Here is a 71,543-nt window from a genome sequence, read left to right as displayed (position 1 = left end):
TCCTTTCACCAGCTCTTCCACTGTAGCCTTCCTTGTCAGAGGTAAATCGGCTCCCTAAGGCAACCACACCAGGGGGAATTATCCCAAGAGTTTTCTCCCACCTTCTTCCCCCCCCTCATTTATTTTTTTGTTTCTACCCTTCCTTCATGCAGTATCAAGTTGCCCCACCAAAGTTTTTGGTAAGGCACAGTGCTGAATTCAGGTAGCCAGCCTAAAAATAACCCTGAAGAAAAAATTAAGGCATTGCTTAATTCAGGGGACTTGTCCTGTGTTAGGACTTAGGTCATCTGCCTTGCTGCCTGTTCCCCTGCTGGATATTGGTATGCCTTAGCTGGTCTTGCATGCTGTGGGCTGCATTTCAAAACCTGAGAACAAGCTGCTATTTAATCTTCTTTCAGACTCACTAAGGAACCTGAGCTTTGCTAAGAGTCTAGAGCTTATGTGGAACCTTCCCAAGAGTAAAAGCCTTTCCCCGTGTTCCTGGGAATCTTGCTCCTGGCAGCACAACCAGTAGGGTGATATCCCTTTGCTTACCTCAATTTTCTGCTCTCTCTTCACAGAGAAGAAGTGGTGCTCCTTTATTTTGCAAGGCTGGCAGCAGTGGTCACAAAAGCTGCTGGATGAGTGTGAGGTCAAACTCATCCTGGGATCATAGGAAATTGATTTGCAGTGCAGGAAAAGAGTTTCTGTGCTTTTCCCCTATGACAGGGCCCATTGACTAAATAGGGGATACATCCTACTTGCGAGGGAGCACAGCACAAACTCTGCTCCTAAGAGCTGTAAGCCCCAAATGCCTGCACTAATGGGCAGCACCTAATGTGTTCGTTTGACCAGGTTTACAGGCTGTTGATTGTGCATAAGAATTTAGAGCGCGAGCAAAAAATTGTCCCATAAATGGGCTGGCTGCATTTTAAACTAAATTAGCCCCTCTAGTGAATGGCCTCCTCCACTGTGTTACAGCATGACTGAGCCTGCACTGGGGACTGAAAGGGATTCATGTGGCTGGTTAAGAGTAACATTATTAGGATTATTATTGGGGGCTGGGCCAACCCCAATAGGAATGCAATTATTCAGGACCTTTGAGCTACAATTATGTGTGACAGAAGAAACCTAAGTATGATGGCAGAGAGTATTTGGGCCCTTATGGCTAGGTAACTCACAAGCAGACAGGGCTTAGGGCTCTGACAGACGGGTTGTGGTGAAGCTTGCTGTACTGGTTGAAGATGTTTCCATCTCCAGCTGCTCACTCCAATAAAAAAGCTGGCACAAGGGAATTGGTTCCTCAGCCTCAGTTGCTCTTGGTAGAATCTCAGCACCTCAGGCTGTGGTTTCACACCACGGAGAGTTCAATGACAATAGCAGCCTTAAGGGATTCACACCCTCTTCCTCAGACTCTTGACAACTTTTTGCCGACCTGCTGGACTGATTCAGTTCGTTACAGAAAAAGAAAAAGAGGGAAGGATTACCGTTCCCTTTTTTTTTTTACGCAGACCTAGGCCTGAAACCGCTTACAGTCTGCTCCAATCTCTCCAGTCAGCTGAAGGCATAGGATGGGAACAGTCATCAAGTTGGAAAACAGAGCCTTACCTTAAGCTGCTGCTGAGGATGATTTTTTCCTGCCTCCTTTTCATTCCTGTGCCCGGAAAGAGGTTTGCTTGCAGCCTCTGGGAGGACGGGAGCACTAGCCCTGACAGGCAATGTCTCCTGGCTGGACTGTGCCCTGCAAGCAAGGAGACAGAAGGCATGGATGATATTGGAATGGGAGCAGCGTGGACAGCAGTGTTTGGAACAGCACGAAATTTTGCTGATGTTTTCATCTCCGACTTCGTCCCGGCCGGTTTCCACACGGCAGGAAAAAACTACCCCTTTATAATGGGTGACTACCTACAATTTATTGGAAAAGAGCTGTTGCTAAACACATGGAGTAGCGATGTATTAACACATTGTAAAAGGCTGTTTGATCACCATGGGATTCCAGATGAGCTAACAACAGAAAATAAGCCATGATTCACAAATGACTCATTTCAGCATTTCTCTTTGATACAGCAGTTCAAGCAAGCCCTGTCTATGCACATTCAAATGAGTTCACTGAATAGTCATTGAGCCCAGCCATGCCGCGCTTGCAAAGTCTTTTTTTTTTTTTTTTTTTACAAAGTGTAAGTAGAGTTTTTAAGTATAAAAATTGGGCAATTTCTAGCAAGCCGCGCCAATGCATGACTCCAGTCACTCCTTCTGAAGCTTAAAAACTCGTCACCAAACATTAGTTTTCCGTGATCCGAGCCCGCCAGGTGCGGCGCGCCTCAGAAAAATCACGCCCCGTGGTTCGGGCACCTCTTTTCAGGTTGAAAATTACAGCCAAGGGTCTGAGGTCCCAGCGGGACCACGGGGCTCTTCACGGCAGTGACTTGTCCATGCCCCGTCCATCTGCCGGCGCTGCGAGCCCTCCTCCTCCTCCTCTCCCCCCTGCAGGCTGCGATCCTTTATCCAGCATTGCCATCCAGTGGCACCGGCGACAAACGACAGCGCAGCTTGCGGATGGGAGCGGGGACCTTCTGCACTTTCACCGCGCTGTCGGGCGGGGATGAGGCTTGGCAGGCTAGCCCGCACTCGGGCAGCAACCTGATGGCTGGATGGAACAGGTCAGTCATTTATTGCCAGCCGGCTGTAACCGGGATGTCGCGGAAAAGGCGGCGAGCATTTAATGTAGGTAAATGGGTACTGGCTACTGACTGAAAGGTACCTGGCCCCTTTCAGAGAAAGCCTGCCAGTGGATCCTGCTTTTATTTGAAGTTTTCTGTGGTTGTGGTTTTTGGTTTTTTGGGGTTTTTTTTGTTTGGTTTGGTTCCCCCCCGCCCCCCCCCGGTGTATATTCACAGTGGTTTAACAGTCAGAAGTCTGTTTTAGTACTCCCCTATGGAATGCAGAACGGAGTAGATTATAAATGGTCACTCTAATGCACTCATCTAGCCATATTTCTTTTTCTTTTCTCTGAGATATTGCTAGCCAGGTTGCTCCCCAAAACCTCAAGCGTTATGTAACAGACGCGGAAGACTACTGGTAAAAATTATCTGCGAAAACACGGGGTCATTCTTTTCACAAGAATTCTTGCAGTAATTATATTGACCTAGTCTTTGGAACACATCTATCACCCACCCACTCCCCACTCTTCAGGGCACAGCCAGGTGCCATTTCTCGCTGCCCAGAGAGAAATCCTCTGAATCAAAAGGGTTGCAAAGGACCAAAGCCCAACCCAAAGAAGATATTGACAGCCATTTTTCACTACTATTTGAATGGCAGAAAACTGAAAACCAACTGCTTGTGTTTATAACATTTATCATCAGTCCTGGCACACTGGGGAGGTACAAGATGACTGGAGGTTAGTCAATAAAGAGCCCATCCCCAAGAAGGGTTGGAAGGAGGATCAGAGGAAATACAGGGCTGTCAGCCTGTCCTTGGTGCTGGAAAAGGTTATGGAACAGATCATCTTGGGTGCAATCCCATGGCACACACAGGACAATCAGGGAGGGAATCAGGCCTAGCTAGCCTGGGTTTATGAAAGGCAGGTCCAGCTGGACCAGCCTGATCTCCTTTTATGACCAGGTGATCTGCCTGGTGGATGAGGGAAAGGTTGTGGATGTTATCTATCTGAACTTCTATGGCACAATTCTGGACAAGCTGGGAGCCCATGGCTTGCTTAGGGGAACTCTCTGCAGGGTTAAAATCTGTCTGAATGGTCACCCACTGTGCTGGTGGATGGTGCCACATCCCCTTGATGGCCTGTCACTAGCAGGGTTTCCCCCAGCTCAGTACTGGGGACAGTTCTGTTTAACACCTTTATCCACAACCTGAATGAGGGGATTGAGTGTACCCTCAGTAAATTAATGGATGACACTTAGTTCAGCAGCAGTGTTGATCTGGAAAGGCAGGAAGGCTTTGCAGAAGATCTGGACAGGCTGGACTGAAGGGTCAAGGCCAATGAAATGAAGTTCAGCATGACCAGGTGCCAGGTCTTGCACTTTGGCCACAGCCCCTGCAGCTCTACAGGATGGGTAACAGAAGAGGCTGGAAAGCTGCGCACTGGAAAAGGACCTGGGGATGCAGATCAACAGTGCTTGAGCATGAGCCAGCGTGTGCCCAGGTGGGCAGGAAGGCCAGTGACATCCTGGCCTGTATCAGGGACAGTGTGGCCAGCAGGAGCAGGGCAGGGATTGTCCTGCAGGACTCAGCACTGGTGAAGCCACACCTCAAATCCTGCATTCAGTTGTGGGCCCTTCACCACAAGGAAGATACTGCCCAGACAAAGGCAGTGGAGATTAGAGAGTCGCATGAGGAGCAGCTGAGGGATCTGGGGAGGCTTAGCCTGGGGAAAAGGAGCACCTGGGGTGACCCTATCACTCTTTACAACTACCTGAAAGGAGGCTGCAGTCAGGTGGAGGTTGGCCTCTTCTCCCAGTTAACAAGCGACAGCTCAAGAGGAAATGACTTAACTTAGGTTCAGGCAGAACATCAGGAAGAATTTTTCCCCTGAAGAGGTGATAAAGCATTGGAATAGGCTGCCCAGGGAAGTGGTGGAGTCACCATCCCTAAAGTCTTCAAGAACTGACTGGATGTGGCACTTAGGGCTATGGTTTAGTTGGCGTGGTGGTGTTTGGTCAAAGGTTGGACTCAATGATTTTGGAGGTCTTTTCCAACATATACAATTCTATGGTAAGTATCTGCATAAGAGGAGTCAAAAGGACTGTTTACTTTTTGCAAAAGCTGGGTAAAAGGGACAGCACAGAGGTTACCCTGCAAGTCCCAATGCATCTGCTGACCCTGCACCATGAGGCAGGTTGTGCTGCCACAGCAGAGCTTATCACTGGAGATCAGAAGGTGCTGGTTGGTGAACACCAGGGGCAGACTGCTTGGGGACACCGTGGTGGCCTGCAACAGATAAGCCACAGAGAGCTGATAAAACCCCAGGTGTCTGTGCAACTGAAACCAGGGTGGGCTATGTGATACTCCAGACCAGGCAGCCAGCAGGAAGAGGAGCACACTCCTGGTGTTCCCATGAAAGCAGTCAGGTCCCAGAAGAAACTGAGAACAAGCAGAAGCTGGAGCTAGCTCCCCAGATGGCTGTGTAGTTATCCATGCTGGAGTGGCAGCAGTAGGACTGGCTGGAGTAAAAGAGAGTAAGAACTCACCTTTGCAAGAGAAAGGTAAGGCAGGGGGGCATCAACAGACATGATGTGCTTTAAGACTCAATCAAATAGGATGTAAAACACCAAAAATTTCATTCTGTACACACAGCAGCATCACCAGAGCTTAGTCCCTGAGCAGGTTGGATATTAAATTGATCAAACTGGTAATGAAAGTGGGAATTGTTCCATCTCAGCTGACACAAGGCAGGTGACCTTATTAAAAAATATGCCAGTGTATTTAATGGGGTAGGGCAGTTTCTTGGGGAATTCATGATTAATGTGGCTATAACTCTGGAGATCCCATAGCTAATGCCCCTGGAAAAAGTCTTACTTCTGCCATGAGATGGCCCAGCTGAAATTTTTAATATGGTACTGTATGAATACAGTCACATAAATGCACCACTGTTTTCTGTCAGAGACACCAAGTTACTCCAGAACTGCTGTACTGATTAGAGGACACGATGGCTCATGCTGGACACAGCAATCTGGGTGTGAAAGAAACCTCAGAGCCTGCTGAGGGGTGCAATGTATCTCCAAGGTCTGTTCAGGCTGACCACCAGGAGCAACTCAGACTCCCACACTGTTTAGTCACAACAGAAGCCACCATCCAAGACACTGAGCTCATGTAATGTCCTGAACAAGACCTGACCTGGAGAAATCTCAGAAGCTACTGACAACCAATGCCTAGAGCAGGGCAGTGTTTGCAGCTGAGGAGGTCTGTGTGTGTGAAAAGGGTCTGAGAGTGAGAAAAGCAATCATCTGTGCATCCCTGAGATGGAGCAGGAACTCAGGAGAGTCATAACATTCCAGACTGGTACTGTGTCCCCGGCAGGTGCTGAGGTCTTTGGAAGAGCAAAGAAGATGTGCAAACAGATGTGGCACTTTTCATGACACCCTTCCCAGCCTACAACCATTTGTAGACCAGGATCTTCTGAGAAGGACATAACTGTGGTGTATCCAGAAATGGTTCTCTGCCATGAACTTGCCCAGATGTGTAACAGAGCCCACAGAGATGGAATAAGCAGGGGCTTAGGGATAAAGCTGCCTGTTTTCTTCTGATTGCTGTAGGTACAGGGAAAAGTGTACATTCTTTGCAAATAAAAAGTAGTATAGCAAAACCTAAACCTAAATAAAGGCTTGGGATTCAGGCCAAGGAACATTCTCAGTGTGAGTGACAGCCAAGAAGCTGTAAGTAGTTCCCAAACAGAAATTGAGCTGAACTGGAAGAGAAGAAACAAACACTTGCAGAATCTTGACTGCAGAGTACAATTGTAATTCAAAGCAGGATCCAGATGTGCTGCAAAAGAAAGGTTCCAGAAAGCACTGTGAAATAACCTGTCTCAGGACAGAAAACAGATGTTAGGAGACCAGCTGCCAGGTGAGTATAGTAACTGGGCAATCCAGTAAGAAAACCTTGGCCTGGGAGAAGTTGTTTAAGCAGGAAAGGACCAGACAAGACATGGCTGCTGCAGGAGCTGAGGAATGCGATGTTGTGCAAGGCAGGAGATTTCCAGCAGTTTTCTGGCCTCTTTGCCCCTTTATAACTGTCTTGGCAACTTTCCAGTGACCCAGTATGGGAAGACAAGGTTGTCCCAGCCTCACTAATGCTATCAGGGTCTGTCTTCAGCCCCATGGGGAATGGTGATTGCAGCCACTCCCCTTCCCGTAAGACAGCCATAAAAGTTTTTTGTGTAAGCAGTTGAACAAGGGACCAAAACATAAACATGAGCCTCCACCCTAAGCAAAAGCAAACAGGAAGGTGCTTGGCAATTTGAAACACTCAGGAGTGAAGTTCGAGGCTTTTGCTGAGCAGTTTTGGGTGTGCGCTCATTGACAGCTCCAGAAGATAACCAGGAAAAAGATGTGGAGATGATGTGAAAATTTGATAGAGCCTAAAGCAGGGCTCCTTCTAAAAAGGGTGATACAGGCTTCCATATGTCTGTGGACAGCAAAGACAGGGGGGAAAGGATCCCCTGTGTTCACATTAGAGCTGTGGTAACTTTTGGGGCTCAGGCAGTGTGAGGTGGAGGGCTCAGCAGTACAGGCTGCTTTGCCCAGACTCCTGGTTATTAGTGAGGAGACCCTGGCACACAGTAAAGTCTCCAAAGGGAAAACAAGACAACAGAAGTTGAAAATCTTAGGCTAAATCTTAAGAAAAGACTTTGGGCTACAAATGGTGACTTTTCCACTGGTGGGAAGAAAACTGCAGCCCTGCAGCACTGGTCAGCTTCCTTCCCCAACAGCCAGGGTTTGTACTTCTGCCAGTGGGTTCCCATTAGCCACAAAGAACCTGGCAGGCTCCAACAGTCAAGGATGTCTAACATCATCTCCTCAGCAGACTTGCAGTGCAGTGTGATGGGGTTGCTTCCAATCCTAAAGCCCTTTGGGAGGTTCCAGAGCCCCAAAAGCCAGGTGCACCCCACAGATGCTGATGGTGAGGAGAAAAATGTTTTTCCAAGGCAAGTCTTGGCTTGGTTCTGCCTAAACCTACCGAAAAATCTCTCCTAGGTAGGAAGGCATTGAGGACAGCAGACACCTACTACAGCCCTCTGAAAAAGAATCCTGATAATTCAGTGAGGGGAAAAATAAATGGAACAGTGATCAAGCTAATTTGTGTTGAGATGAGAAAAGATAAGAGATGTGAAATACCTGTCAATAGGTAAACTATTAGACTTAGCATTTATTAAATGATTTTTCTTTATCCTTAGGATGAGTCACAAATATCAGAAATGTTTTTTCTTTATGAATGGTCCAGGAGTGTCCCGATTTTAACCAAACTGCAGTGTTAAAAGCAATTAGCAGAGATCATGAGCGTATTTCTAAATGATGATAAACTTCTCTTGTTACCTTTGCCGAGTATAACAGGATCCCCAGCCCAGCTACAGCTAAGTTACAGTACTGTAATACAGACCATCAGAGGAAAGAAAGCTGGAAAAGACCTAGAAAATTACCAGGTCTGAACCAGTATGACCTGCAAAACTGCTGAAAAAGCTACGCCTAACCTGCCAATGAAAACCATCGTCAGGAAAATTCCAGCCTCTCCAGACAATCTAATCCACATTTAACTGTTTATCACTACAAAGCTTCCATTATGTCTGATCTTCACCTCTTCTGATGCTATCTAAGATGATGAGTTCTTGTCCTATGCACAGAGAACAGAGAGAATCAGCAACTCCCTTCCTGTTTGAACCAGAATTTGCTTCTGGTTTACCTTTTTTACATATTTGAAGACTTCCTGCCCCCCCCCCTTTTTTTTTTCTAATGCCATAATAAACATATATATATATATTCAGTCATTCTTGACAGTAGGCATTTTCTAGATCCCTATGAGTTCTCTGCTCATGTTGTACCTGGCAACAAGTTATATTGTCAGAATAAAGAGCATGATAATGCTACATGTTTAGTGGAGGCATTAAAAATAATAGCAGTGATCTGATCCATGTATCTGCTCTCTCTGACACAGCCAGTTACCTGTACCAGCAACCAGGGCTGTGGAACAGGGCTGGCAGACTGGCTTGGCAGAGCAGGTGACTCCCAGCCTGCAAATGGTTGCTCCTCTGGCTGCTAACACACCTGCAGCTGGGAGCAGCCCCCTGGCCCTGCAGACACCAGGCTGCAGGGACAGTGCCCTGCCCTGACACGTCTCTGAGGGTCTAACACCATCGAGGGGAGCACCTCGGGTTCACACTCATAAACTTAGCAAGTGCCCAAATGTTTGCAAAACCCATTGTAAGCTGCCTTTGGACACTCCTCCAGGGCAAATGGTAGCTGCACATGTACATTTGTACTTTACTGTACAATAGTGTGGATTTTAATCTGCAGGGAGAAAAGAGATCCCTATCTGTGCCTTGACTACACCAGTGTCAGCTATAAAATCTAGTCATATTTACAGAAGAAAACCAGCTAAAACCAGCTTCACCACCACAGCCTGCCTGTCCTCTATTAGGAGGTGTTTAATTATGTCTTGCTTTCCCTGTGCAGGAGGATAAATGAGCAGGGAAGAGGATGCCGTGCTGTTGTTCCTGAGCAGGTGATGAGGAGTAGTTTGCACGGAGGTGAGTACATATCCCTGTTGGAAATTAATTGGAGGAGGGAGCTGTCGAGTGCTCTGCTTTGGAGCACTAGTAATTCTGATTTGCAAAATGTGCTCTGCTAAGAGGCTAGGAGCTTACCTATTCCCAAAACCTTTGTACTGAAAGTCTGCTGCAAATGCAGACAAGCAGCAAAGCTCCTGCAGGGTGGGAGGCTCTGTGTCTGGAGCTGGAGACGGCAGCAAGACAAAGGCAGATGAGATGGATGCATTGTCTGGCCCCTGCTGTTTGTGCAGACAGATGTGCTCACTGACTGTGTGCAATTAGATTACTCAATGGCTTTGCTGGACCATGTGAGCTGAGCTAGCACTTGCCTCAATGTGTCGCTCCATCTCTCCTCCCGTTCGCTGCCTGTGCTGCTGCGTTGTGACTGTCCGGTGTCAGTGCACCCGCCTGGGAACTCCTGCTTCAGGTAGGTTTGAGTTTTCTTCTCTTTCAACAGTCAGATTATGGCTGCCTGGGAAGTGCAGGAAGGGCAGGGACTGCTACGAGCAAGGAAAAATTGAAGGCAGAGGAGTGATAGGAATAAATTTTGACTGCTTTTGTGCTCAGAGTCTGCTTTCACTTCCCCTGTGCTGACAGCTTCCAGCCTTCCAGCTCAGACAGGGCATGTGAGTAAGGCTCGTGTTAGAGGAGACCCCTGCCAGGCAGGGCTGCTCCAAGGCAAGAGTTTTAGAGAGACCATGCACACTGTAGGACATCCCAAACCAACACAAGACCAAAGTAGTTTAATCTCATTCAGTTCAGAAGGTGTGAGGGATGAAGAGATCCTTTACTTGGGCACAAAACAGCAATCTGTGGCTACATGCACTTCCCAGAAAAACCACACTGAGGAAAAATTGTTTGCTCCCTACAGGCTCACTGTGAATTTAACAGTGGTGCCAGTTCAAACTGACAGCTTTGCATGAGAGAGCCAGGAAAAGGAACATCATCCTACAGATGGTTTTGTCTTCACAACAGAATAAAAAATGCCAAGTGACTCCAAATAAACATGGAATGCATCACATTCGTTGCTACTGACTGAGGCCAAACAGGAACTCAAAACCAATGTGCAAAACCTGTGCATCTTGCTTTTTAATTAGCTAACAAATTAGCTGAAACCAATTACCTATATTCGTTAAGGCCAGGAGCAGTTTACTGAGTACTAACTCTATTCCTAAGATAATATCCTCATTGTCTGGAAAGGTCTATTCCCATTCATCCCCATGGAAGACATTTCAATCCCCAATCCTACAGGGGAGTATTTTTCCACTACAGGAGCCACACCAAAAACTCCTCTCATGCTAAAAGAAAATTGCTTCAATGCAGGTCCAGGGAACAATAGAAAGGAGTGGCAGTGCAAATCTCAGTCAGCAGCAGTTTGAGTTCTGCCAGCACAGAACCCTTTTACACAACCCTTTTACAATTTGTTTAATTGCATGGTAAATTCGATAATCTATTATTTTTTTGTCCCATAACTCTGTTCTTGTACCCAAGATATGCAGAGGTCCAATAAAATGTACAACAGAAGAAGCCAGGACCCCATGATGTTTCCTCATACCTTGGTGGTAATTGGTGCCATAATACGGTTCAGATGTACATCTAGATTTGGCTGCTCCTTGCATCTGAACTTTGGATGAGTCTGTAAATCAATAACACCAATACCTGAAAACTACTTTTTCCATTGAGGTGGCTCATGTGACTTATACATTTTTTTGTTTGTTTGACAGGGTCTGGTTTGGATTTTTTTTTGTTTGGTTTTTTGGTTTGTGTGTTGGCTTTTTTTCCCTGAGGTGGGGAGTGTTAGTTTGGTTTGGTGATTTTTTGCCTATAATTCAAGCATAGGTCTATTTCACACAGAGCAGCACAAGGCAGAACTAAAAAAGAAACCCAAAAAGTCCCTCAAAACCCCAAAGGTTTTGACAGCTTGATTTCCCACAGCTGTCATTTACATGTATGTTTTCAGGTATCTAAATATTAACTGTGCCAGAGAATCGAGGCACTGGGGTTAAGAAGTACCACCAAGCATGCGGCCTTCTTTCCCCCAAGGCTATTGGTACCAAAGGATCACAGTGATTCTGGATTACTGCAAAGGTGTTGCAGTAATGTCTGTGCAAGAAAAAAAAAAAAAAAAACAACAAACCAACAACAAAACACACCAAGGAAAAATTAAATCTTGCATTGTACTCCTGCGAAGAGCAGACTCATTTTCTGCATGTAGCTTTACTTGTTTCATATGGACCATGCTAGTAATGCAGGCTTCGACAACTAAGAATCTCCTTTCATATATATAAAGCTTTCCTACCTGTGTAGCAGAATACACTGTTTTAAAAGATTACTGCAGTTTTAAAAGATCTGACAGTTTCCAAGACATCCAAATGTCTTGAAAAATCTCAGCCTTTGTATTTCAGGAAAGCTACCTGCGCTCTCTGCCCCCAGCTGAGACCCCTCTTAGAGAAACCCTGACTCCTGCAGGAATACTGGAATCTTTCCCCCTGCTTTTCTCCTTCCACACCCTCCTAACTCCAGCTGGATGGAGATCTTGTGTTAAGACTGTGGCAGAAGGGGGGAATTGGTGTTGCAGGCTGCTGACCCAGTGAGGAGGTGGGAAGGCTATGAACTCCACAGCCTGTGGAATGCACAGAGGACAGCAGGAGGCTGCTGGTCTCATAGTCACCAGCTGTCATGGCAATTTGCCTTTCTGAGGTGTCAGATGGGGAAGTGGTCTTTGTTCCTGGATATAATTCAGTGTAACAATCAAATTAGGAAGGAGTTGAAAGCGCTCTGGGCAGGTCTGTGCTCCCTAGGACAGCATTCACCAGTGGCTGAGTTGGGACACGTTTTCCCCTCACGCTGGTGTTTGCTGTGCATTTCATTGCTACACTTGGGTAGTGGTCTCAGGTCAGGATCTGTGCACCTTTAACAAGCTGTACTGTTGGCCTGCAGCAGCATTTCTCCCTCTGTAGCAAAATGCACTGCCCCCTCAGAACATTCACTGGCAAAATCTCAGATCAACTGGTTTTGCCTCAGCATTGCTTCACATTGGAGCAAAAGAATGTGATGTTGAGAAAAGTTTGCGTGCCCCAAACATGCTGTGTCATGGCAGGAGATTCACATGTACAGACTCACAGCTGGAACAAAGAGACTTACCAAGGATTTCACTTTAGTCAGAGCTATGTCAAACCCTCATTGCATAAGCATGTTATACCAGATGCATACACAGTTCTTAGAAATAAAAATGTCTCATCAGAAAGCCTAGGGTTAATTTAAATTGTTTAAATAGCAGGTTGTGCTAACCCAGTTCCTTGCGATGGATGTATGTCACTGACATATTTTATGAAAATCCTTTTGCTAGGATTTTTCTCCTGAGAAGCTGAGAGGCCTCAGAAATGAAACATAAACAATAACTATCTGATGGCTGTGGAATGTGGTCTGGAGATGGTTTACCAACAGGTGCATCTTTGATTGGTTGCATGTGAATTGTTTTTAATTAATGGCCAATGACAGCCAGCTGTGTTGGACTCTCAGCGTTTGTCACGAGATTTTATTATTCATTCCTTTCTTTCATCAGCCTTCTGATGTCTCCTTTCTCTTTCTTTAGTATAGTTTTAGTATATCATTTTCTTTTAATATAATATATATCATAAAATAATAAATCAGCCTTCTGAAACATGGAGTCAAGATTCTCATCTCTTCCCTCATCCTGGGGACCCTCAAACACTCCCACAGATGTAAACCTGGAGCTCATCACAAGTCATCTGTGACTCTTAGTAGAAACTGTCTGTCAGATTTCAAATTTGCAAATGAAAATATTGCTGAAATAAGCTGTGACATAACTCTACACCAGGGCAAAAAAATTCTCTTGCTTCTTATATGTGAGTGTTGGTGGCCTTACATGAGAAATGAATAATAGTGAAGAAAGAAATTAAGAGGTGGAAGATGGATGAGTGGTTCTTCACCCTGTGTTCTTTGGCTGGAAAATGGTATGTATTGAACTGGGTTTCTGATTATTGTCTTCTAGAAATTGTATTTATCCAGAATATCAAAGAGCAGAAAGGCCACAATAGCGTACATATATGCTTGATCTAGTAGTGTAATTGCCATTGAGACACATTGAAGTAGTATTTATTTCATGTTACAAGTCTCACAATTCAGAAGCAGTGATGACTGACATATTGGGGTGGTTAAAAAAAATCCTACAAGTAAAAAAAAAAAAAAGAATGGCATGAGAAAAAGATGAGGTTTTTCTGTCATAGGGTACATGCACAGAAATTTTAACAGCTATATGATACATGCAGGGAGAGTGGGGAGGAAGCAGTTGAGAACACACCCATACATTGAATTTGGGGACACTCTGAAATAAGTGCCAGCTGCTTATTTGTAGGACAGCAATTATGCAATAAGTCTGTTTAATCTTCAGGGTGATGTGGAGCAGCTTCCATCTGCAAATTGTTCTTCACTTACACTGTTTCTACATCAGTGATGACTGTGCAACTTTTAATATTGATAGTAAGGGCAGCAGCTGCACACTCTGCATCAGATGGATACATGAGTCCTCCAGCAGGAAGTGAGCACAGCCATCAAAACAAGCTGTTGGTGGTGTCTGATGTTGTATTTCAAGAGAGGCTTCTTCTGAGGAGCAATGAATTGCTCCTCTGTGCAACACACAGATATTGCCTTTTTGCTGTTCTGAGTCACAGTGTTTCATTTCCATTTGTTTTCTACTGTTAATTTGCGAGCACAAAAACCTCTTTGGAGGCTGAACTTCTCAACGAGCTTGATTTTAGCAGAAGCCTGTAAAGCATTTATTGACGACAAGGTGTCCTTCTGAAGGAAAATGCCACTCAGAGAACCCAACTGCACAGAGTATGTCACACAGAGCCACCGCATCACCTGCGCCCTTGCAGCCGAAGGGGCCGCCTGCACCTTTCCTACCTCATGACATTGCAAAAAGAGTTTGAGACCTTCGAGCTTTTCTTCAGGGAGCTGTTCATGCTCCAGAATGACTGCTGTGTTCATGTGGATGTCACTCAAGGAGCCATTTCCCTTCCAGCAGGCAGTGCTGATTTCTCGGCGCCTCCCTCATTTCCTGGGCAAAGAGGGTGGTCTAGGGCAGCACCTCCCACCCGTGGGCTGACCTTCACTGCATGAGAGACCTGCTTGCCCCTGGCCATGCCCTGGTGCTACCTAATCAACACCTGTGGTCAGGACCTCTCCTTGAAGCACAACAGGGAGATCGTCCAGCTGCTGAAGGGCCTTGGGGGCAAGGACATCACACCCAGGGTGCTGCCACCTCCCCACGTCACCACCTGCACCAAATATGTGCACAGGGAGCAATTTTACTCTTCCTTTTCTTTCATGCTGTGGACATTTTTGTGCAGATGTCCATCTGACCACCTGTTTTGGCTCTGTGTCCACGGCCATCACCTGGCTCTTTGTGGGGTTTATGCTGCAGGACCAGCGTGTTCTCCATCTGTTGGCATGGTCTGAGGACACCAACAGCCCTGAGGGGCACTTCTGGGTGATACCCTGCAGGATCCCAGGTGAGCATGATTTCTTCACTTTTTTTTTCTGTAGATACACACATTTGTGCTTGTTTCACACATAGACAAAGCTGGAGCGGGACTTCTTACAAGAGTATGCAGTGATAGGATGTGGGGAATGGCCTTAAATTTAAAAAGGGTGGGTTTGGATTACATGTAAGGAAGAAATTTTTGCTGTGGTGGTGATGAGGCAAAGGAACAGGCTGCCCAGAGAAGTGGTGAATGGCTCATCCCTGGCAGTGTTCAAGGCCAGGCTGGATGGGGCTTTGAGGAACCTGGTCTAGTGGAAAGTGTCCCTGCCCATGGAAAGGGGTTTGGAACTACAAAATCTTTAAGATTTTTTTTCAACCCAAACCATTTTATGATTCTATTTCATAGGTGCACATGCAGATGCAGAAGCATTATCTAAAGTTGATTTTGATGAAATCAAAAATCTAGGTGAAAAACTGAATTGTTACATAAGGCTGATCTATCAAATAGTCTTACTGGCCCTTTTTTAGCATTGAGGGAAAGGTGACTGTGCTGTCCAGAATGTGCACTACTGTTCCATGTCTGAGCAGAAAGATACCTGGGGATCTAAGTCCAAACAGAAATCCTTGGACATATTAGCTGATTCACCTGTAAAATCTGAGATGATGAAAAGAGAAGCAAAAAAGATTAAAATATGCAATCTATGCAAGCATTGTAGTGAAGAAATTTTGTACAAGACATTCGTTTTGGTGTGGGAAATTCTATTTTTCAATAAATTGAAGTCAGTTCCTCCCAGAAAATCTGAATTCAGGCTAGAGTCGACTTCTATTCTTCACATGCTTTCCTAGGGGACCACACACATCAGCTGTCCCATAGGAATTGCAAAAAACCCATGTAACTCATAACTACTGCCTAAACTTAATTGTACAAGGTCAAGAATTTATGCAGAGAAGCAGAATAAGAACCAGTATTTTCATCTTTACTGTGTGTGTTTACTGCTGCTTTCACCTTGTTTGCATGACTGGGAAAGGGTTGGAAGATGAGCAGGATTTCACCCTTGTGCATGCTGGTTTTAGAAGCACCTGGCAGGACTCCACTGCTCCCAACTGCCCAGAGCTTCCCAGCAGCCCAAAGCAGGGATATGAGGAATGGAAGCACAGGTAAATTTTTTCTCCTGTCTTTTTCTTTCTCTTCACCTCTTCCCTGCTGTAACTTGTGGGAAAAAAACATAGGGAGCAGTTACAAAGACAGAGCACATTAACTTTCAAATTATCACATAACTTCATGAGCATAGTGCATGCTCTTCTGTTAACTGTATTTTACAACTGGCCTGCACAAGAAGTACAAGTAACTACTGATTGAGATATTTATAGAATAATTATGAGCATGTATTATTTGTAGCTAGATCACTTTTCCAGGAAGCTGGTTGCTGTGATCTTACTACAGTCCATTGCCTCAGAAGCCATAAACCTGGGACCAGATATATTCTCCATAGCCAGAAAGCTTTAAGTGGTTGACATTTGTTGTACTGCACTATGTAGCTCACATAGCCTGCATATTTCATTGTTATTTCCATGATAATCCATGTATGTTTTCCAGTATGGGCATACATTTTTTTTTTGTGATTGTTCTTTTTGTGTCTGAAAGATGTAACATTTCCACAGCACATATGTTTATTTTCCTCTTCCTTTTTTTCCTTGCCATCACATTAGATTGCCTGTTCAAAAGTGGCCATGTGGCTCTGACAGACGTGCTCAGAGGCTGTGGTTGCACAGGATTTTGAACCCAAACTTACAAGGAAAACACTCAGTCAGACACACACCTGAATGTATCCAAGTCAGATCCAAGAGTGCTGGGCAGCTCTGGGGTGAGAAGCCATGCCTCTCAGTGTGTGGGATGTTAGCCTGGGACTTAGTTCTAGGCTCTAACAAAAAACTCCTGTCCAAGTTTGACCAAGCCACTTCCTTTAAGTTTCCAGGTACATCACAGGGAGATAATGATTTCAGGACGTGGTCCAGCTGTTAGAACAAAAAGTTGCAGGCCTCCAGGCAAGCAGAGGAGTCATTTAAGGACCAGTTTGGATGGATAGCATACCATGAAAGAGCTAAGCCAAACAGTTATTTGCAGTATCAGTATCAGCCATGGTAATCTCAGTTCAGATAAAAGATAAAACAAGACTTGCCCACAAATCTTAAAATAGCATGCTTGTTGCCTAGAGTCATGTAATGAAGACCAAGAGTTTTTCTTACCCCCTTAAAGGCTAAAGACTTTCAATCCTATTCAGCTGGTTTTCAAATAACAGCCTTAACTTATCTTTGGTATTTATCTCAGGCTGCTTATCTTGCACATGACTCCTGCATGACAGAAAATTCTTGAAAGTCACCTTTCAGATAAGAAAGAGAAGCATGGGGGAATTAAGAGAAAGTATTTCCAAGGTATGTAGGTCTGAAATGGCCCTTGATGACTTTCCCCAGGACTCTGGAAAAGCGCGCACTACCACAGTGCAGGTCAGTGGCCACAGTGTTACCACTGGGACACCTTTCCTCCCTCTAAAAAAAAAAAAAGAAAAAAGAAAAAAAAGCAGAAAGTGGGTTCTGATGGCCATGGGAGAGGCGTGCATCCCCAGGCCGTGCTACTGAGCCCCCCTGCTTCTTCCAGGCCAAATTCCTGCCTTCACTTTCATGCCATATAGTCACAGCATATGGACGATCTGGGACACAAGCAGTCTCCTGCAAACAAAAATCCCTCAGGGTATGCAGGGGTGTCCATTGACATCCATCTCTGCTGGTCACCAGGAATTTATGCCTTGCTCAAGTGGGAAAATAAAGGTCACAAGAAGTAATAGGAGCACTTCTCATTCAGAGACACCAGCATGCTTTTACCAGGGAGATCAGTGCTTTTATTTTCCATTCACAGAATGGCCAAAAAGGGTGAAATGATATTCCCAGTGTGTTAAAGCAGACCACGGGCAAAGCCAGCACTGCTACACTGACTCCCAGTCTGATGCACTGGACTGAATAGCTTTCCAGAACTGGCTCTCCTTTGGAATGACAGAATGTGGTTCCACTGTCACCTCTGCTCTCTTTGCTAAGAGTGAGCATGCACAAGATGCCTGAGCACCAGAAGCTCTTTTTTACCCTTTCTGGAGTCCCTCTTGACAGCTCCTTGGCAAGTTGGCCTCTGTGCACTGTGCACTGTTAGAAAGACACCAGAACTGTTACTGCAGCCTGGGAAACATCGGAGGAGCTGTCTCCTACTTGCTTTAATGGGATGTCTTCAACAGCTGCTGCTGCTGTGGGGATCAGTTTTCCAATGTTCTTCTTTCCTCTTGCTTTCCTTCCCTGATGACAAGTGTAAGAGACATCAGGGTCTGGCACTCATCCATGATCTTTGTTCCTGATTACCACAAAAAAACCCCAAAAAACCCTGGATGAGAACATTCACACCCAGGCATTGATTTTCCCATCTCACCCTAAGCCCAGCATCAATAACCTCATTCCACTACTCACATCTCCTCAGATGCACTTGGCTAAGGCAGCAGTTCAGGGAGTATTGCCAATGGAAATATAAGAGTTGCTAAATGCTTAGCAATCCCCTCAGGCTGAGAGCTGCAAGAGAAAGTTTGCTTGTAACTACTGGCTGGCACAGCAATCACCATTCACTCCCTTCCCTGTGCCAGTGCCCAGCTCTGTCCTGCCTGCTGAACAAGGCTGCAGGCCCATCCTGACATGCTGGAGTGGCTCTTCCCAGCTTCCATGCAAGAAAAGACACTAATGTGTGGTTCCTCTCTCTTCCCCAAAATGTGGGGCATCTGTCCCAGGGAAAGGGGGTGGGAAAGGAGCACCGTGTCACAGCTGCTCTTGTGCCAGCTCAAAAGGGACATGGGTGCATAGCAGTGTTATAGATGGCTAATGAGGTGACTGGCAATTAAGGGATAAGTATTGTGTGAATATTAAGAAAAGCTTTATTGATGTATAGTTATGTTATTGTCATTTAGATGGCCTCTGCTCTCCCCATAGTTCCCTTTTCCCCTCTGTGTTGTTGCCATCAGACAGCCGGGGTTGTCTAGGACAGGTAGAGAGAAGGCTGCACATGGGTCCCTTACCCGGGGCAGTTGGGAATGGAAAAGCTTGGTGCTTAGGGGGTGTGGCATGGCAACACCTGACCTCCAATCAAATTACAAGGAAGCAGTAACCACCGATAAATTGCAAAGAAGAGCTGACTGGCAGATTTTGGGAGGGGCCAGGGCTGGCTTATACAACCCCCAGGGGTATAAAAGACTGAGCATCCATCTTGAAGATGAACTGGCCATGTGGTACCCATGAGGGCAGTTCTGAGCATTGCAGCTTTTTCTTTATGTATTCCTTTGTTGTATTTTTGTTAAGGTTTAATAAACCTTTTTAAATTTTCAGAGTGAGCAGTTGTTTCTCACAGCATGCTGTCGCTGCCTGCTGCAAACCTGACAAACTTTTGCATCAGTGTGAATATGAGGTAGTTGATTACTAGAGCAGGTAGCCCACAGTGTCCTGTGCAAGCCCACAAGCCCAGACCACTCATGATCTGAAGGGGTAGGTCACATTAACACAGGGCTGCTTTCCATCAGATAGAGACATCTGAGAACATGAGCAGCCTAAACCTGCAATCTTTCAGTGTATTTTTTGTTGCTGCTAATCTGACACCAAAATTGGGAATCAATGGAAGAAGATGTTGCCTTCTAGCTTGTGCTTACTTTTCCTAGGATCCACACAGCTGTGTGCTAGCCACAATTCCAAGTGGCTTTGACACAGTTGCTTATTATGTCTGTCTAAACTCGAAGAATCAGACTCACAGCAGCTCTCTCCAGGCAGGAAGATGGTTGCTAACATAGCCATAAATTTTGTCTGCTGGTGCAAAGGAATGAAAATGGTGGACAGTTCTGTTTGTGGGTGGAGAGTTAAACCACTCCTAGACTTTGAAAGTATATCTGCATCATCCTGATGTCAATTCCTCAGTTGGGAGCTGAATGGTATACAGGAAAATAAGAAAAATGGCTACAGGTATGTCTCCAGTGGCGGCAGTAGAATCACAAGGGAGATGGGAGTTGTCCTTCACTGTAGTTTTTCTGATGCAGCAGTCTTACGTCCCAAATAGAGCTGTTAGCTGTCAAAGAACACCTCATTCACACCCCTTGGATGTGAGTGTGAGATGAAAGAGAAATACCAGAAGTTTCTGAGTAGCACTGCTAATGTATTAATCTACCACATTAGACATTTCCTTATTTTTAAGTTTTTACGTGGCCAGTTGCTTGAACAGACAGACCTGTGGTTTTTTTCAGATGCTTTAGCTTGCACTGAACTTTTCACCTCAGCAACTTTATAATTCAAAATCGTTTTGGTGCCTCTCCATCCCACTGTCATTTGTAGATGGGCTCTTGGAAAACAACCTTCCCTGCAACACACACGTCATTCTAATATACACTAATGTGGCTCTGTTCTGCCTGGGGTAATTGTTCATTTTCTTTAGCTTAGTCCCCACCCTTCAAAAGTCAGACAGACAGAGACACACAGGTTTTTTAAATATGATTCCAGACAGTGATGCTGGTTGAATAAGCCATGCTCTAGAAAAAAGGTATTTTGTACCTATGTCTTCATCATTACTCATATAACTAATCCTCATTCTTTTGTTCCTGTTCCCCATTATTTTAATGAGACTTCCTGGTTGAGCAAGAACTTCTCATAGGAATAAAGTATTAAAAAATAGGGATTTTCCTGTGACTGTTTTTGAGTCTCATGCCCATGAAATTGTTGTAATCTCACCATCAAAACCTTCCTCTTTTGAAAAACCTGCTCAAGGGAAAGTGTTGCAACACTATTGCTGCAATCACAAAAACACCTTAATTGCAGAAATTGTGAAAAATTACTCTTGTCCTCTAGCCCTCCTGCAAATATTATAGTTCACCTGAGAAGATATAATGCAAAGCAGGCTTTGGTCTATATAATACAATTCACAGTCATTGGAATTTAAGTACTGCAAAGGAATAATCCTTTTTTTTTCACAACCAATTGTTTGCCTCTCACTGAAACAGCACTTAGTGATGATGGGATAAGGATGGATATGTCTTCAGTAAGACTCGTTGGAAAAGCACAGCTACTAAATGGGCTTGTGCTCCCTCACTTGGTTCTCCTTTACCTTTTCAACTATCAGACATTGGTGTAAGAGGCTTCAAAGAACACAGCTCCTTGAAGAGCAGAATTAGATGAGAGTAATTTAAGGAAGATTTGTTTTTCTCTCTAAACAACAACATCAGGTAATGTCTGTGATAACTCATGCATATAACTAACTAAACTCCAGTCCAGCAGTAACAGAGACTTTTCTTCACATTCCCAGGTGCTGAGTTGCCAACAGCCCTGGATTTTTTTAGGGGGAAGATTCAACCAGACCACCTGAGCCTATCCCCTCCTTTCACCTATGAGCAAATTCATCTGACCACATCTAAAGCAGTGTTGCACACATTGAAATGCAAACCCTGATGCCAGCACACAGCCAGGGTAGAAATTGGCAGAACCATGCCTAAATGGGTGCTGGGGTGGGCACTGGCAGCTCCTGCAGAGCAGCTCTCCTCTTGCCTGTCCTTGGCACGCAACATGTCCCCACAAGTCCAGCTCACTCCCACTGGGAGAAGCAAGTGTTTCCTGAACCACCCTCTAGAATTCAGCTCCTCAAAACCAGGACTGCAACACTCCCATATACACTAGATTTAGTTTAAGGGTCAAAACCAGAACAGAAAAGCTTCCTCCAAAACATATCAGAGGAAGCTACTAGAAGTGTGACTTTTCCTTATTATCCATCAGATGTTTAAACACAGGAGGTGCAGTTTAGCACACTCATGACTGTCAGCAGCCTAACAGCTCAAGAAGATGACATGCATTTCCTTAAATCAGAACACTTTGTTTTAAATAAGCTTCTTGCTTTTTTCTGTGTTTCAATTCTTTCTTTCCAGCTTCTGAGGTCTGCTTTGAAGCTCAACAATCTTGAGTTTATTTTAGTTAAACCTTCACCCTGCCACGCACACACTTTTGCTTTTGCATACCCCACTGAAATGAAAATTTCTGGTGGCAAAATGTGAAATTGAGCCTTTGTACATATTTAAGGAGGGGTGTTGGTTTTCTTTTTCCTCCATTGTCACAAACTCATCTTGAAAGAAAATCTTTTCTTCTGAGGAATGCCCCCACATCTTTAGCAGCTACCTCCCTTCCCTGGTCAGGTGAGATAACTTGTCTTGCTGGGAAAACAAGAAAACAGACAAACCAGAATTCCAGAGCAAATCATTCTTGCATCTTACGCACCTGGTCAGACAAATTCCTGTTGCTGTACAGGGTTAAGATGTGGCCCTTTCCATCCTACCCACAACTGCTCATCAGCTTCTCTCCATCTTCCTAAACACTGGATTGAGGCTGGGTTGTGGATGGTGGGGAGACTGCCTTTCCCTGTTGTGGGAGGTGGCTCGTGGCATTGGTTTCAGGAATGGGATCATGCAGGAGCTGCTGGCCAGTCCGGGGATGTGCCAAGGCTGGCAGTGTGGGCACTGTGGTGGAGGTGGGTGAAGGGGCTGGTGGTGGCCACCTGGGTGCTGCTGGTCACTGCTGTGCTGCTGAGGCACACGGGGGGTGAGTGGTGGCACTCTGAAGGCCCACGGAGTGGGCACATGGCACGCCGCTGGCAAGGCAGGCAGCCTGCCTGAGGGGCTGGCAGCACTGGGGCACAGGCCTGCCAATTGTAAGTGTCCTGCAGTGTGGGAACCCAGGAGATTCCTCTGGCTGCCCTGGAAGATTTGAGACCCTGGCAGGGGGCTCAGAGACCTTGGTATGGAGTCAAAAACACCTATGCCTTTGATCTTAGCCCATGGAAAAAAGTTACCAACTTTGTGTGAAGATTTACAAGCCACAAGGTTTGAATAGAATGACAGCTAATTTGTCACAAGGTGAAAAAGTAGAATTTTGGGGATTTAGAATGGGGATTTAGAATGGGAGTTTAAGAGGCAAGATGGGGGAATCTGGGCATGTCCTGTCTTTCTTCTTTCTCTTCTTGTCCTCCATCTTCTGCTGGGATGGTGACATTTCTGGATTGGTTTAGGGTAGAGACAGACTGTCTAACACAGGTAATAGGTATTGGAAAATTATTGTAAATAAAGTACACATAGTTTTTAGTATAAAAAGATAACACTGCCCTGAGGGCGGTCAGTGTGCCATGGACCGACCTGATGGACAGATCTCAGCGGGTCCGAAAAAGACTGTATCAGATAAGAGAAAATAAACAACCTTGAGGACCAGAGCTGAGGAATCCCAACATCTTCAAGAGTGGGGCTGGGAAAAAAGACCATTTAATACCTCGGGAGCCATTCCAGCAACAACAAACCTGAGACTGCAGCCTACTTATATGTGGTCCACCTCAAGCCCTGCATGTTTCCCAAACATAAATATATGGCTCCAGTGCCCAGCAAAAGTTACTGTTGATTTCAGTCGTGTCTTGCAGAATAATATTCCCAAGAATGGCAACAATTCAGGCGGATTTCTAAAGAGCAAACTGCTGTGCATCAGCTTGTGAAGTACAGGAGAAAAGCTTGGATCAGCTGGTGGCATAGGAGTGTAAAGAAATTGTCCCTTTGCCTAGAGAGAAATGCTGAAGGGGAAGCACAAGCTGTTTCAGGGGGCTGGTGGAGATTAGCCTGTTGGTAGATAGGTTTGACCCTGGAATCACAAGCATGGCATTTGGAAAGTCAAGGCCAATCAAGCAGCCTTTTATGCTGCAAGATTTCCAGCCTCATGTTGGTTTAAGTGTGCATGTTACTGACATGGGGGCACAGTGGCTCATGTGTAAGCTGCCTGTGTTTGTCTTCATAATCTGTGGTGCTGATGCAAGGAGGAAAGGGAAGGGAAGATGCAAGGTTGCCTCTTGGAGTCAACACATGCAGAACAGCTCACACTGGAATTGTAATGGCAAAAAAACAGAAGGGAAGGGCTTAGAGGGGATGTTACCTTTGGGGTTGTGTTGTCTTTGTCCTGTGAGAGAGGTCCAGGCTCTGAAGCATTGCTTTTCCTTCCTCCCAACCTCCACCACTAAGAAAAGGCATGAAATTAAAGGCAGCAGAGGGGCTGACACGTCTCTCCTTGTGGCTCTCTCCACACCTGAGCAGTGCAGTGCTGCTGGTGGCTGCTCTTAAGGCCTGGTGGCAGCAAATCTGTTTCCAGAGCAGTGCTCAGTATTGCTGCCCAAGAGGTGGCTCTTTCCTATTCCTGGTTTTCAAGGACAAAACTCTGCCAACCATGATGGAATGAGAGAACAGAGGTGAACAAAAGTAGAGTGAGCAGCTCATGACAAAATTTATTTTAACTTTCATTTATTTTAACTTCTCAGACAAACTGTTTTTTTAAGAACAGCACCCCAGGAAAATTCTGAATCTGAAATCAGTCACTCAAGCAACTATTTAAAGAAAAATATGTATAAATTAATTTTTTTCCCCATATTGAGCTACACTTTACCCTACTTTTTAATTAACTTACAAAGATGCCTGATTTCCTCAATTTGGGAGACAGTGAATAATGTGAAGTCAGTAGTTTGTAGTCCTGGAAGGCAGTGCCTTCCAGTATTTTTGTGGATGTCCTGGGGTCATTCCTGTTTTGTCAGATATCTTTCTGCTTTGCCATTGTATCAGCATTTTCCAAAATTTCCCCCACACTACATTTATTGCCATCTGTTATGAACAGATTTTTAATTGGAATGGTAATGCACATCCCAGGCTATTTAAAGCATTTATTCCCTGCCATCACTGTCCCTTTTTCTTTTTCATAAATTGTTATCTTTACCTTAATGCTTTCTGTGAAAAAGTAATATTTTTCTGAATTTTCCCTGGGACAAACCCACACTTTTTGGCATGTTGCTTTATTTGGTAAATGCAATATACCGAAGGGGAGAAATAAATCTGTTAAGTTCTGGTTATAGCTGACACACACTGCTGTTTATGGCAAAGTGCTGTGGCAGTTCTGCAGTTGGATCATACAGCCCTTTTTGCATTTGCTTTAAAAGTCATGAGTCAGTTTTTGTGGCATGGCACTTGGTGTGAGTGGTTGGTATTGGGACTGGCACTGTTTAACATCTCTGTCAGTGACAGGGACAGTGGGATTGCATGCACCCCCAGCAAATCTGCTGGTGACACCGAGCTGTGTGGTGCAGTCAGCATGCTGGAGGGAAGGGATGGCATCCAGAGGGACCTGGACAGGCTGGAGAGACGGGACTGTGCAAACCTCATGGAGTTCAACAAGGTCAACTGCAAGGTCTTGCATGTGGGTTGGGAAAGGCTCAAGGACAAATACAGGCTGGGGGAAAATGGATTGAGAGCAGCCCTGAGGAGAAGGACTTGGGGGTGTTGGTTGCTCAGCAAGACCCAGCAGTGTGTGCCTGCAGCCCAAAAAGACAAATGTATCCTGGGCTGCATCCAAAGCAGTGTGGCCAGCGGGCTGGGAGAGGTGACTCTGCCCCTCTGCCCTGCTCTGATGACAACCAACCTGCAGTGCTGCATCCACCTCTGGGTCCCCCAGCATGAGGAGGACATGGACCTGCTGGAGCAAGGCCAGAGGACTATAGAGATGATCAAAGTCTGGAGCACCTCTCCTATGAAGACAGGCTGAGAGAGCTGGGGTTGTTCAGCCTGGAGGAAAGAAGGCTCTCAGCTGACCTTAGCACCTTTCCAGTACCTAAAGAGAGCCTGTAAGAGAGATGGAGAGGGACCTGTTATAGGGGCATATGGGGATAAGACATGGGGGAATGGCTTTACACCATAAGAGCATGGTTTTAGATTGGATATATGGAAGAAATTCTTTACTGTGAGGGTGGTGAGGCACTGGACAGGTTGTCCAGAGGAGTTGTGAAAGCCCCATCTCTAGGAGTGCTCAAGACCAGGTTGGATGGGACTTTGAAAAACCTGGGCTAGTAGAAGGTGTTTTTAGAGACATATAGAAGGTGATAATTAGTGACAAGCATAGGATAAACTCTAAACCTGTTTATATCCTGGATAGGTCCTGTGATCTGCCTAAATCTGTATCTATTATTGTATACCATCATAGGCTATAACTGAGTTCCAATAATTCCTTCCAATTATATCATGCTTGAATTTATTCTGTTAGTCTCTTTCCTTAAACAAACCAACCAACCAACCAACAACAAAAACCAAAGCAAAAATCCAGTGCTTACCACTAAATTCATGTGAAGGTACTTACTATGTGTTAGTGGCCCAGTGTTCAAATAGCACTTGGAGGGCAGTGCTGGTTGGGAAGGTTACATGAATGATCATGTGCAGTATTATACTGAGGCTGCTGTAGAAGAGGGATTTTATTTTGCAAATGAAACTTTTAGGTCTTTTGTGTTGACATCTTGTCTTTGTAATGAAAGCTGCTCTCAGTGAAGAAACTTGACAGCCATGTTAGCAGCCAGGCATCTGTTGATGTGTATTCCAAAGCATTTTACCCCAGTTCTGTGGAGAAAGATCTCAGAGAGTGCACATAAACCTGAACACAAAGCTCTTAAAAGGACTAACTATTTGATTTTCTGTTACCTAGTTTCAGAAGTCCCAGGATCCATGGCCAGCACACGATGGGGAGGTGGAAGTGGTGAAGTGGATTGATATGGAAGAGAGACATGGAAGTTGTCATGGTAATGTGTATGTTTCTCTCCATTTTTTCTTCCTGTGCTAGCAACAAATATTTAATTTCAAAAATCCTTAATCCATAACATAGTTATGTGTATTGATGAGAAAAATAAATTGAGAATTTCAGTCAGCTTCAATGACAGCAATTTCACATCAATACAACTATATTGAAATCAGTGAAAATGCACAAATAGCACCCAGAATTAGTTTGTGGAAAATCTAGTGTGGGTAAAAGTATTGGTTTCTCTTCACTGACAGAGGAAATTCAACTGGTATTTTCAGGTGACAACACCCCAGCCTACAATGTCACTAAAAACAGTCAAGAGAATAGCAGTAGCAATTTTAATTTCTGCTGTGTCAGAGCATAAACTCATGAGACAGCATTTTTAGAGATATTCTGTAAATGCAGCTTGGATTGGGTTGTTTCACACTGCTTGCAAATCACTTAACACTTGGAGACCAAAGTATGAGAGATCCAAAATGAAACACCAGGACAAAGCTCCTCTTGCAGCTGTGGGAGCTTTCCATTTTTGTCATTTTTAATGGGATATTTTCTAGCTCCAGCTTTTGTCTTGCTACCCTGTCATTGCTGTCTTTTCCTACAAAAATACAAACATAGCCATGTACTCCTGGAACTTTTTGTGTCTAAAAGACAAGTGTAATGAATCACAATCAGCAAGACCTTAAACACAGAAATACAACTTCTGGCTATACATATAGGTATGGTTCTGTCAAATATACTGATATTTACTACAGAGAATAACAGAAAACTACTGGAAACAGAATAAAGATGCTGCATTTCCCAGATCATACCTGTTCTTTAAATATCTGTTGGGACAAGATTTGTAAGAGCAAACAAGATCTTTTACTAGATCAGTGTGCCTGGTTAGAAAAATCAGATAGGGATTTAGGCACAGGAGTCCATGTCTGAAAAACAGGGGCTTGCATATTTGTCTTACTTGGCTGACTAACTGAACTGGAAAAAAAAATTAAAAAGAATTATTTACATGCAGACTTTGATTCATCAGTGTCCTTAGACTGTCCTGTGTAAGGACACAGGGAGAGATGGAAAGTGGGGAAGATAAGTATTTTCAGGACTGAAAAAGAGTAACCAAGCTTTGGCAATAACCTAGTGTTTCTGTTTTGTATCTTGATGTGGCATAAGATTTCTTAAGATTTCTTCCCAAGTGTATTCAGTTTCATGGCATACAGTGGTTGACCCAAACACAGCCTAGGGCTTGATAGATCACAGCTCCATTTTAATTCCACAGTAACAGCCACTAGAGGGAGGCCATCCAACGTCTTAGCAGATCGTCACTTCAAACCCTTGGTAAAATGCACAAAATCTCAACAGACCCGATATGCTGCAGAGAAGGAAAAAAAAAACCAACCCCCCCCCCCCCCCACAAAAACAAAAACAAAAACAAAACAAAAAACCAAACAAACAAAAAACCGAGGCTTGAGAATATTTTAGTGTGGCAAACAGAAGACAAAAGTCATGGTTATCAGTCATCATGTCCTAAAAAACAAAGCAAGGAAGCAAACCTATGGATGCTTACTCCTCTAGCTGTTGTGGTTGTATTCACATGGCATGTGAGCAGCACTGTTGAGTGACCCAGTCAGCTGCACAAAAAGCAGTAAAAATTGGGTGCCTGAATCTAGAGAGACTGGGTGCTGCTCTCCTGCCTTTCTTCTGAGCAAGCAGTGATGGCCCAAAGAATAACTCTTGAATAACAGCAGTTTACCACCAACTTTATGAAAACATTGCTAATTTCAGGGTCTTTTTACAAACTGGATTGCAAACTGCAGCAGTTCTGTAACAGGAACACAAGACATTTAGATGTCCTGGAGCATGGCTGGTAACCTGCAGGGAAGGTTCTGAACAGACAGGATCTGCCTCAGTCAGCTTGTTCTGCTTTTAGAGCTGTCAACACCTAATGATGAAGATTCCGGCAGAGAGGCACCAAAAGTTTACCTCCAGAGAAGAAATTCTGCTTAGTATTTGGAAGAGGGGAGAAGAGAGCTTTGCTATCCTGCTGTCATGGAGGAAGCTAAAGAGAGAAATATTGCAGAGTGAGTAATTATTTCAAATAGAGAGTTTTAGGAAGATCTAGAGACTTAAGAACTTAAGAGAGGTCTGGGACCAGCCCATCCCTTCCTTGGTCTAACAAGCTGAATATCTCCCAAACTGAAAAAATCCCAAATAAAATAAAGCTGTGCTCGCCATTTTGTGTGAATATTTAAAGTAGCCCAGAGTACAAACAACATCACATTTCATTGTTAAGACTCCAGAGGTGAATAGCAAAATGTCAACAGCAGAAGCAATGAGCTTGGCAGTTTGAAATTGATGGATATAATGGCATGTAGCACTCTGAACCTGAAGAAATACAGATATTTTATGGATACCCAGATACATTCCGGGTTAAATTACCTATTCAAGTAAGAATCCAGAAAAACATCACAGATTACTGTCCTTAGGTTATTTAAGATTATTTAAGTTTTGTTGGGGTTTTTTAAATGTTTGTTTGTTTGTTTGTTTTTGTTTTCATGAATGCTACTCCAGGTTATGCTTTTCTATAAGTAAGTCAATCTGGTTTCACTGTGTGACTGATTTTTGAGTGCCACACCTGCCTCAGCAGTCTCTTTTTTTGTAGAAACAACAACACAGTTATTCACTGTAGAAGAGACAAAACAATGACTTCTGGCAGCCAAACTGAAGAAGTGCATCAAAACCAGTGAGACCTTACCATACGGGTGTTAATTTGAAATAGCAGTAAAAGACAGGGGAAGATGAAAAAGTGAGGGGGGTGTCTGGTAGGAAGGATGTTAAGGAAGGTTAGACTACCCTGCACAACAGTGACAGCAGTGATTGAGTTCAGCAGCTGTGGTGCACCTCCACAGAGAGAGCTTGAGCTCCTGCATCTGTACCTCCTTTGTCTTCTATTTATATGACAGAGCAAAAAAAAAAACCAAAACAAAAACCCACAACAAAAAAACCAAAACCACCCCCCAGATGTTTACCAAAGTATCCAATTTCACTTTAGTAATGAAAACAATGTGTATGTAGAATCATAGTATTACAGAATGGTTTAGGTTGGAAGGGACCTTAAAGGTCATCTAGTTCCAAAATTGCTACCATGGGCTGGAATTTCATTCACTAGATCAGGCCCCCACCCAGCCTGAGCTGGGACACTTCCAGGGGCACCCACAGATGCAGAACAAAGAAAAATCCAAGCACAATTTAGTGAGCTTGTAGTCTGGTTTGGTTTTTTCTCTCGCATATTGCATTCCTCTGTTGGCTGTATCAATTCCTCTGCCTTATTCTTCAAACCTTGTCTCACTTAATTTATGAGCACAGAGCTACCACAAACCCATCATTTTGAAACCCACAAATACAAGGCTGACACCCATGAATAAATCATAGCATAGCCACAAGAGGCATAAAACAGAAGTAGCCAGTAGGACTGTCTGCTCACTGGCTTCTGAGTCAGTCACTGGTTTCTAATTCTGTTAAAGCATCAAAGATTCTGATTTATGTGAGCTGTCAGCAGTGGCATCAGCAGGACCAAACAATGAATGAAAGTGCTGTGAACATAATGAAGGATGGTCTCAAAATCACAATAAGGTGTTACATCGTGATGTGCAGGAATAGATCAACACCCTCAGCTTTCACCAGGAGCCAGCCTGTGATCATACAAACATCTAATTAACAGCTTGACATAATGCTTAAAAAAAGTTTTTCTGGCATTACTCCACAGCAGAGAGGCACTTTTGATGACCCTCTGCAAATCATTCTCAATGGATTTAAACAAAGACCAATTTTCATTGCTCCAGATTCACAGTACCACCCTCTACCTATGGCTTTGCTTTCCAACTCCATCCTTTCCCTACTCTAGGGATCCAGGGAAGATTCAGACCTTTGGTAACAGAGGGTCATCCAAGAAAAGGTCTTTGCCTAGCAAATCCTGCTGTCTCGGGGCTGGTGACTGCCAGCACAGTGGTGGTTTGCTATGTGGGCATGAAAGCTTACTCATAAGAATGATTAACAATTGGCTGGTGTGTGAATGTCATTTTTGTGAGGGGCACTTGAAGAGGCTGGAAACAGGCATTAGAAATAGGCCTAGAAATAGGCACTGAAGGCAAAGCAATGGCATTCAGTAGGTAACACCAAACTTTCCTACCTAATTTGATTAGGTGCTTGAACTAAAATGGAGGGAGTTGCACCTGTGGACTGATTAGCATAATAAGTGAGAGATATAACTAGCAAATAGACAGGGGGTCAAGTAGTAATTATAGGAAAGTTACATTACCACTGAATCCTTCTGCCTTAGTTTGTTAAAATGTATAAATAGTGCAATCAGTTTGTTAAAATGTATACATAGTGTAAAGTATTGATGACAAGTGAGCGGACCAAGCTCGCTACTTTGTGCAAGCTAGAATGAAAGATGGAAATACCTGTGTCAGTGAGTGAATTGGCACTGGGCACCAGTTAGCAAGCCTGCCTTCAGGACAAAGGAATGCATCCAGTGCAGTGCTGGGCAGGCTGCTCCACGTGGCGCTGGGGATTGTGCCCTGTAGCACAACGCCACCATTGCTCTGCCATGTGTGTGGTATCCTCAGCAGAGCTGCCAAGGAATCCAGATGCCTTCTTTTGACATCTGGATTGGGTTTCCAGGGAAAGATTGGCTTATGAGAGGAGACACCAGGACCAACGCTCCTGTTGGGCAGAGTCAGCCAGCTCCAGGACAGACCCACTGCTGGCCAGGGCTGAACTCAGGATGACAGTGGTGGCATCCCTGTGATAATGTATTTAAGAAGTGAAAAGAACCTACTGCACAACAGCATTAGCAGCTGGAGAGAGGAAGGAGAACCTTTTGGGAGGAACAGCCCCGCAGACAGCAAGGTCAGTGAAGAAGGAGGACAGGAGGTGTTCCAGGTGCAGGAGCGGAGGTTCCCCTGCAGCCCGTGATGCAGCCCGCAGTGAGGTGGGCTAACCCCCTCCAGCCCACAGAGCAGAGATCCTCCTGCAGCCCAAGGAGGACCCCACACTGGAGTAGGTGCCCTGGAGGAAGCTGAAGCTGCAGCCCACGGAGAGAGGAACCCACGCCAGAGCAAGCGTGCTGGCAGGACTTGTGACCACGCAGAAGATCCACAGGCTGGAGCAGCCTGTTCCCGAAGCACTGCACCCCATGGAAGGACCTGCGCTGTGGCAGGTTGTGCAGGACTGTCTCCTGTGGGAGGGACCTTGTGAAAAACGCCAATCACTTGTTCTTGAAATTTGAAAAGTTTAATGATAAAAAATGGTTATAAAAATAGCAATATAATTAGAGTAATAATAATTTGGACAATTTGGATTAGGACAATATGAGACAATAGAAACAAAGAGTTACGGAGGTACCTTTTTTTGGGCAAAACAAGCCCGAAAAAGGACCCACGTTAACAGAGGATCAGCACTTAATAGCTGTTTGCATATTCATACATCTCATACATGATGCATAAATTCCATTCAAACAAAGGCTTCTGTCTGGTCAGCATCAACTTTTTCCTCTTAATCCTGACGGCGTCTTCATGGCTGAGCAAGGCGGGAAGAAGTTAGTTTCTTCTGATAAGAGAGCAATAAATTCTCTTTCTCTGAAAGATTTAGGTGTCCTGTGGCTGCTATCTCGCTGCGAGTCCTTTCTTTAAAAAGTATCTTACATAGCACAGTTTCTATTTTAACATTATGTTATAACCTAAAACTATATTTAACACACTATTAAAAAATTAATTCAGTATATCTTTCTAACATAACACATATAATACTCATTTTAATATTTGCGAAAAGCCAAACATAAAATACGCATTTTTCACAGACCCCACGCTTGGGCATAGCAAGAGTGCGAGGAGGGAGCAGCATCGCAGGAGAGGCGCTACGGACCGACCGCAACCTCCACTCCCCACCCCCTGGCAGTGCGGGGTGATGCCGAGCCTGGGAAGAAAAGGGGAGATGGGTGTTTGCTGCTTCATTTCTGACTTGGAAAAGCTGAAAAACTGCGTTACTGATGGGCAATCAATCAAGCAAATCCTCCCGGAGCCGAGGCAGCGCCGCCACTACGCTGCCGCCGGTGCGGGCCCTCCCCGGGCGCCGTAATGGGCGGCGGGTGGGGCCTCCGTGAGGCGGCCCCGGGGCGGGGCGGCGTGAGGGCGGCCCAAGGTCGGGGCTGCGCTGCGCTGCCGTGCGTGGTCCGTCTCCGCGGCTGCCCGCAGATGGAGTACGACTGGCTGGGCTTCGGCTACGCGGCGCTGGTGGCGGCGGGCGGTGTCGTGGGCTACGTCAAGGCAGGTGGGTGCTGGTGGCCCTGGCTGTCCCTGTCCCGGCCGTGCCCGCAGGCAGCCCCCGCTCCGCTCCCTTCCGCTCCGCCCCGCTGCGGGGCCGCTGCCGGCGGTGACACCGCAAGTGCCGCTCAGTCCTTGCTGCCACCAAACAAGTGCAACGAAACGGCGCTCGCGGAGGTCTGCGAAGTGTGCTAAAAAAACTCCCCAAACCCCTCAACCTAAGCCGTAATGCTGTAGTAGTTAGATTGGTTTTGTGGATTTACTAGAACGGCAAAATCGCAAAGTGTTTTCGTTTGGCTGCAGGCTGACTCTGTGTGTCAGCCTCTCTGTTCTTCCGCTGACTGCTTTATTTTTTATTCAAGGCAGCGTCCCGTCTCTAGCTGCCGGTCTGCTGTTCGGCGGCTTAGCGGGACTAGGCGCGTACCAGCAGTCCAAAGATCCAAAGAATGTGTGGCTTTCCCTCGGTAAGTTTGCTCGGCAGCCGAATACTGAGTGTTGCTGGTAGCGGTGGGAACAGTAACCTTTGTTTTTGCTAGCATGTTTCAGCTGCCCTGTGCCGTTGTACCTATACAAATGTTGTAAGTGGTGGCGGGACCCCCTGCCCACAGCCAGGAGGTACTTGTGTAAGAACACAATTTTTGTTTGTCCTGTGTGAATCCAGAGTTGGGGAGAAACACCTGTCTCCTCTGCCAGATTAGGTAATGTGTTGCACCAACACATTCGATGCAGGAAGCATACGTGGAAAATTTTTGGTTGTGAAGCAGCGTTTTTAGCTTGTGGTGGTGGAATAAGCACTATTTTTGCAATAGTGACAGCAGTGTGACAGGTGGTATGTGGCCTTAGGGAACCGTGGTTTGCACAAGCATCTCAGAGGAGCAGTACATGTTCTAATGCATCACACACTCTCAAAGAAAGAGTATGTTGAAGAAAAGAGGCAGTGATCTATTCTGCTTGCTTTCAGTACAGCTTACAAGAAGTTGTGGGTGTTAAGCTTGCAGTTAAATCTTCTGCAGGGGAAGGAGAAGAATGAAATCACTGTGAAAAGTATTATGAAGCACTCAGGTGGACCTCAGGGAGTTCCTTTGCTGCAGGAGTGTAATATCTGAGGTTAAACCACTATTAGGAACTGATTGTGCCTTTAGGCACTAGAGTATCCTAGATGAGTTCTTGAGGATCCTGCTAGTTCTGTAACTACTCCATGGTGTTACTAGTGCTATGATACTTTAGCTTTACAGTGACGTAAGACTATTTTAAACCAATAGGACTAATGTGCTGAAAGGCTCTGTGAAGCCACTGTAGAGAACCAATCTCATCAGTAAGGAATGAAACGTAAAATGCAGCTCAATGTAAAGCACAATTTCCATTTGTGAACTGTCCTTCCACTCTGGCATACTATGGGAGTGGCTGGGCATCTCTGGCACAGATTTTAGGCAGTGTCATGGAGGAGGGATGAGCAGCTTTTGTATATCCTGATGTAGTGCATGGAGTGTTTTCAAATGGACCTCTTGAAAGCAGTGCTGTGTCACAGTGTAGTACAGCTCTGCCTCCATCCCTCCATCCCTCCTTGCAATGTGCAGCTGTGGCTCCTGCAGAGCTGTAAGTTGGTCCCAGAACATCAGAGGGAGAAATGCAGAAATAGAACCTTGACAGAATATCTCTAGAATACCTTTTACCCTGTCTTGAGACTTTGGAAAAAGGTATATTGCACTTTCAACTGCCTTTCTTCTTCAAAGAAATAATGGCCCTGTAAATTTCATGTGAATGTTGATGGGATTCCTTTTCTACATTTAGAGATAAAATAATTTGCAGTAATGTCTAAGATGTTAATTGCTCTTTCAGTTTGATCCTTTGTATTGCTTTCTGTTTTCTAATCATATTTTCAAGTGGGGTTGTTTTCTTTCCAGTTGTAGTATTTACTGCTACTTTCCAGTTCAGAATGTCACAGAGAAATGGGAAGTGTAAATAATATTTACCTCCCAGTGAATACTGTCACCATCCCAGCTTTCTGGCAGTTTTAAGCCTGCTTGTGTTTGAGGGAATAATCGTTGCTTTGGAAGTAAGGGTTGAGGGACAGCTAGTGACTTGTTCAGAGGATTAGAGTTTGTGGGTGATTAGACCATGGTCTCAGCCCTGGTGAGATCTCCTCGCGTCTGCTGAGCAGCAGAGTGTGCTTACCAAAGCTGCTGAGAAGCTTGTAATGACAGCTTTGATGCTGAAGAGAATCAAATAGTTTCCTCCCAAAGGGAGGCATTCCTGTCTGTATGTGTGGCCTGTTTGGTTGGTGCTGCTCAGTGTCCGAGTGTGGCAATGCTGCGCTGGCATTTCTGTGTCAAATGGTTCTGACTGGGCTTCTTTTCAACAGTGGCATCTGGCACCTTGTCTACTGTTATGGGAATGAGATTTTACAACTCCAAAAAGGCAATGCCCGGGATAATTGCTGGCGCCAGGTAACCACCTGTCCTTTGTTCTGTTATTGAATAAGCATTTTATTTAGCTTATTTGTGGATTATATTGTTTTAAAAATGTAACATGGTAAGTTCTGTGAAAAATGAAATCTTGTGGTGGTGTTCAGCTAAATGAAATAATGTCAATGTTTTCTTCCTTCTTGTTCCTTATGGGATTTTTGCCTCCACCTCCCTCTTTTTATAACAACTATTCTGTTCCACAGTTTACTGATGGCTGGACGGCTTGGATTGCAGATGATGGAAAAACCTATTAAGCCATAAATCTGCATCAAGTGACTTGAAGACATGACTGAGAAACCCAAAATGCAACTGCCTAAATGTGCTGCACATAAGTGGAAAAGGCACTGCTACCTGTGCATTGTATTTTTCACATCCTAATGCACGTGGGTTGTGTTTTTAGAGGACCGACACGGAGAACCCTTGTCATGGTATTTGTCTTAACATTTTCTTCACTGAAAGCAAGCAAGAAAATATGAGTGTAGCATTAGTTTAGCTTCTGGTCTTGCAACTTAGTGTCAGCAAAGACCTCCTGGCCCTTGCATTCAGACAGTTGCAGGATTGAGGCTTAAATGCACATCTGACTTGTCCTTCTAAAATCATGTGTACCTCTAAAAGCAGGGGAGAGGAGTTTCTGATTTGTCCCTAGTAATTAATACAATAAACGTATTTATGATGTTCCATCTCTCCCTTTTCATGTCAGTTTATCCATTCACAGTGTTTGTCAGTCAGGGAGTTTGTTCTCCCAGCACTGTGTGTTAGAACTTGGTCCCACAAAACACAATCACTTAATGCAATAAATGCATACCCATGCCTTTAAATCACTTGTAAGTTCAGCTGTATGTCATTCATTTCACTTTTACAGATTACTACTCATAAATCAAAAATATGCTTTATTAGGTAATGCTGAATTGTAGGCACAGCTTTATTAAAAACTTATTTTAAATAAACTAAGAAATTATTATTGCAAACTTTTGTGTTCTACACAGCTTATTTTGTCTCCAATTGTTCACCTGGATTTGGTGCCTTTTCTGCAGGGTGTCAGGATATATTTGCAAGCATGAATTGTATAAGTAATCTATTGTATCCCTGAATCTAGTAACTTGTAAGTATAAAAATCTGAACTGGGAGGGAGGTGGAGAGCACAAAAGCATACAGACTACATGTGACAGTGTTCACAGGGGTTCTTGGATGAGGGAAGAGATGAGAATGTTGACCCCATGTTTCAGAAGGCTTGATTTATTATTTTATGATATATATATTACATTATAACTATACTAAAGAATAGAAGGAAAAGTCTCATCTCAGAAGGCTAGCTAAGCTAAGAATAGAATAGGAAAGAGTGCTAACAAAGGCAGCTGGCTGGGACAGAGAGAGAGCCAGCTCTGCTGTGACTGGTCACTAAATCCAAACATCCACACGAGACCAGTCATGGATCCACCTGTTGCATTCCACAGCAGCAGACAACCATTGTTTACATTTTGTTCCTGGAGCCTCTCAGCTTCTCAGGAAGAAAAAATCCTAAGAAAGGATCTTCATAAAAAGATGACTGCGACAACTATGTAGTCAGACAAGTATTATATTGACATTTTCTAGTTTGAGTTTTGGTTTTTGGTTGTTTGGTTTGGGTTTTTTAAATTTGGTTGCTTTTTGGTTTTGTTGGGTTTGTTTTGTTTTCTGAGGGGATAATCTATTTTAGATTTAGAAAATACTGTATGAAAGTTTATTTAAAGACCAAAGGGCTTATTTCATCAGTCTTTGTCCTCAGTTGATTCCCTTAATGCCTGAAATAATTCTAAATATAAACCTCCATAGAGAAAAATCCTGGAAGGTAGACATGGTTGGTAATGTATCCCTTTTCTGGTCACATTTAACTCATGTCCCTTTTTGCACAGATCCTGAGCTTCGATTTCTTCAACCTTTTTTCTTTGGTGCCTGGTACTGAGAGAGATGGAAGCAAGAGGGCTGGTGCATTAGATTGGTGAGACTCTGGAGGTGATCAGAATTCTTTGAGTATCAGGGTAATACCTTGGCAGGAGGGTCACATCCAGTGGTTTTCCTTCCCTCCTCCCTTGTTGCAGCAGAACAGGCACGGCAGTGACCTTGTGCTGTGTGAGCAGGAGGCGCAGAGCTGGGCCAGTGGCCACAGCGAGGCTCTGCCTGCAGGGAGGTGGCTTGCCAGGCGAGTCACAGGGATGAGGCAGGGATCAAGCCAGGAGTCAGGTCAGTCAGACTGGGTTCCAGATCTGCAGAATCTCCAGATTCTGTCAGGAATGGGTGCAGCTCCAGCAAGTGTCTCGCCAGCCTGGTCCCAGGCCAGATGGCTTGGGTCAGAACTGGCTTGAGCACAGACAGATCTGGATGGGGAACTGTGCTCAGAGCATCTTCTTAGAGCCCTTATTCATCACCCTGAAGAGTTCAGCTTCAGGTGTTCACCTGTATTTACACTCTTCTCCTACCTCCCTGCATAAAAATAAGGGGTGTGCAGGACAGCAGATGGTTTGTTAACATATGACCCTTTTAAGTCCCTAATTCCAGCCCAGGACCCAGCACTGGTAGGCAGGTGTCCCCACATCCTTGTTCTAATTTGAAAAAGTTAGTAAGCCAGACATTAGCATTTAAGATACTTCTCCTTAAACTGCTTTATGGGGAGGTGTTTTGCCTCTTCATATTACTGTTGAAGCAGTTTTCTTCTGTAGGATGCAAACATAAATGCATCTCCTGCAATAAACTGAGAAGAGCCATGATCCAGCAGTTTTGTAATTGTATAACGCTGGTCTCAAGCCAGGTAACTTGTGAATTTGAATTGCAGTTGTCTTTAACAGAATAAAGACAATAGAAAGCAGAAAACTGGACAGGTATGTGTGTTGGTAAGCTTTTATACTTTAGATGAAAGTGTGAACCCTTGCTGCTGTTTCCTGAGCTTTGGAAAGCAATAGGTTGAATTGAGAACTGCTGGTAGAAGTCCTTTAGAACTTGTGGTAGAATGTTCATCCTCAGGATAAACAGCAGTAATACAGGCAAAGGGTCAAGAGAAAAATTTTAGCCTTACTTTTTACCCCTTTGAAATTTTATTAGCATATAATAATTTTTAAGCATTTCTGCACTAGCAGTCCAATGTGTACCAATGGATCAGAGTTAAATGATTGTACAAAGCCTGTTAGCCTCTTCTTGCTGCTTGCAACAAGAATTATTCAACACTTGTCATGCTTTGCTTGTGGAAAAGTAAAGACTGATCTGGTTATGTCAAAGCCCTTTCAAGGTTCATTAGCATGTGCCAAGGACGGCATGTTTCTTCTAACCATATTTAGTGCCATAAACAGTAGCTGTTTATTTTTCTGCTCTAAGGTGACTGACTCACAGACACGTGAGCTATCGGCACACTATTACTTAATTCCTTGACCAGGCTGTGATTTCAACTGTCACTGGCATCTTGTACAAGAGAAGAGTGATTAATTTTGTTTTTTAATTATAAAATCACAGCTTTTATGGCTGTTGCAAACTGTCTGAGGGTGTTCTTCATTGCCATAGCAAGTTAGAGATATGTTCTACAGTTACATTAAGATGCATTTAGGTAGCATAGGGACATCTCTTAGTACTAAGGGAATGGCAAATACTTGATCCTAGACCAGTGGCAATTGAATTAAACTCGCTAGTGCATTACTAACCAGACAGCCCTATCCTCGCATAGCTCTGACAGAATTAAAAAAAAGGGGCATTTTCTTTAGGTGCAATTTTCCTAACAAAATATTTGACTTTTTGGTACAACTGTTTTAGATTAAATCGTGTTCCAGGAAGTTAATGTAACCCATATATTATGACACACTGGGTCAACAAAAGGAGTTTAGATTTTAATATTCATTTATAAAAGCCATACAAATAAATTAATTTTTTTAAAATGCTTGAAGTCATCATTAACAACATTACATCTTTAAAGAGCATACTCAGTTTTTACTTTAAAAGGGCAAGCTTAATGTTACTATAAAGTCTAAAGCATTTATTCTAAATGCACTTGTTAACAGAAGTAGCCCAGCTCAACATCCTAATAAAAAATTCACTATACATTGCAAAATCCTTTGGGCAATATTATTATAAAAGTTAGCATAAAAGCTGGGGAAAGTACTGAATGAGCATATAAACACTGACAGACTGAATTATTAAAGTTTTGTGAGTGTTTTCAGGTACCTAGATTGGCCTTTAAGATCTAAGACCGAAAGCAATGTCTTTGAAGAACACACCAATAGTCTTCCTCATGCAGCCTATTCAAACTCTGTAGTTTAGTCTGATCACCCAACAAAGACATGTAGAAATATGAGTTTAATGATAATTTAGGTATTTTTGGCGAATTCACCCTTAAAATGACTGACAGACTGCAGTGATTTAGGCTCTTTAAAGGTCACTGTGACACGCCCTTGACAGGACAGAGATAAATCTCTACAGATCTTTGACCAAAAATGGCTACAAGTGAATTAAAACAGCAGAATCTGATTGTTGGGCTTTACTTCACAGTAAGTAGTATTCAGTAATTGTTTAGCTATTTTCCAATATTGCTGTATCATTCAACAGCCCTCTATCAGCCAGATTCCTAGACCTTCCTTGTGTAGTATCTATCAGTGGATTGCCTATGTCCCATTACAAGGGTTTCAGTTCTCATTGCTACATGAATATTTGTATCTTACAGACCCTGAGTAACTCTTAGTTACAAGTGAGTTCTGAAATCCTTGCAGGATACTGATGCTCTTCACAAAGCCAGATCTGTGCTTTCACTCGTCTTCCTGCTAAGGAACCAGCCTAACACCTGGAAGCCTGGTGCTGCTCTGCTTCAGCCCTTCTTTGTGCTGCCTGTGTGCTTCAAGCACATCCCAGCAGCAGATGTTGCACTGGATGAACAACCCTAACCCAAGCTGTTGCAAAGACTATGAGAACAGGAGATCTATCTGTAGAAAACATGGGGTGAAATCTACGTCTCAGTTTTGGCAATATGTGTTGCACAATACTTCATTGCATCCTACTTTACAGCCAGTATTTTACATGGTGTTATATGTGCTATACAAATAATAGAACACACAGTCTTTTTTTCTTCTTTACTGTTGCATAGTCTTAGGAAAAGCTGGAGCAAATAGGCTTTTCAGGTTCTCACAGAGCATGTAATATCCACACAGGATGGTATTTTCTATCTGTTTCCTCCATATTTGGCCACCCAGTCTGTTCTCCCATGCACTCGCTGAATTGTTGGGGGGCGAGTGAAGATACTCATGTTTTTTCCTGCTGCATTGAAAGTAGGACCTGGTAATGGAGGACGAGCAGCTTTGTTTTTCCAGGAATAATCTGAAAGGAATAAGAACTCAGAATTAATTATTACTAAAAAGATATTTTACTCCTCTACAGAGAAAAGAATGAGAGCTTACAGAGGACTTATGGTCCTCAAGGATGCTAATGTAGCAGGATGCTTTGGTCTCCTATATATCACACAACATCCTGAGTTGGAAAGGACCCACTAGGATTATAGAGTCCGGCTCCTGGCCCCACACAGGACAACCCCAAGAATCACACCATATGCCCAAGACCATGCTATGCTTGTTTTCAGAAAAGAATTATATACAATAATTCCAATAGTTTGTGTGTATTATTCTTACCTACTGAATAGTGGTTTTGCAGCAATCCCCCAAGAAGGCACTGAGAATGAAATTCTGTGGAAAAACTGATGCAAATGCCTGCAACTCTGTATCTCCTACTACAAAACTGCTACAAGATGAAAGTGTTCTTTCTCCTATCTCAAGTATTTAAAAAAGCATGCAATTATAATATTGATAAACTGATTAAGATTGAAACAGCTTAGCCTGAAGAACACCTCTCAGAGACCCTCTTGCTCCTTTTGAGATTTAATGCCTTTTATTCCCCTCTCGCTTAGCTCAGAACTCCTGGTGTACTTGGTGGCAAGTCTTCTTTGCCCCATTTCCCATTTCTCCATTGGTTTCATAGGATTTATTCCAAGTGTGAAAGCCTTTTTTCTCTCTTAATAATTGCACTCACCTGACCTCAGACACTAGCAGTAGCACAGTGCTGTATTCCTGGCCTTCCTATTCACATTTCCCCTTTTGACATTTCAGGTAGTGGCTACTTCCTCGAGTTTCATGTGATTAAAGTAATTGCTCTGCTGCAAGGGCTGACATTTCTTCATGTTCATGACCAATTCAACCATTTTCCTAAGTCTTTAAAATCACCCAGCCGGGACTCCTTTTATCCAGACTCCTGCTATACTTACCCTTGTTGTTTCCTAGGCATTCCTAAGGTAGTTCCTGCTCCTTCCATTCCTACTTTTGTATTTTAATCTTATTATGTAGTGACACTCTTTAAAACAAAATTTAACATTTAAATGGATGGGTGTTTTGGTGCCTAGGTATCATTCTGTTTCTTAGAGAAAACCACCTGGTTTTGGTAGTGTTTTTTGGCAGTGGATTGAATGTGTTAAGGAACAGGTAAGGATTGAGACATTTAAAAAGCGGAAACATCAAGGAGCTGAAATCTGGGGTCAGGTCTCCACCTCTGAAAACTGTTTCTTTTTATTATAGGCTGCCATTCCCTATCTTTCATTAGCAAGAATGATTTCAGTCTACACTATCTTGGCAAAGGTCACTTTTCCTAGTATTTTCCTCAGAAAAATGGATAATGGATCTTGTATAGTACATTAAATTAATTAAATTATGGCATAAAAATAACAGAAAAATTAAAAGAGCAAAAAACAATTGAGAGCACAACTTATTACATTTTGGATAATATAAAGCAAAGAGTCACCAAAAATGTTAATGTTCAAATACTGACATCTAGGAGATTAAACCTGCCATTTGCTTTGTCCTTATCTCTCTTCCCATACAACCCTGAACACTTTAAGCTAAATATGAGTGGTTAAAGTGATAGGATTCTTGTTCTTCTCCAGGACATGGAAGAGTATCTTAATTGACCTCCATCTGCCAGCTTTTCTGACTTGTACTACACATATTCCATTTCTAATTACAGATAACAATAAATTTTATTTCCTGTGGAACACCACATGTGATTTTTTTTTTCACTATTCACAGCAGTCTAGAGAGAATTGCAGATTTTGTCCTCCTGTGAACCTCCTGATCCATGCATTATGACAAATCAACTCTTGCAGTTTTGTTTCAGCAGTGGATCAATAAAGATAATGAAGTGCAGCTCCAGCCTTTCTTGGTGGGTTTCTGATCAAGTCAGACACCGAATATGCATACATTTAAGCATATTTTATATTTATCTCTATATATATATATATGTATGTATGTGTGTGTGTGCCATCTCCTTCTTTCCCTCCTGCTCCAGTTCTCTGAAGCCACTTGCAAGTTCTTAAGGAGAAGAGGTAACTCAAAGGAGCATGTCAGCAAAAAGACAACATTATTAAGCAGAACTGTGTGAGATTGGTCTGCCATGGACCCTTTGGTTAAACAATTCACCATTGGTTTAGGGCCTTGCTATTTCCTCTGAAGTAACCAGAGAAGTGGGCTGCTGGGTGTGGACAACAGCTCTAATCTTCACTCATAAACTTTCTCCTGCATCCTGAGCACTGCTGTTCATCTTCTCTGCATCAGAAACATGACAATGAAGAAGGTGCCCAGAATGTCACCAACGCTGCAGAGGATCTAAGGTAACAGTTACATTCAGAAGAGATTTCACATTGTTTTTACGAATGAATGTTAAAAACATGACCCTTTACTATAGAGTTGTGGAGTTACATGTTTTTAAAATTCTGCTTAGCCCATCAACACTAATGAACAGTAGTTTAACAAATGGTATAAATATTTTTTGCACCTTTTGTAATTATTTTCTCTTTTATGTAACAAATATTAGTAGCAGCAGTTTCTCTAACTATCAGGACAGGCTCTAGGCACCTACATGCTGTTCACTTGTATTAAGAATTTATGCCCTACAATTTTATTTATAAAACTTGAGGAAAACCAAGGGCTAATAAATCCCTTAGGAAGCATGGAAAATGAACATTTCTCTTTGTCTTGGATATGAGTAGTAAAAGAATATTTCTTACCTGATACAGATGCACCAAGAGGTGCTAGCTGTATCCGTTGTCCAGCTGATCCAACTTCTTTTTTATGGAAGGAAGAGGTGTGTAGTCCCAATGGGTTGTAAGCAGCACTACTTACAATGCCAGGATTTCCTGTTGACATTGTAGAATTTTAGAATTTTCAGCTGCATTCAGAAAACTCTGCCTAGTTTTTATACTCGCTTCAAATTATATTTGTAGTACTACAAGAGTGCCCAGTATGAGTGTTCTTTAAAAACTCCCTAGTGCTCATCTCTTGAAAAACAAACATTCTTTCATTGAATTCAGTCTTTGCTTTGTATATTAGTTAGACCCTTTTCAGCACTAGCAGACAGAAATTCAGCAGGAATAAAGACAAACAGCAGGATGAACATTTCCTTAGTACTTCCACTAAACCTAAGACCACATAGAAAGGTTTACACTGAGTTGCAGAGAAATGTAGGATTTTACCTTTTGTTTACATCTACTTGCTTTACCAGAAGCTGATTTAACTAGTGCTCAGTATTAGTCTTGTGCTCAACATGTTTGGCCTAAATCTATCAAAAATAATGGAATCCAACATCCCTTGTGGAAAGTGGTGCGCCACTTGAAGTTGACTTTGACAGTTCCCACAGTTAAAGGCCTGCTATAAAAGTCAGACCTAATTATCATCTCTCTTTAACCCTGGTTATAATTCTGTTTGTGCCTAGTTTTGGTCCATATCTTTCTTTAAACCAGCTCTACCCTGGGAAGGCTGACATAACCATCCTCATTGGGAAGCTAGGAAGCATTGTGCATGTACACACAAAATTAGTTCTGAAATTAGTGTCCACTGGAAGAGCGGTCTGTTACAAAACTTACTCCCTGCTCCAAGAAAATCCCTTACCATCTTCATGTCTGTCATCACTTGGGACAATGTTAAGACTGTGCTGGCAAAATGTCCAGAGAGAAATGCTTTTCTCTAGTGGTAAGGTTCTGCGTTCAGTAGTATTAAGTTTATTTTGACCTTTATCATGTGTGAGCATATTCATCACAGCTTCAGTGGTAGTTACAGTAAAACACAGCTTCTGCTTTGCCAGTCTTTCTATCTCCTAAATCTTTGGCCTTTGGGCAATCCCATAATATTCCTCTTCACGCAAACACTCCCAGACCTCTGTGATAATTTCAGAGCAGTGGAACTATAAGGCACAAACTAGGCAGCCTGCAATCTGGAGTTTCCTCCCTTTTACTCAAAGGTAACTCCACCAATACCTGTGTAAGCACAGCACTGTAAGATCAGTGTAATGGGTAGAGAGCCCAAATGCAGGAAAAGGTGCAAGTCCTTAGTCCTGTCAGGGACAAGCACATTCTGCATTAGGATCACTTCCTCACCATTATCCAGTGACCTGCTGTGGGTTATGATTAGGGTAATAAAATATTCTCTGTCTTTTAAAGCACAGTAAGTTCCAAGAATCCAGAAGAAGCCTTTCCATCACTTCTATAAATGCCTCCCATGCAAAGCCACCACATTGCCATAATGAAGAAAGCGAAGTTTGACAAAACAGATTGCAACTAAAAATGGCAGGATACGATCACCAGGAACCTGTGTTATAAGTGCAATTTTTTTTACAAGAAACTGTAAAACATAAATAGGAAATGTACAAAGAACCAGGCTATAATTGCTACAATTTACCTTTTGGATCTTCTAATTTTTCATTCAACCTTTCTTTGCATGATAGCTTTTCAATAGGTATAATTAAGTTCTCATCTGTAGACAAGGAAAATTAAAGGAAGAAAAAGATGGAAAGACAGAACTTCAGAAGAAGGGTATGAAGAACCAATTTAGGTCATGTAAAAGAAATGAGGAAGGAAAAAAGCAAGAAAGAATGAGTATCTGACACATTAGTAAGTAAAATGTCTTATCCTTGTTGTCTTGAGCAGAAAATGTTACTCCAAGAGGTGACTTTACAAGGTCCATTGTAATTATGCACTAATAATATGATTTTCCAACAATGCAATTACATTCCATTTACAATTTTAAGGACTTGGTCAAATCTTCAAAGTTGACTGATCATAAATTTTCAATCCTTCATAAATAAAGCATTTGTAATTATTTGCTCTTATCTTATTTTGCCCTAGAGCAATGTTGTGGCTGATGAAAAAAAAAGCCCACTTAAATAAACTATACATAGTTATTTAAACACAGCAGTGTCAACTTTCAGACTGTCAATATGAAAAGAGAAAAGATATAGTTTACGTGTATTGTATTCCTGTGATCCATCTATTCTGGTTCCATGTGTTTCACGTGTCTTAAATGTTGCTGTCTCCCCAGTATTTGAAATATCACATGCAATTTAAGATATTGATAGAAATACCAAGTATTTTCAAACAAAAAATAATCAGTTTTAGTGCTTTATTTCTTTAAATTCTTGGTAGTAAGATAAAGGCAGGATTTCTACCATTAGCATTCATTCCAATTTTATCTTCACTGCAGTTCAATAGGTAGATGTCTAGCCTATTGATGAAAACTTTCGGAAGCAGCTATTTGCTTTTCTGTGCCCAATTCCTTTGCAAGATTATTTATAAATAATTTACTTCTGAGGCACATGGATACTCTATTTCAGAAAATAAAAGATATGCAAGATGATACAAAATACCTATTCCACAAAAAAACTCTGGTAGGTGCTGTTGTTTCTCCACTTTCTAAAATTTTGCAAATTAATTCAAATGAAAAATTCAGCCTGCCTGACTTTCAGAGGGGAAAATGAGGTTTGTTGACACTGCAGAATGGCTACTAAAGTTCTATTAAGAAGGGGTGCAGCATCTGCATGTAAACAAACCTTCTGAAGTTCTTGCTGTACAAGCATGTAAAGCTGGGTGGTTTATTGGCACTGAAGTATTGGAGATTGACTCATGCTAGCTGGACAATGGCTGCAGAGTTGTTACCAGGTAACCTCCCATAAGAGGGACAGTGCACCTGAGTTACAGGGCTTGGGGGTGAGAAGGCAGATTTCAGTCCACATTCTGATGTCTTCCTCAGTGAAATCTTAGATAAAGTGTTTACTAGTGTTAGACTTCACTCTACAGAATGCTGATAATAGTGCTCTTTACAAAACATAGTCTCACTGGAAGTTCCTTCCTGGAAATAAGGGGACTTTTCTTGCAGGAAAGGATTTAGGATAAGGCCAATAAACTGATAAAAGACGATGTCTAAAATATTAGGCAGCACTTTTATCACATGAGCACACCACCCACCGTTATGTTTTCATGGGTGAGACTGCTGTTTGATAGTGTTGCATGGCATAGGGAGCAGGCAGTAATGAGGCCAAACTACTTGCTTAAATATAGTAAAATAATGGTCTCAGTGGACTATATACAAAATTTATCTTGACAGAACTTTATAAATAGGGGCTGGTTTGTACCTTCTTAATGTTCTGAAAGCAAAATACATCATATCACATATGAAAAAGTTGGGTTTTTTTAAGAGTCTTTCACTAAAACAAGAGAAAAAATAAAAGAGTCTAGAACCTAAGCTTAACTGCAGAAGTTAAACCAGATGGTCTTAACTAAATTAATTAAAGTCTGAGGAGATATATTGTGACCATTTTCAATTACACTTTTACCTGTCGTATTTCTGCTGTAAGTCACTCCTCCCCCAGCATTTCCAAGTGATTTAGCAAACAATTGGTTGTTCCAGGCTCCATGTGATCCTTCTTTATTGACTGCTGCTAAAGACACATTCTTTGGGTTTACACCTTAGAAAACAAATGATGGAAAATGTTATTAATACCAAATTTCAAACTTAATTCAACCAATAAATGACATTTCTAGAACAGAAAACCAACACTGAACCATTTGTCCTATAATGCAAAACACCATTAATGTAAATTAATCATGTCCGTTGATTAGATTTTTAAGCTGAACCATGAAAACCAGTGACACTAATTTAAGAACAATTCTCTTCATACTTTCAAGACAACTTTTAAAAGACTTTTCAGTATTGGTACTTGGTTTCTATAAAACCGTATCTCATAATTGATATTTCTGTCTCTCAAAAAAGGAACACGCAAATTAAAAATACCTATCAAAAATTTGGGTTCCTAAGGCTGAAAATAAACTATTTCTTCAAGGGTTAAGTTAAAAAGTAGGACAAAGGTTCTTGTGACTTCAGCATGTTACAAGCATTACAAGAGTTAATAGGATTAGAACACATGAAAGCAGCTCCCAGATCTAGTGGTTGCAGAACTAAACTAATATGGATAAATAATAAGAATTATTTTTTACATCTATGCCTTTCTCATTGAAAACCATGGAGACATTAGAATTGTGTTTAATAAAAGATAAGAAATACAAATTACTCTTCCATTTGTGTTACCTTTAGATACGGAAGTTCCTCGCTCTTTATATTTTTCTTTTTCTTTTGGACTTAAACTGTTAATTCTCTGAGCATTCTATTTAACATTCTAGAATTGAAGTCATCACTGCCCTAATGAGTTCCTGACAAATTAATCATATGTTCTATCAAAACAACTTGCCTGACAATGGGGAATTCCTCTGTGAGCCACCTAAATTCTCAAATGTGGATTACAGAAGTCATGGTATGATTACTGTAATTGTACAAACCACCATAGTAACAAAAGATACTGAGACACCAAGAAAATAATTTGATTATAGAATATATTCAGAATACTAACTAAAGGAAACATTCTCTTTGCTTTCTCCTTTCCATTCTCATTCGCAGTAATTAAATAATATCATGTTATTTTCCTGAAAAAAATCACCCAGATTAGGCTAAGATATCTATTTCCAAAGAAAGATGACTGCCTTGAGAAAGGAAGTGAGTGTATGAATTCCTATCAGTGCCAGTAGATGGATATTTCTAAACACTTTGTACAAGGAAGAGGACTGTGTTTATCAGAACTTGTATGTTCAGAAAACCCCAAACATTCTGACAATGCAAAATTGGTAAATATGCACAATATAAAATCATAGAATGGTTTGGGTTGGAAGGGAACCTTAAAAATCACCTGGTTCCAATTGCCCTGCCATGGGCAGGGACACCTTCCACTAGACCAGGTTGCTCAATGTTCCATCAAACCTGGCCTTGAACAGTGCCAGGGATGGGGCATCCACAGGTCCTCTGGACAATCTGTCCAGTGCCTCATGACCCTCACAGTAAAAAATTTCTTTTGTATATCTTTTCTAAATTTCCCCTCTTTCCATTTGAATCCATTGCTCCTAGTCCTATCACTACAGTCCTGCTGAAAAACATGCATGTAGTTTCTTTAATCCTCACATACACCTGCTTATAGATTAATCAGGATATATTCCCAGTAATCCAAGAGATGTTTGATTTATATTACTGAGGATTTTTTATGTTACAGGTCATAAGAGGGCCTGTGAACTCTTATAGTGTACAAGCAGTGCTGAGGTCCTGCCATGTTTATATAGCCCGGAATTGCTGTATCAATTGAGATATCTTCTGGGAGAGGCATTTAGTCCAAAACATGAAAATTTAGTTTGGTTAAGAAAAATAAAATTATCCAGTAAGAAATCTAAAGCTTAAATGTATTGTATGTAGATTGTGCACACCTTATATTTTCCATATGTATTGACTTTCAACCTTACCAGGCAGATATCTTGATTGGCTTATATAATAATCTTTTGCTGATGTATTTGATCTCTCAGAATCATTTCTCATCAGAATCTTGTTTTCCCCTCCTGGCTGGATACAGCGTGAAGCTTTTGGTTCTGGCACACTGAAAAATCAAAATTTTCAAACCATGTGACCAACAACTCCAGCTCAGAATACCACAAGCTGACCTTAGCCTGAAGAATACAGTGCTCTTTGCTTATCCTACTTTTCTCAGTAGGGTCTGTTTCCACAAAGTAACAGTCAAACCCAACACCTCACGAGAGCCTGACCTGGGATTTGAAGAAAGAAATGTATCCAACACTATGGAATAAAAGCAAATGTGGCCAAATGGCAGAACATAATACCATTTAACTGACAAAGGAAGTAATGTTAGTATGTCAAATTTTAGTAAAACAGTTTCTTAAATACACAGCAAACACCTGAATCATATAGTGCCTGTAAACAAATTTGATTCTGTTTGGATATTACTGGCACTGTAACAACATAACATCCAAAGCTGATCTACTCATGCAATTCTTGGCATTCTTGCAGAATTTTGGTGACTTGAATTTTAATAGACTTATCTTAATCAGTCTATAAATCTACTTCTGGACACTGTTTACTAAAAGAAATTGTGATTTTATAATTGCAGGACCTACCTAAAAAGAAATTCCTTGTTTTTCTTTTCTTTTAACAGTGCAATGCTAGGCTTCTTTGAAGATGACATTCCAAATTCAGGGTCATCCAAGTCATCCCAGCTATCCACAGCCTTTACCAAAGTCTGACCCCACCGTCTTCTGCAGGTTTTAGGACCTAGTACACCATTCAGAGGGCCAATAGCTGCTTGTTTCTATTTTAAATAAATTAAAATAATAAAAAAAGTTAAAATAATAATAAAAAAGCACTTTAACTCAATTATAAAATTTTGTATTTTGTATCTAGTATAACTCCTGACTACTGCTTCCAGACTTTGAGGGAATTTTTCCCAGTGTGTTGTACCTGTTTTGGTCATAGTCTCATTATGACTTTAAGTACAAAACATAATAATGCCAGCATGTATTTGAAGTGTAGTTCTTTTGGACTTTCATCCTTGAATTGCTCAAGTCTACCTGAACTAGTGAGGTTAACATTCTGTTTGCAAACCCAGTTTAGTGCTCAACCACTATTTCTGGCATCTTGCTGAACTTATGCTCTGAACAGTGGTAGATGAGCTGTCAAGAAATAGAGCACAGTGTTGCAGAACACTGCTGTGCCCCCAAAGTAAATACAGCAAATAAAAGAAACTTCTCTTTAACATTCTGTTCCAGTGAAATTATTAAGTTTTAAAACTGTCCTTCTATCCATCATTTGCTTTCCAGTATTCTCTGAATACCTGTTATTTTTAACATAGTTTGTATTGCAGTTCAGTGAGTACAAGTAGAAAGCAAAATGGAAGTTACAAACCAAAGTATAGTAGTAAACTTCCTAAAAATCATAATTGCTAAATTCTTACAAGGTTAAGAGCTGGATGAACCTTTCTGGGTATTTTTCTGCATAAGGCAAGTGAAGTTCTCCCTTTCCACTTCTCTGTTGTGACAGTATTGTTGTGACAGAATTGTTTCTCAAAGGTCAAAAAGTAACAGCTTCAACTCCTTTAGTGCATAAGCACATCACTGAGGACTATTATAATGAACATTGTGTTACAAGCAATCTATTCTTCTGACTTGCTATAAAATTTTAATAAGGAGACAGTTATATCCTCACTTATTCCCTAGTTATCTATCTGTATCTCTTCTAATAAAACATGACAATTTTCAAGGGATCACCTAGCTGAACATCCTAAGAACTTTTAATAAAACCATCTATGTAGTTATTGAAGACAACTTACAGGCGATGAGTTTTTATTGATCATTGGAAAAAGTGGTTGTGACTGTGGCTGCTGCTGCTTTGGTACTTGCTGGTTAGCTGTATTCTGAGGCAACTGAATTTGCTGGAGAGGCTGGTGGTTAACCTTTGGCAAGGGCTGTGGCTGTGTTTTGTCAGGTAAATCAGGTGAAGACAGAGGTTCTGGCTTAGCTTCCAGTTTAGCTTCCAGTTTAGGTAAAGATGGCTTTGGCTCTGTTGGCTGAACTGGTTTAACAGGAGTCTGCTTCTCCAGATATTGTGGGGGAGGTCCTAAAATTTGGCCAACTTGAAAGTAAGGGTGCTTCAAAGCCTGTAGAGGAAGATATGACACATTAATTTTAACTTCAAAAAGCTGACTTTGGTAAGCTCATCAAGGATCTAAGCAGGTTACTGAAAATTTAAGCAAGCTTTACAGAACAGATGGAAGATGGATGGGTAATGAGATCATATGTAAAGTGTATATTGAGAACTGGCAGTTCTGTATTTCAAACTCTTACAACTTGGTAAGTCTGATCCACTTGTACATGTAACAGCAGTCATATCCTTTTGTTCCCTTCTTTATTGCTAGGTGGAGGTGCATTATACATTTAACACCATTCTATAGTTATGCAGAAACAAATTTCTCTTTTAAAAGAGGTAGTTCCCACTACCTTTACTACATGCTTTATTTACATGTCTCCACTGCTGACTATGTTTTAACAACTCAGTGAATAGCCTGAGTTTTTTAATTGAAAACAAAACAAAACCAACAACAACAAAAGCTCCAGAAGTGAGATCGTTGCAGTGTATGAGTTCTACAATTAGAGGATGTTAATGAGAAAGGTTTCTCCCTCATTTTTCTTATCATCAACTTTTCCTTTTCTTTAAAAGACATTCACTGTGCCTGCTGTGCCTTCATGGTGTTTACTAAGAAAATATAGTGTCTGTCTTAAGGCAGATGCTCATTTGATCCTTTCCTCTGACCTTTCCATGTCCTCTGCTAGATGCAGAGCTTGGACACAACTTAGTAACACACCTCCTGCTATGTCAAAACAACCCACTCTGTTAATCCTTCTGGGTAGGATCCTACTCTTTGTTAGTTCTCAAATGCACCCTTTGCCTCAGCTGCACTCATGAATAGCTGCCTTTGAACACACTGCCATGTATATGCATTAAACTCTTCCTTTTGACTGTGGATTACACATCTGCTGCAGCTGCTTCCTTGATCACTCACCTGGGTAAAAGCTGGTTATTTGCTTTTATAAAGCACCATAGAGTATTTTGTGTAGAGGTACATAGTACTGGACTACAGATAGATCTCTGTTTCTGTACAATAGACATGCTTTATAAAGTGGAGAGGAATGTTTGGTACCATCTGCTTAACTGCTTCTGAATCACTTACAGTACATCCACTAAGGGTAAGTTGCAATATGTCCTTTCTTTCTCAATTGTATTCCTCTTTTATATGTTCTAAATAGGATTACATTAGGTATGAATAATAAAAAAAAAAAAAAATCCACAGAATGTACCATCTTCAGTCCTTGAAATATGTGTTTTGAAAATTAACTTGGAGAAAAATTGTGATCTTTGTGACCTATTGGCATGTTCTTCACAAAGGTCTTTCTTTATCACTTCATACAACTTACATTCCAAGTAAAAATAAGCCTTAGCTCTTCCATACTGCATTCCATCTCTGGCTTCACAAAAACCAAAGTTTTCAAACTTTTCGGTACCTCCCTTTGTACAGATGGGGAGGAAAACAAAAGTGGCAAAGTGATGACAGGCACCATTGAAACGCTTGCACCTCAGCTATTTCTCTGTCCTGTACAGAGAGAATTTTAAGATACACAGTACAGAAGACAACATTGCAGAAATAACTGAAGAGTTTCTGATGTCTGCTGAGCCAGGTTTAGAACTTTTTTTTTCTTCTCACCACTTAGTCTCATTCCCATCAAAGTGTTCAAAATGCAGAGACATTTGTGGCCATCATTATTATGACAATCAATTGGTCTCTATATCTACTATTTCTTAAAATGTAAGAAAATTCAGTCTTATACTTAATCATTCATGTGCTCAGACCTGACTCGCTGTAGGTCTCTTCTTTGGATTCCAGTTCAGCATATCACTCATAAGCTGTATTGCTTCATTGCTTGCATTTGGGATGAGAGTTTTTAGGCTTATAGGGACACATTGTGGGAAACGGAAATTCATGGCAGAAGCAAGGTGGTATCCTTCTGTCCAGTCACTCTGTTTCAAAGGAAAGAAAAATCAGCACCAAAAAAGAACAAAGATGTATTTAGATAAAATTTAAGGCAGCTTGAGTCACGCTTGGTCTGCATGGCTCCTTCCTTTATGGTCAAAAACAAGCCTTCCTGTTTTCCATGACAATTATTACAACACTAGTGAATGTAGCATCAGTCTCCAATGGCAGTCCTCCTGAGGTCTCCTGTAGCTACAGGTGGAACCATCACCATGGACACATCCTATCTGAAGGAGACCAGAGTGCAGCAGTACCAGGAATGCCACATCCCATCTGCCACAGAAATGAGCCCAGCAGCTGGCATGCCCTCTTTATGGAAATAGCAGAGGCAAGGCCCCTCCATTCACCATGTCCCAGCTGTATAACCATGATGCAGCCTATACAACATAGCACTGATCCACCATCATGACAGTCAATGATCAAGTTACAACCAGACAGCATTACAACAATAAAAAACAATGATCACCAGATAAGAGCTTATTAAAAAAGTGTTTAACTTTCCAAAAGTAAACCTTGAAGTCCTTCATTGCTTGATAAGTGCATTCTTGGAATACAGAACCACAGGATTATCAAAGACCTCAAGAGACCATTTATCCACACCCTTGTCCCTTCCTGACAGGTGTTAAATCTCAAAAAGCTTCCAATTTCTTGCAATCCACAGCCAGATTATACAGATTACTCCAGAGAGTGATCTCCTCATGATTAGGAAAATGGAGGTTTCTTGTACAAAAATAAATGACCTTTGTTGAGTGTCCTGTCATCCATGGATACCAAGAAGGACTATCTGATTCTTTCTTCTAGAGTGGCCTTTTTATACATTGGAAGGTGTATTTCTTTTCCTTTCTTCCCATCTTTGTTTGTACAGGCTAAAGAAACCCAAACAATTCCCCAGGTCTATGCTTTTTGAGTTTTACTTCCTCTCTAGACTCTTGATTTTTTTTCCTCTTGAAATCTCTAAACTGGATATAATGTAGCAAGAGAAACAGAAATATTAGTTCACATGTTAATGGGCAATACTCCTTTTTCTACAAACTGGTATGGTATTTGTCTTTAGACATATAATACACTAAATAGCTCCTACTAAATAGCTCCTCCTATCTGTAGGCCTCTCCTACAGATATGTTAGCTGGATGGTGATCCACAGTTATTTATGTAGCTGATTATTCCTGCCTAAGTACAGCATTCTGTGCACGACTGAAAAAATTTCTTTAAAGCTACATCTCTAATTCTATACATAAAAAAAATCCTTCTAAATTCCAGTCTTCTTTTCTAACATAATTCTTCTCTGCCTGCCATCTACTAGCTTAAGCAGCAAAATCTACTCCACCAGACAGCCTTCAATACAATTTAAAAAATTTAATCAGAGGCAGAACCACTCAAGTTTTATTCAATTAATCTTTTGAAAAAGAGCCAGTGAAGCTTACTGTCTGGACAACTCTTTCCAAACAGGTATGCTCTCATCATGCAATTTGTATAGAAATATGCTGCTGGGAATGTTATGAGGGACAGCATCAGAAGCCTTACTGAAGACAAGGTATGACATTTGTGCTCTTCCTCTATCCACCACATTTATTGCACTGCTACAGGGCAAACCAGACTGATTTGGTCTTAAGGTACCATGATAGCCATTACTCATCTTTTTATGTACAACAGTTTTAGCTCTGTTAGCACAGTCCATGGTAATAAAAAAACTCAAATATAATTATAAACTACATCTGCTAAAATAAGTCTCAAGATTTCCAGTGACTTCCTCTTTCACCTCAGAGAACAGTTTGTTCATTTAAATCGATGGAGAAAAACTTCCCTCCTTCACTGCATTGCCCTTCTTTATTGAGTTTGATGGCATTCTGTCTGCTAGAAATAAAGAAACAGTTTACAACAAAGTACCAAGGGCTGCATGTTGAGCTGATGAAGCATAGTGATAAGGTGAAATCAGTACAAGAGCAAAATGAAAAATACATTTCTATTTATTAAAAAAAATTATTTTGCAATAATTTAAAGTGCTATTGCCAACCTTCAGCTAATGAAAAGGCATTTCATTAATCTCTGCTATTGACGTTGTCATCAATTTTTTCATTAAATTCACATAGTACAAGTGCACCACCACTGCCAATACTTGAATGGTGCAATTTAATTTATTTATAAAATAAATAAAGCAACTTAATTTATAAAATAAAACAAAATAGTTGCCTGCCACTATTTAAAACACCCAGATTCACCAAAGTCATTGGAATGTTATGGACTTAGGTACAGGAAGGTAAACTGGAATGAAGATAGTTCTGGGCATAATTCCTGTAATTCATTATTGCAGGATAACAAAATAAATGAAAACGCATATCTAAAAAAATAATATTTGTAAAACTATCTGCAATATCAGACTATTAAAGTAACTACTTATATTTTTCAGAATGGAAGTAATTGTAACAAATGCATTATTTGTTGTGGTAATTCCTATCATACAATTTAAGTACTCCTTTTTTACAGCAATCTCCCTGCAGAATGCCTTAGCACTGTCGTAAGGAGAGAAAATTCCCAAGTCTGCCCAGCAGATGACACAAAGTAATTAACTATAGTTTCCTGATTCTAGCGGGCTGACTTACAATGTCCTTAACTCTTGGGGCCTTTAAGGGAGCATACAATTTTTTCTGGAATATTCAGCTGGTAATGGTCCCTGCTTTCCCAAGCACTAAACTTTCTGGTCAGGGAATAACAGACTCTAAACAGTCAGGATTTGCTTCTGTTAGCTCCTTGTAAGGTTAGAGAAAAACCACAGCAATCAGCTCGATGCTTCTGTGCTACTGCACACAGTGAAAACCTCTCTCTGATCTCCCTGCATTTCAGAGCTTGTTTATGCTGTACATTGAAAATGTTCCAGAAGCCAGCATGGTGCTGTCTTTCAGTCTTCATATACATCAAAATGTTCCTGTTACTATCCTAGATTTGTGATCTGCTCAAGAAAGTTCACATCTGCATTTGAAAACTCAAGTCTTAAAATACTGCTCCTATTTGCATGTTATTCCTGAGGCTCAACTGTGTCATGGCAAGCACTGTTTTACACATCATACCAATTTTCACTTCCATAACATATCATCTATAGCTCTCCACCTGACCTTTTCCTCTTTGCTCTGTCATGAGTTTGCACCTTTTTCTCAGAATGTTCTCTTGGATGTTTTCCCACCACTTCAAGCTCTGCATGTTCCTAGCTAAGCTTAATCTATTTCTGTTTTAAGTTTTCTGTTCCTTACTTCTCTATTGATAGCAGCTCCTTTACTGGACAAGAATTATACTGTATTTTATACAGGTAGAACACTAATTAAACTGATGTATCTCACTCCACCCTTAGGAAGTTCAGATCTAGGTGGACTGTGTTTGGTCAGTTATTCCACCAAGTTCTATTTGCACCCATAAAATACTGATATGTATCTGCCAATTCTTACTTCAGTCTACAAAAATATTTAATAGCATATGGTCTTTTTTTCAGTTCATTCAAAATTTTATAGGTAACCTTATTCTTTTCTTGCATATTCTCCCATTCATTTAGTAAAACAACTTTTAAGCTGAATATAATTGCATCCATTTTTATATGCACAACCAAAACTTTCCTTATAATTTTAAAAAATATTTAGCTCATCCAGAAAATAAGTGAAAAGAATTGTTTCCTCTCTAAAATACTGCACATTTTCCCTCAATTACTTCTTTTTACTAATAATATTTATGAGACATCTGTGTTTGAGATGAAATGTTTCTTTTTTGCTTTAAGAATAGGAAAAGCATAATTTGTCTTATTTATGGTAACTTTTACAAGCTCCAAATTCTGTGTGCCAGCACAGAAGAATTACACTTTTGGGAAGGGAAAGCAAATTGGCTCTGGTAAATTAAATCCTAGGAGAATTCTGATTTCCTTTCCATTATGAATAGCTTTAAATAACTAAATTAAATAATTTTATCTGGCTTTCATCAGAGGAGAGCAAAGCTTCACATAATGGTATGATGCACAGCAGATGCTAATATACAACAAAAGACTAGCAGTACATGCCTTAATGGAAGCTGAAAAGAAATTCAGTTAAGCAAACACTAAGTCTGCAGGAAACTTATTGAAACAATAACTCAATATGCAAAGATAACACTGAATATTTTGTAATAATTTAATCCAATTTTTTTTTTTGGTAATAAAATTGTGTGGGGTTTTTTAAGCCTTACCTTCTTTGGAGTCCCTAGGACTTGGCAAATTTTGAAGATTTCATCTACTTCACTTGTGCCTGGGAAAAGAGGTCTGAGTGTGTATAACTCAGCCATTATGCTGCCAACTGCCCATATATCAATAGGTGAGCTATAGACAGAAGATCTCAGCAAAACTTCAGGTGCACGGTACCTGTGAGGATGGAAGGAAATAATAAATAAGTTAAAATGGTCATAGGAGGGTAATTAGTTAAGCTAATGTATTAAATTCTTGATATACTTACCACCTGGTAGAAACATAATCTGTGTAAGGTGGCTGAGATCTTAGTTCTCTAGCCAACCCAAAATCTGCAATTTTCACAAGTTCTGGCCCACTACAGAGAAGGTTTTCAGGCTTCATATCCCTATGAAAAAATCCTGTAGAAGACCAAACAGAAAAGAATTGCAAATTATCACAGAATCACTTCTTAAGCAGCAATTTCTAATAGGAGTAATCCAGTATTTACTTTGGGATGTTTTGGAATAATATAGTGGTTTTCAACCTTTTTTCTTTTTTTAATTCAACATAAAATAATTGGAATCCTCCCCTAACAAATGCACGCATTTTCCCTCCAGTGATTATTACACCAAGTGTTCTTAAATTAACAAATGTAAACTGTCATTAGCACACTAAGGAAAATGAATTGGCTGGCAGCAACATCAAGTAAAAAAACAGTTTCAGAATGAAATCTTTTACTTTATCAGTTTTGGATAATGGAAAATTGAGCATCTGGCACACTTACTTGATTCACAAAATTGCTTGAATGATTTTTAGATAGTTATTTATCATTGTGACAACAATTTTGAGATACAGACATTTACAGGATATTAAAATCCTGCTCAGAAATGCTAATATTAGTAATGCAGGCACATAAAGCTTCTTCAATGCTTGCTGTTGGCTTGAGGATCTCTATATTTGGGCAATGGTTAAGTCACTAAGCAAATTAATTCTGCTGTTTAATTGGAACACACAATTCGTTATGTTATCCATTAATTTGATTGAAATCCAGTTGCTAGAATAAAACACTGAATTTCTGCATGCATAAATTGAAAATGACTGTAAGAAATTGGCTGAAATTATTACAGTGAAATGTAAATGTTCAAATTTATCACACCTGGTGTTCCCTTATACACTTATAGTCAAATCAAGATATTAATATTGTAACTTAAAATTGGAAGTTTTTTAAAAAAAAATCTAATTTTCTAATTTATTTTGCAGAGAAATGAGGTAGGAAAGGAGGACACTAACAATCAGAGAACAGTATATGATTCTGATCAGCAGGACAAGAAAATGTCAATTTCTGGGTATTTGATACTACTGAATAAAAGTAATCATTCATTTAGTTCACCAGAAGGCCTCTTCAGGGTACATTGAAAGCAAATCAAACCTCACTAGGATCACTGTTTCTTATTTTATTTTCCGCTAATGTTTTATGGTCTTTGGAAAGTTTCAAGGATACCAATGTGATGTGAAGAACAACTACAAAAGTTGAGCATGAGAGTAAATTACTACTTTTTTAAATGCCAAGAAGTTTGATACCAGTATTTCAGAATACAGTTCACGGACAGATATTAAACATGAGCATTAGGAGTTTTGCAAACACTGTGAAACTTTTTATTGTTGGGAGCACACCTCACCTCTTATTTAGACTGTTCCTGTAATTCCTAGAAACATCCCACTTAGTAAAATACTTAAATCCAGGTTGTATTTGATAAGGATACTCTTTGAATTTCTTAGTGAACAAGTTATTTTAGTATTTTTTAATATGGAGAGTGTCATGTTAGTTACAGTATCTCAACACAAGAGTATTGATGTATTAATGCTTCTCAATTAGATCTTTTTGAGGATGCAGAAGTGATTAGTACAGCAGAGCATACAAGTTGCTGTAGTTTGTTTCTTCATCTGCTAACTAAAGTAGAAAACACTACTGCACAGTGTATGAACAACATCCAGTGCTTTCCAAGAGAAAGAGGAAAATCGAATTGTAGGAAAATAAAGAGGAACTTCAGGCAAAGTTTAAAACTGCACCGCACTTGAAACAGGTAACCATGATTTTATCAGAGATGATTAATAGCCCTTGCTAGGTTATTTTATTCATGTTATTTCTGTGCATTATCTAATTTTCTAAAAAAAGTGCTACACAGTTAAACTCTAGTAGGAAACCTACCGTGTTTGTGGATGAAAGCCAGCCCTTGCAATATCTGATACATCATGTTTCTGATGACTGACTCAGGGAAAAACTTGTTTCTGTGAAGAAACAGGGTAAAAACATACATAATTCAGAAAAATAATGTGCCCTCAGAACATTCATGTTTCTTTATTTTGCCTAACACATCATGAACATGTGAAAACAGACCCATCAAGTCAAAGTAAGAGAGATGCAACTCTCATTTCAAAACTCTATTGGGCCTTAATCTCAACCACTTCAAGTGCAGCAGCAGAACTTCTGTGCTGAGATGTTCATGGTGGTATCTCCCTGTAGAAGCTGGCTGGCCAGCGTGTGTTTGACAGGTGAGTGTGGAATGCACAGTGCTGAAGCAAGGCAGAGATGGCAGTGCAGCACAGGTAGATGCATTACCCAGTGGTGCCCTTAAGGGAGCCCTGCTAAGAGCAATTCTGCTCAGCTGCAAAGTAACACTGTGCTCATGGCACCAGCAGCTACCTCAGGATGTCATCCCAAGGGCTTGGCACATTAGGAGATACAAGTGCATGACAAAGTCTGAAGGAAAACCACACTAAAGGCAAAACAATTCATCAAAAGAAAATGTTATTGAAAAGGCAGGTCCTACTCTAAAGACCACCTTACAAGCCTTGCTATGTACTGTTTGTCCAAGACTGCAACATTAGTTAGCCTATATTAGGCCATTCTTACAAAAATGCATCCATGTACCATCCCCACCTTAAATCAAACCCATGACCAAAAGTAGCATGAACAGTGTTCAGTCAATCCTTCATACATTAAAATGAAGGCTAATTAAGAAAAAAACCCAAAACACAACTATTTAGAATTTCTCTCATGGTTCTACACAAAAGCATGCCAACTCTCTTGTTAACAAGTGATCTTATTTCCAAAAGCATTACAATATGCAGCGTTGTAACAGAGCAATGCAGAACTCTACCCTCAAATAATCTGGTGCAGCAACTCCTGTTCATATCAATGAGGCTACAGGAGGAGCCAAAACCAGACATCCCAAAGTGTTCTTCAAAGCAGTATGAGAATAATTAAATAAAGCACAATAGCACACTGCTTTTCTGTGAAAAAAGACATACCTATCCTTCATTAGCTGATAGAGATTTTCCTTCATGTACTCAAATACAAAATAAAGGTGGTCATTTTCTCGTATGACTTCCTTCAATTTTATCACATTGGCATGGTTTAGCTTCTTCAGCGACTGCAACAGAGCGAAATACAGCTTCAGATAACCCCACAGTGAGCTTGATTCCTTATCAGAGCTAAATTTTTATCATCTCAGTTTCTAGCACAGAATCCACACAATATACTCATATGATACACCATTATTTATTTTGCAATCTGTTCTAAAGAAGACCAACCCAGAAGTTTGAATGAATCTCAAATTAAAAGCAACAACTATATTAATAGTAGTTTAAACCTATTTCTAGGGATTACCTCAGAGCTGGAGTAAAGATTAGCACAAAAACCTAATTCCCTACAACAAAAGACAAATCTGAAGCTATAAGAGGCTATTCAGTACAGAGCTTGCTCACAGTACTGAATAAGAAAACCTGCATATATTTTCCCCTTCTTTTTGGCTTGAAACTTTCATGAAGAAGGATTCTCTTACAGATGCTCATTTTGGACATACTGATTTGCATGAAGTCTCCAATAAGTTAAATCAAAAGCCCTTTAGTAGGGAGTTTGGTATATACAGAAAATCAGATGCCCAAAACATGGAATTATTTGGAATTTAGGCTCAGGTTTTCAAGTGTTATTCTATCACTTGGCTAGCCAAAATTCCCAGTGCTTTCTACAGATGCCCCAAACACAAGATACATGGAATGGACACACAGCTAGAAATCTAGAAGTAAAATGGAAGAGGAGAATGGTAAACCACAGAAATACACACATCCAAAATCAATTTCTTTTCCTTTCTCAAAGATAAGAGGCTTGGCTATGAGACATGGACACTGCTTGAGAATAGTGGGATATTCCACAAATCAGCAGGACCTCTAAGAGTGCCAGCACCCCACAGTTTTGTGAAATCTGTCAGTGTTTAAGGAGTTCACAGAGTTTGGCCTCACTTGGACACAGTAACTGCCCTTTTCCTTCATGCAAGCCTAACCAGACACTTCTTTTTAAATGTGGCATGTTCACCTCTTTACCTTGACTTCTCTCAAATTCATACATTCATCCCATGAATAGAACTTTCTTTTCATTCTGAAATAAAGTCCAAGACAAAGTATTTTCAGTGAACATTACACAACGCTTTTAGAATTAGAAAATCTAAATTATATTTTCCAAGACTAACATTATCTGTATTTTGAAGTCAATTAAAAACATTCTAGCATACCCATCAGCAATATAATTAAAAACAAAGTCAATGCTTAGAATTGCTAAAAATTTACAGTGATTAATCATCAAACACTGAAACATATTTTTAGAAGAGTACAGACAGAGACCATGTAACTCCAAAGTAAAAGGGACATAAAACCCCTTTGTGTCATTTGAATTGTGCTTTTAATAATAAAGCAAGCAATAATGACACTATATATGTATCATGGAAAATCACATCTTTATGCACAAGTTGCATATTCTGGGAAAAAAAAAATTAAATTTTTGAAATTTGCAAAATATCTGGATTGCTTTCCATTATAATTAAGCATCTGACTTGATTGGTCATTTTAAAAATCTGTTTCAACATATTAATTTAAAGGTTTAATTTTTTTAATTAAAAGGTTTAATTTTTTTCAAGCAACATCATAGCCTCTAAACTAGTTGTTGTACATAATAGTGTAATACATTTATTTGTAAGTCCTGCACAAATCCAAATATGGACATTTGGTGTTGCTCAGACGTGAGGATGAAGTTGTGAATGTCATTGCTGTGTTTTGGGAAAGTTTTAGCACCTAAAGTGAAGAGATTTAAACCAATAATTTTCAGTTAAAATAAAAGTATCTTCAAGCAAAACTGTATCTGCTCAAGTCCCAAACTTAGAAATCACACAACAGAATTCCAAATCCTGAAATCACAAATGAACCACTTCCCACAAACTGTTGTTTGTTTTGCTAATAATAATTAAAATAATCAATTGGAGATTCTTTCTTTAGCTTAGATTAATATTAATTTCAGTAACAGTAACAGCAAGATATGGTGAAACATGAAATTCTCAGAAATTCTTAAAGAAAAAGTCAGTCAATTATATTATAATTATCTTACTGCAGGAGATACATAAATGAGAGGAAAAAGTCTGAGCATGTCACAATTTCTGCTATTTCAACTTACACTTTATTTCCAGCTTGCAATTCTCTAGGAATTCAAGGGGAATTCCCCCACGCATTGAGTAGAATTTTTCTTGTTTCGTAATCATCTTTTAAGGCAAGTGTGACAATACTCTTGATTACACAGAACACAAGTTTATTAGAGCCAGGGTGACAGCCTTTATTTACCTTACCAGATTGTTACTGTTGTTTATCACTGTAGCAACACCTGAAACTTAATGCAGTACTTACAAAGATTTGGGGGGCTGGGATGGAATTTCAAATCTACCTGTTCAGATCACTATTCCTGCAATTCATGTGAATAAACTCCCTAATTAATCCCATTCACTTTTGCTTCTCCCTTGGTCCTGCCCTAACAACATTTTTAGAAGGAAGCATGTTCAAACTGAACAAAAGCAGCATGCAATTTTACAAGCCAATGTAAACCAGTAAATTAAACTGATGTGTCTCTCTATTGATCAGTTACTAAGTTGTTCAGTTACTAGAAATCTGACTCACAATCACCTTGTTAAACATCTTAATTAAAATAAAATAATTTTGTTAATTTCCTTTTAAAAGGCAACTTTTTTCAATTCTATACAAATGGAATACAACAATAAAGTCAAAATTGAATATCTAAGATTTTGCAGGCACCTTTACTGAATTGAGATGTTACATACCTTTTGATAGCCACAAGTTCTCCTGACTCATTGCTCTTCCCCATCAACACGCTGCCATAGGTGCCATCACCCAGTTGTTTCATAATTGTGTAACGATTCATTTTTTTTACGACTCAAACAGCCAAAAGCTTATGAAATGGTAAATATATTCTGTTTTATTAAAGGGTTCTGTGCTCTTTGATTTTCTCAAGAGAAATCTTCTTCCAGACTGTTTTATGTTGGTGAATGTTTCTCATAACTCAGCAGGATATTCACTGCTCTCTTCCAAACTATAGCTGCTTTGAGATCCAGTTATGAAGAACAGGAGACAGAACATGGTCATCCTCACACAGATCCCTAAAAAAAACAACAAAAAAAAGACTAGGTAGTTTTACAGTATTTTAGAAAAAAGACACTCTACTACTTGTATCAAACAATAGCACCCTCCAGAACCGTATGTGCTTTTTAATGGACATAAATGCAATTAGCTCCTTTAAATTTTTCAAGCCACAGAAGGTGCCTACTGTACAATTAAGGTTAGTGTAAACAGAAACTGGAGAGTTGAGGTTACTATCATAATTCCTTAGAACCAGCAAAGTGTTTTTAAAGCTGGTGTATTCTGATAGAAGCCCTTACTCTGAATTTGTAGACAGCAGCAGCTTCCTGAACTATTACAAAGGCATGGTTGAAGTTCTGGAAAACATAAGGACAAAAATTTTGCACAGGGTGCCATGGCAAACTTAGGGTCTGAATACTGTGTTTTGGATTGGTAATGCAAGCAGGCTTCCTATGCTTAAAAGTTAGTGAGGAAGGGAGGTGGAGCAGCAAGATAACCACTGCATTTTTCACCCACATAAACTGATATGTTAAAAATGGACATCTTGCTCTGAAGTTCACATAATTCTTAGGCATGGTAATGGCTGAAGAGTTAAGTTTTACAAGGCCTGCAGAGAGAAGCATAGAGCTTACGTGCACTGGTATGGAAGATTAAATCTGAACTGTCATTTGGAAAAGAATCCATACTGAACAATGCTGAATCACATTAATAATTGCATCCATGCAAATATTAATTTGAATATTAATTTGAAACCCAATCCAAGTTTGAATCTGAACCCCAGCTTCCATTACACACAATACTCTCTCTCACCAATGCTTCAGATGAAGGCCTGATGTTAAACACATAAACTCAGAAGAGTCACTCACTTATTTATGCAGGACTAGGAAAAACTAACAACCTCTCATTGTACCACTTACTCCCTGTAACCCAAATGCTAATACACAAACAAACACTGAATGCTAACTGAATAATAGCATTCTCTACCTTTTGCCTCTGCTGTCTGAAAATACAAAATAAAACTCAAATCAATAGGAGCACACCATCAGTCTATCTTTATAGGAGATTGAGAATTTAGCATACTCTCATATAAGGACTCTCATACTCTAGTCTTTATCCTTACACCAAAATTAGCTACAGTCTGGTCTGTTCAAACAGATTAAGAAACTCTGATTCAGCTGATAACAAGATTCAGGCTTGAGATTTACAGGCCTGGCAAAATAACAACAAAACTGGCTTCTCCAGGAGTGTGAAATATACATTCTCAAGCAGACCAGCCTGCTGTGTAAAGGAAACAGCGTCCTGGACAATAGACCAATGTTTCTAAGTTGTTCTGAGTTGAAATGCTGCTTTCTCTAAGTTATAACACAGAGTGTTACTTCCTGTTGCTTCTGTTAGCAGAAAAGAATCTCACCTGACAAGATGCCACTGGCCTAGTGGACATCTCAATTAATAATCTTCGCACCAAGCAACCTTCATTTTGTCAGGGAAAGTTACAAAGAAGATTTTTTTCTACACTCGTCTACACCTCCCCTCCCCTAAAGCCACAGTTACAGTGAAATAAGATTTCTGGTTAATAGCGTATTCTGAAACAAAGCTAAAAATCAGATTTAACAAAAAGTAACATAGGCATCTCAAATTATGATGAGATTTTAAATTGGACTTTCATATATTTAAGCAAATTGTTTTTCTCAGAGTTCAGCTTTATATCTTATTCCCCAGAATGCCTGCATGCACTCTAGTCTTTAATACCATCAATAATGCCTTTTGACAAAAAGGTTATTTGTTGACTCTGATAAAAGCAGATGATCAAGTGTATTTATTCCAAGTTAAGATACATTCTGCATACACATCTTGCAAGTTGTCAATGGTTAGCTCTAGGTATATATTAAAAAAACAAACCAACACAAAAACCTTGAGGGTATTCTTATATCCATTTTACAACACAGCATCACATTTAAAGCAATGATAAACTGTGTATGCATTTTTGTATATAGGTATAGACAGGCGTATCATGTGAAGTGAAATGTAACAAGTTTTGTGTTTCTCTGTTTCAATATCATTGAGCATTGTTTAAGGTATGGTTTTTTTTTGACAGAGTTCAGCAATATCTGCTACAGATGGCCCTAGCTTGAACTCCTAGAGTTACATTAAGAAGTTGGAGAATTTGCAGGCATTTCATGCTCAAGTTTTTGCTCTCTAACAAAGTGTACCAAAAATAACACGAGAAAAACTTGTATTTGCAATAAACAGAACAAGATCTAGACACAACCTCAAGTTTTGACCTTTAAATTCTCTAATTTTGTGCCTAAATCCTATCAGCTTTCCAAGTAATTTTCATTGGAGTATATATTAATCACCAGCTTTAACAATTATTCCTTTTGTCCAATTCTAATATTTTGGCATGTGCAATCAAAACAACCTCACATAAATTGTTCCTTCCCTCCAGAAATTCCGTGTAATACAACACAGACCAAATTATTCATTTTGTCTGTTCTGTAATATATTTTATTGCCTTACTCCTTTTCTGCTGTATACTTTTAAGTTTTAGGGTACAAAAACACCTGATCAAGTAAAGTACAGAAAAGTTGGTGCATTCCTTCAATGATCAAGTGGAAGTGTCAAATCCACTCAATGGAAATGCACAAAACAAGGTGTGAAAACCACATACCCTGACAACAATGTCTGGGCACCATCACACCTACCCCACACTGACGTGTTTTGGAATTACAGAGCATGATGATTAGAACAGAAATGGCCCAGAGATTCGCCTTTCACTACAACAGACTTCTGCACTCTTTGTAATTTTCACCACTCATACCCAGCTCAGGTGTGCAATTTTTTCCTCAGTGGTCTATCTGTATTTTCTTTTTCAAACCTGCAGTTCGGTTTTGTCTTTTGTACTAACCTAAGGAAAAGCAAGGGCCTAATCTAGCTTTTCTGGTTAAAACAAGCCTTTGGAGTGGCCTTTTCCATACTAATGCTTATATGATATTATTTCTTCAGAGATGCAAAGCTCTAAAATGTAAAATCGTCATAACAGGTACCAAACAGACAAGAGAAATCCTAGTCCAAACAACAGCTTGTTATTATTCTTAGTGACATACTGCACATAATCTCTTTACACAGGATTAAGGAAAGATTAAAGCCAGGGACAAATAGAGGACAAAATAAAATAGCTTGACAGAATCTTTAATTTGTGTAAATTTAGGGAACCTGGACAAGTACTAGAGAATTGAAACAAACCATCATCACTTTTACTGTATTACTGGTGTCTTAAGCACTAGCAGCAATTTTATATTATTTTAGATGTCTGGATTACCTTTCAAAATGTAATGAATAGCAACAAATCACCTACATTTCTTATATCCAAATACTAAGCTTTACCAAGAGTTCTACAACTGCATCCTAAACAAACTACTCAAATTATTAGAAACTAGGATGTATGACCCAATAAGACCTCCCACCCAGAGAAGCAAAACACCCACAACCAAATATTACCAACCTGTTTACAGTAACTGATGAAATCACCAAAACTGTTTGCATGGCACAGTACTGTTCTCAATGATCAGAACTGGCAGTATTGCACAGCACAGAATGTATGCTGATACTGATTTTAAAAGTAAAAAAAAACCAAAAAAACCCCAAAAAACTAAACCCAAAACCAAATCCAACCATAAAACAACAAACAAATTTTGCTACAAGAACCTTCTTGGTAGTGAATGCATATATTACTAAAGCTGCCAGTAATCAGGTGCCATGACAGGTGGATCCAGTTCTTGAGATTAACCTCAAATCCATTACTCTAATCAAATACCAGCAGTTATCTAGAAACACAACACTCAGCTGCAGGAAAGAAGTCAGTAACATTGACAATAAATACCAGTGCTTTGAAATAGGCTGCCTTAATTTTATTTTTTTTAAGTCCCTTAAAAATCTAATCTTGTTCCACTTGTATGTATCAGGCATTCAGGATGGGATATATCAAATTAAGAACTCCAGTTTGCTTTAAGTATTTTCCCCTGTTTTGTTCCAAACCAGCTTTGGTTTCAAACCAAAGTTACTCACACCAACTTTTTCAGCAGATTACCACCATACCAGCAAGGCTACCACTTCCTACCCCCATGAAACCCCTTCCCACTATGCAGTACAGCAAGTTTCAGGATAGCAGTGGTTTCAGTGCTGCTGGAACTGCAAGTCTCCAGTTTTGGGGAGTATCCAGAAGGAATATGAACCACTCATCTTTCAGCATCTGCACCACAGTAAGTTTCAATAAAACAGAGAATTGTTATGGTCGGAAGAGACCTCTGGAGATCATCTAAACCAAACCCCCTGCCAAGGCAGGATGACCTAGAGCAGGTGACACAGGAACACATCTGGGTGGATTCTGAATGTCTCCAGAGAGGGAGACTCCACAACCTTCCTGGGCAGCCTGTTCCAGTGCTCTGCCACCCTCAATGTGAAAAATGTTCACGCTGAGGTGGAACTTCCTGTGTTTCAGTTTATGGCCACTGCTCCTCATCCTGTCGCCAAGCACCACTGAAAAGACTCTGGCACCATCCTCTTGGCACCTGCCTTTGAGATAATTATGCGCACTAAAGAGATCTCCTCTCCTTCTTGAGAATGGAAACAAATGCTCGTTTCGACTCCAGTTCCACCTGGTGAAATCCAGCCGCCTCCCAAGGGCGCGCCAGTCCCTTCCTCAGCACTCACAGCGCCGAGGGGAGCGCGGCGCTCCAGCCGCTCACTCCGGCTGTGAAACTCGGCACAGCCCGGCCTGCCACTTTCACCCCGCTTCTCCTAAATAAAGTTTCACCTCCTCTCATCAACCGCGGAGCTCTCAGGCCGCCAGGGCCCGGCTCTACCCCACCGAAGCCAAAGCAGGCAGGTTCCCTGTCCCCGCAGCTCGCACCCACGCGGCGCTCCTGCAGCCCAGCACTGCAGCGGGGCAGGTTCCCCACACGCGAGTTCACCGCACACCGACCCCAGCCCGCCGGAGCACGCTGGGGGCCGGCAGCACCCTCCCCTTTAGGAACGGAGCTCTGCGGGCTCCCGCTCCAGCCCAAACCCGCACCTCCTGCGCGCTGAGGGGACCCCAGGGAGGCCCAACTCCCGGGGCACGGGCGCTCACCAGCCCAGCCCGAGGGGGGCTCGCTGCCGTCCCCGCCGCCCCTCACTCACCGCGGCGCCGCGGGCGGAGCCAGCTCGATGGCGCCGAGCCCCCGGCCCGCCCGCCGCCTCCCTCAGCCGGGCCGCTCTGCCCCGTCACCGGGGCGACGGGCGCGGGCCGGGCCCGGGCTGGGGCGGGCCCGCCGCCGGCACCGCCCTCCCGGCCGCGGGCACGGCTGCCGGGGAGTCCCCGGTGGAGTGGAGGAGCGGGGAGTCGGTGGATAAACAGATCTGCCGGGAGCGAGGACAGCGCCCTGCTGGAAAGGGAGTGCTGTGCAACGGGAGCTGAGCCCCGTGACGAGAGCCGCGTCACAGGTTCCCTGAAGGTGGCCCCATGATAGGCGAGATCGTCTTTGGACAGTCCTCAATATAATTACTGCTAGTAGTAATTATATATTGAATATGTATTTGGTGCTCTGGTGAGACCCCACCTGCAGTGCTGCTTCCAGCTCTGGGGTCCCCAGCGCAGGAAGGCCAGGGAGCTGCTGGAGTGAGTGCAGAGCTGGGTGCTCTGTGATGCTCAGAGGGCTGGAGCACTTCTCCTATGAACCCAGTCTGGGAGAGGTGGAGCCGCTCAGCCTGGAGAAGAGAAGGCTCCAGGCTGACCTTAGAGCAGCCTTCTACTACCTAAAGGGAGCTTTCAGGAGAGATGGATAGAGTCTATTGACAAGAGCATGGACAAAGGGAAACGGCTACAAATGGAAAGAGATTAGATAATAGGGGAAAAAATCTTTTCTGTGATGCTGGTGAGGCACTGGACAGGTTGCCCAAGGAAGTTGTGGATGCCCTGTCCCTGGAGGTGTTCAAAGCCAGGCTGAATGGGACTCTGAGCATCCTCGTCTAGTGGAAGGTGTTCCTTCCCATGGCAAGGGGGTTGGAACTAGACGATCTTCAAGGTGCCCTCCAAATCCACACCATTCTATGATCTTATGAAAGCTACCAGCTAAGCCACAGTGTACTTAGGATTTGTAATTCCCACCTGTATTTTACAGGTGTAGTGAAACCTGAGGGATTTTTCCCCCTAGCATTTTTAAAAAGTATTTATTGTAAGCAATTTATTAAAATGCAAGTTGCTAATACTAATGCAAGGGAGAAACTTCGAGTGCTCTATACATTCTAAAATATATGTATTTCTGTAACAAAAATAATAATGAACTTTCCCCTTAGTCCTTGTAATCTTGCATTTCTCTAGGGTGTACAGAAGGCACAGTTAATAAAAATGGCATATTTAGTGTCTGATCCAGAGGCGCTTTTGGCAGGGTAGTCTCATTTTAAGCTTCAATTCTCAACATTCGCTTGAGCTTCCTATATTTTAATGTTTTTGAGAGTACTGGGCAAGAAAAGGAGAAGATCATTTCATCACAATAAAAATTAGAAGCACCATGGAGGGAAAGGCAGAAAATTGTTTTAGAAATTCATATTCCTATCTGCTTCACCACGCTGGCAGCTCAGGCTTGCTGAGCAAAAATGGGAAGCTGTCTTCATTTTACCTTTTTTTTTTCTCTCCCCTCCCTGTTCCTCATTAATTGGTATGGTAACTTTGTGGTGGTTTAAGAACTGTTGACAGATTAATTGATGCTACCTCAAGTCAACTGGGTGGAACGTGGGGCTATGGGAATTGGTTTTCTGGAATTCAAAGGATTTGACCACTTGCACATAGCTTGCTGAAATGAAAGTACAAGAAAACAACGTTATATTTTCTGAAACAAAATATGCCTGTTTCCTTTACTGAAATAAAACATCAGAGGTGACTGCCAGGTAAAATAAAGTTCAAAGGTGAGACTTGGACATGAGAAGGAAGAAAGTACCATAACCCACACAGCAGAATTCAGGCAGAGATTCAGCAGGAGCTGACTGTACATAGCAAAGAATTTAACCATGCATTAACCTCTAAGAATATGTTTGATCACCACTACATGGATACGCCCCTACCTTAAATATGTGAAAATACCTCTCCACTGTCAGTGGAAATGATGCAGCAGTTACCTGTGATGTCCCCTCCCTGCCCTTTCCTCTCTTGACAGCTTAGCCGTGTCCTATGACTGTCCTTTCCCAGGGATGGGCTCCGTCCTCTTCCTCTGGTGCTGCCACTCAGTTTCATAAGATTGGTTCATTCATTCATAAGAATGGTTTGGGCTGGAATGAACCTTAAAAATCATCTAGTTCTAACCTCCCTGTCATGGTCAGGGACACCTTCCACTAGACCAGAAGTCTCAGAACCTGATCCTAACCTGGCCTTGAACACTTCCAGGGCATCCATAACTTTTCTAGGCAAGTGCCTCACCAGTACCTCACCACCCTCATAGTAAAGGATTTCTGTCTAATATCTAATCTAAACTCACCCTGTCTCAGTGTACAGCCATTCCCCTTTGTCCTATCCCTACATGCCCATGTAAAAAGTTCTTCTCCAGCTCTCTTGCAGGCCCCCATTAGGTACTGGAAGGATGCTACAAGGTCAGCCCAGAATCCTTTTTTCTCGAGGCTGAACAACCCCAGCTCTCTCAGCCTGTCTTCATAGGAGGGGTACTCCAGCCCTCTGAGCATTTTTGTGGCCTCCTCTGGACTTGCTACAACAGGTCCATGGCCTTCTCATATTAGGGGACCCAGAGGTGGATGCAGCACTGCAGGTGGGTTGTCATCAGAGCAGGGCAGAGGGGCAGAGTCACCTCTCCCAGCCTGCTGGCCACGCTGCTTTGGATGCAGCCCAGGATACATTTGT

At 41.5% G+C, this 71,543-nt stretch overlaps 3 protein-coding genes across 6 annotated transcripts; 2 read left to right on the top strand and 1 right to left on the bottom strand.

The window, feature by feature from the left end:
* The first annotated feature begins 13,781 nt into the window (after positions 1-13,781).
* On the top strand, positions 13,782-32,520 carry GCNT2 (glucosaminyl (N-acetyl) transferase 2 (I blood group)). The gene is given in 10 exon segments (XM_077180878.1): positions 13,782-13,974; positions 13,976-14,169; positions 14,172-14,281; positions 14,283-14,314; positions 14,316-14,418; positions 14,420-14,637; positions 14,639-14,793; positions 15,794-15,923; positions 26,355-26,448; positions 32,296-32,520. Coding segments are annotated over 9 exon segments (1,173 nt in total). The 5' UTR covers positions 13,782-13,798; the 3' UTR covers positions 26,410-26,448; positions 32,296-32,520.
* Positions 32,521-32,599: 79 nt separating this feature from the next.
* On the top strand, positions 32,600-36,191 carry LOC129126261 (transmembrane protein 14C-like). Its single transcript, XM_054642103.2, has 4 exons — positions 32,600-32,765; positions 33,121-33,222; positions 35,121-35,205; positions 35,427-36,191. The coding sequence occupies exons 1-4, from the start codon at positions 32,690-32,692 to the stop codon at positions 35,482-35,484; spliced, it is 321 nt and encodes a 106-aa protein (XP_054498078.2). The 5' UTR covers positions 32,600-32,689; the 3' UTR covers positions 35,485-36,191.
* A 2,859-nt stretch (positions 36,192-39,050) lies between these two features.
* On the bottom strand, positions 39,051-69,272 carry MAK (male germ cell associated kinase). Of its 4 annotated transcripts, none has more exons than XM_077180871.1 (15): positions 69,256-69,272; positions 63,343-63,678; positions 61,568-61,622; positions 60,497-60,618; positions 59,394-59,473; positions 57,471-57,603; positions 57,208-57,379; positions 52,827-52,994; positions 50,752-51,078; positions 49,544-49,734; positions 48,878-49,008; positions 46,873-47,004; positions 44,943-45,017; positions 43,277-43,405; positions 39,051-40,548 (listed from the first exon to the last, which is right to left on the bottom strand). In XM_077180871.1, the coding sequence occupies exons 2-15, from the start codon at positions 63,441-63,443 to the stop codon at positions 40,394-40,396; spliced, it is 1,971 nt and encodes a 656-aa protein (XP_077036986.1). In that variant the 5' UTR covers positions 63,444-63,678; positions 69,256-69,272; the 3' UTR covers positions 39,051-40,393. The 4 variants fall into 4 exon arrangements, with proteins under 4 accessions (XP_077036986.1, XP_077036981.1, XP_054494371.1 ...); XM_077180866.1 differs by lacking the exon at positions 69,256-69,272 and adding an exon at positions 68,730-69,082; XM_054638396.2 differs by lacking the exon at positions 69,256-69,272 and adding an exon at positions 68,837-69,082.
* Positions 69,273-71,543: the final 2,271 nt, after the last annotated feature.

The sequence above is a fragment of the Agelaius phoeniceus genome, chromosome 1, assembly GCF_051311805.1.
Source record: "Agelaius phoeniceus isolate bAgePho1 chromosome 1, bAgePho1.hap1, whole genome shotgun sequence".
Lineage (NCBI taxonomy): Eukaryota > Metazoa > Chordata > Aves > Passeriformes > Icteridae > Agelaius > Agelaius phoeniceus.
The sequence above is the reverse complement of the archived record's forward strand: the minus strand, read 5'-3'. Positions and strand labels throughout refer to the sequence as shown.

Coding starts and splice junctions, on each gene's coding strand:
- LOC129126261 (XM_054642103.2), top strand. CDS start 32,690: ATGGAGTACGACTGGCTGGGCTTCGGCTACGCGGCGCTGGTGGCGGCG. Junction 33,223..35,120: donor GAATGTGTGGCTTTCCCTCG/GTAAGTTTGCTC, acceptor TCTTTTCAACAG/TGGCATCTGGCACCTTGTCT. Junction 35,206..35,426: donor GGGATAATTGCTGGCGCCAG/GTAACCACCTGT, acceptor TCTGTTCCACAG/TTTACTGATGGCTGGACGGC.
- MAK (XM_077180871.1), bottom strand. CDS start 63,443: ATGAATCGTTACACAATTATGAAACAACTGGGTGATGGCACCTATGGC. Junction 49,735..50,751: donor TCAATAAAAACTCATCGCCT/GTAAGTTGTCTT, acceptor TATTTAAAATAG/AAACAAGCAGCTATTGGCCC. Junction 47,005..48,877: donor CCAATCAAGATATCTGCCTG/GTAAGGTTGAAA, acceptor TTGTTTTCTAAG/GTGTAAACCCAAAGAATGTG.